At 36.2% G+C, this 72,089-nt stretch overlaps 3 protein-coding genes and 1 non-coding gene across 6 annotated transcripts; 2 read left to right on the top strand and 2 right to left on the bottom strand.

The window, feature by feature from the left end:
* The first annotated feature begins 6,287 nt into the window (after positions 1 to 6,287).
* LOC105265122 (GS homeobox 1) lies at positions 6,288 to 7,654 on the top strand. The gene is made up of 2 exons (XM_011302444.1): positions 6,288 to 6,549; positions 6,797 to 7,654. Exons 1-2 carry the CDS (start codon positions 6,288 to 6,290, stop codon positions 7,447 to 7,449), a joined length of 915 nt encoding a protein of 304 aa, XP_011300746.1. The 3' UTR covers positions 7,450 to 7,654.
* Positions 7,655 to 13,303: 5,649 nt separating this feature from the next.
* On the bottom strand, positions 13,304 to 13,375 carry TRNAP-UGG (transfer RNA proline (anticodon UGG)). Its single transcript has one exon. It is a non-coding gene; the product is annotated as a tRNA-Pro (tRNA).
* Positions 13,376 to 42,488: 29,113 nt separating this feature from the next.
* Positions 42,489 to 60,105, bottom strand: LOC105265125 (uncharacterized). Of its 3 annotated transcripts, none has more exons than XM_011302447.1 (7): positions 60,088 to 60,105; positions 52,909 to 54,075; positions 51,676 to 51,830; positions 49,975 to 50,221; positions 48,184 to 48,405; positions 47,707 to 47,902; positions 42,489 to 46,763 (listed from the first exon to the last, which is right to left on the bottom strand). In XM_011302447.1, the coding sequence occupies exons 2-7, from the start codon at positions 54,056 to 54,058 to the stop codon at positions 46,754 to 46,756; spliced, it is 1,980 nt and encodes a 659-aa protein (XP_011300749.1). In that variant the 5' UTR covers positions 54,059 to 54,075; positions 60,088 to 60,105; the 3' UTR covers positions 42,489 to 46,753. The 3 variants fall into 3 exon arrangements, with proteins under 3 accessions (XP_011300749.1, XP_011300748.1, XP_011300750.1); XM_011302446.1 differs by lacking the exon at positions 60,088 to 60,105 and adding an exon at positions 59,811 to 59,868; XM_011302448.1 differs by lacking the exon at positions 60,088 to 60,105 and adding an exon at positions 56,173 to 56,257.
* Positions 60,106 to 68,955: 8,850 nt separating this feature from the next.
* LOC105265146 (uncharacterized) lies at positions 68,956 to 69,955 on the top strand. The gene is made up of 3 exons (XM_011302492.1): positions 68,956 to 68,968; positions 69,182 to 69,253; positions 69,650 to 69,955. Exons 1-3 carry the CDS (start codon positions 68,956 to 68,958, stop codon positions 69,913 to 69,915), a joined length of 351 nt encoding a protein of 116 aa, XP_011300794.1. The 3' UTR covers positions 69,916 to 69,955.
* Positions 69,956 to 72,089: the final 2,134 nt, after the last annotated feature.

A 72,089-nucleotide genomic window follows, 5' to 3' on the forward strand; every position in this document is an offset into this window, starting at 1 on the left:
TCAGCTACATTGTTGGTGAACACAATGTCATGAGCTTGTGAATGAACTTGAATCTTTTTCATCAATGCCCAATGTCTGCCCATTCTACTTTTTATTATTTTATTAATGCCCTCTCTACTCTCTACATTATTATGTATTTTTTCCTTGTTTTATTTATTTATTTTGTTTATATTGCCGAATGGAAGCATTATAATCGTGGAAATTTATATAGTCCTCGATATTTATTAAAATTCAATTCGTTTATTAATTTTTTAAAATTATTATTGAGAAATAACTCATAACTGGCGTATCTTCTGACCCCTCTCGATATGCATTTATAACATGCGTTGAAGGTATCGATTGGAGGAAAATAGATGGAAAGGAGAGGTCTTCCAAGATTTATCTATATTCATCGTAGAAGAGAGGACAAGAAGGGTTGTTTTTTTTTTGTCACTTTGCTTTGTAAAATGGAGTTGTTCAGAGAACGTATTGAAAGTCGTTCTTGTGTCATTGATTTTGAGTTTCATCTATCGATAGGCCCCTGTTTGTAGCCCTGACAATGGGAAAGCTTCTTGTTAGTTGAAGGCGGGCAATGAAAAGAATTTTCGCAGCTATCCTTCTCATATTCACGTATGCTCTTTCTCTCCTCCATGTTATAAAGGAAATAAAACCTCGGATCATGTGTCTTTTCTTCCGCGTAAACCACGTAGAAACACGTGTTGATATATAGATGTCGTCCTCAGGTGTAGATAAATATAGGAGATGTATGTTTGCCATTCCCATCATTTTTATTTTCCTTCTTTTACCTCTTTTTTTTAACCGTTATTGATGGCCCATGCTTGTTTCTATTCTCTCGTTGATTCTCTCAAATGGATCTTCTCCTTTTCATGGGATTTCTCATTCTTCGTTCATGCCTGTACACTAAAAGCGGTGCTTGGAGTGAGTAGATACATTGAGAGGAATATTTTGAATCTGTAAAACCCGCGTTCTGATGAAATGAGTCGAGTTAATTGCACGAAAAATCCCGGCTTTACTTGGGACTATAACGGCGCTGGCAATTCTTCAGGACTCAAGGGCTCGAAGATGCATTTTTCGTGCATTTCAGGCAGTCAGTTTTATTCCATGCTTTTCCACGTGATATTTTTGTTATATAAATCATAGCGCGTCTAGCATTGTGCATCTAATAACGGTTGCATGATATCAATATTTCAATGATTATTTACATTTTCTCTAAATTGACTTCAAACCCGGAATTTCATCATTTACTCATGTATATTCTGAGTAATTCATTTCTTCTTTCTAAATTAAAGCATTCGGAAGTAATGCAACCAATGAGGTCAGATAACAGCCAGGATACAGAGTGTGAGGATGGATTTATGACACATTATTCACGAGCCACAGAACCAAATTCAATAGCGAGAGTATCGTCTTGAAGCATCCTAATTAGCATATTAATAATCACAATCCACATAAAACTCAAGGAATTATCATACATTAAATTCGTTCATAAATCGAAAGTGTGGCATTCGAAAATATAGATTCGAACACTTATAAATAGATAGCAAATGCACAGAATCAATTTTGTATATATACATATATATATATTGTTGAGAAGCTCTTCCTCTTAAAAATGGTATATGATTTATCTCCATTTAAACATTCCTATACAGTGTAAATTTCAATTTAAGAGTAATTCGGAAAAGTAACGCAAGAGAAAATTTTGCCTTTCACGATTAATTATTCACAGACTACATAATACTACTCAATATTGAAAAAAGCACCTCCAAGCTTGTTCCAGGGGCTTCAAAATGGCCTATAACTCATTCCAATTTAGAAAAAAATCAATTAATTACGGCCAATCAAACAGAAGAACTCTCAGAATTGAGAAACTATTAAATTTAACTTCAAACGACAAATCATTCACAAGCCACATGATCAAACCAAATATTCAGTATATCATGTAGAAGTACATTGTTATCCCTATCTGTGTAAAAATAAATAAATGATCGTTAATTGAATGAAAACAAAGCCAAAATCGTACACCATTTTTTAAATAATGGATTATTGACTGAAAATTTTCCAAGTGCTCATCTTTCCACCCACAGATTACCCTGTGGGAAATCGATTTCAAAGATCTAATTTCTTTCTTTATATTTCTCGAACCCTGAAAATGATATTAAAATCGGAGGTGTGCGATCTCATCCTCAATTAGTGGTCATTTCCATTTTTTAAAATAATGACAAGAGATCGTACTGCGCACCAGCTCGCGGATATGAAACCATTTCTGTAAGAGAGTTACGACTTTGTAATGTCACGTCACCTTAGGCAGACCAATAAGGAATGGTGGCTTAATGATTTCGAGATTTTCCACATATTCGATTGTGTCAACCGTGTCTTTTTTAAAATAGGATTTATATTTAGATAAAAAAATCAGTGCTTGAGCCTTTTAGATTTATTTGAAAAAAAAAGTGGGCAGTAAATTCTAGCGAGTTGGGTAATGGAACTTTTATTCAGGGCTCATCAGAAATTAATGTTACGTATAGGACTGTACGGATGGACCCTCGGCAATTCAATTTCATCGAGTAACTTCAGGAAGGTAGAGAGAAAAAACGTGGGCATAAAGTTGTGGAGTTGAAATGAATCAATAAAACCTCACTTGAAGGATCTCATCATGGTGGATATTTGTGAGCGTTCGTCGTATATTTGATGTATATATCTTCTGAAGATGATTCTAGTAAACACGGCATGCTATCTTGTTTTATAATCACGGTATTTTTCTAGGTTTTCCTCAATATGACTTTTCTTTGAAAAGCTCTGGAGCTTCTATCATATCATTTCGCAATCATTCTGCGATGTATCATGGCATGAGGTATTTCGACATTTATTCTGGAAATTCCATCTCTGCCCTTGCCGTATATTTCTTGGGGGGATGAAATGATTTACGTCAGTACTGAAACTCCGGTCATTCTCGCTCGAATATTTTTAAAGGAAATTGCCGAGTGTTAATGTTAAATTCTGTTTTAAGGCCTCAATTATAATTCGATGGGGATTTTCTTCTCCGTCTAATATAATTCTCGCCACGAGAAGGGTTAAGGGATTTTTTCTTACTTAATAAAAATTTTATTGAATATTCCTCTGAGTATTTTGGTAGTATCCGATTTGCCAGAAAAATATACTTATTGTGATTTTGTAAAAAAAGTGGTTGTATTTAAACTTTCAATTTACGGAGAAGAAGTGAATTGAGGGTGTCAAGATGAGGTTTATCGATCCTAGAGTGCGATCAGTTGGATTATCCTGAGTAACTACTTTTTTCTTTTGTCTGATATAAAATTTCCCACCCTTTCACTTTCTCTCTTTCCACCGTCAACTTTCTTCTTGTTACCTGCAGGACGTATGAGATTGAGTAAGACGGTTATATAGTTCACTTCTCCACTTTGAAGAAACTTTTACGGGTGCATTCTGCCGAAGACAGGATACAAAGGGATTGCAAAAAAATGTCCATTAGCCTCTAACTCTACTCCTCTCATGAAAACCACCCACCAATACGCGACACTCAAGAATATGTACCTTTACGTCACAAGAAAATATCTTCTCTTTGTTGATACGTGTTAGGTGTTGCTTCTAAAAAATAAAAAAAACACTTGCCAAATTAAAAGCAAAATGTGGAAATTCATTAGAGATAGATTTTTTGAAATGATTCTTTGTTGGATCCCGGTGAAGTGAAATTTATTTATTACTATATTACAAATAGGCATTGGACGGTCAGATCCAATTAAATATTTTTCATCCCCTCAGAGCTGGATGTACCCTAATATTTCGCTTCGGTACCGCCCAAACTGAAGCGATGCACCAATGGAGTATGTTTTGAGATTCTAAGGGGGTTGTTTCGAAATTAAAATATCCTTCCTGAGCAATGATGCGAATTTTCGGAGCAATATAACGAGACGACAGGGATCATTATTACTCCCCTAGAAAAAGGGAGAGATTGTTTGAGCTGCTCTCCTGTCCTTGTTTTCACTTTTTTTTTGCTCGTGACCCCTTAGCCGTTGTAGTTCCCTCTCTGGGTTGGAAGTAGCCACCCCTCTGCCAAAATAAAACTATATTACATTATATGCCGATGGGCATATGCCATAACGCAACCCTAACATCATTTCCTGCGAGATAACGTTACCCATGATTTTTAATGTATAGAAGGGTTTCTGATTGACGCAGAAAGAGTATGTTGCGTCTCCCTAATAAGATTAATCGAGTTATGAATTGCAAATAATATAGCTATTACTTTGTTTATTAATTCCCTTCAATCCACTCATGTTGTAACCATTTTTATAGAAAATATGTGAATAAAATTATAAAATTTGCTTGAACAATCGGACATTATTCCCATTATTTCCTACGGTTTTGAGCTTCCAACCGTACATCCAACCGGATCTACAATTCCAGGATGAGAGTTTCATATTTTATAACTCAAGAAAAAAAGATTAGTCGTGGATTATCAAAATTCACTCGTAATTGAATTGTCGTAAACTGGAATTGCTGTATCGTGTTACTGTACTCACAACTCGATTAATACACGACAAAATCTCCCTTCAATATTGCTTGAAATATCCGTGCACGTTTAAGCAAACTTGCCCTATTAACTTCTCATGCGCAGTGATCCTTAAATAAACAGGGCAGGTGTAAATGATCATCCACCTCCGCAAAATGCTGCCAAGTATATCCAACATGAGGGTCATGTTCACAAGATAAACATTAATTTTACGGTTCACAGAGTAACGCCCATTTACCTTGCTGTTTAGTGGTTTATAAATTGTCTATTTAATAATGATGTACTTCAATAGCTCCAAGTTACAGAGTTTTACATTTTCAGTGGAGCGGAATATTGGCCTTGACAAATAATAACTTTTTAAAAAAGCATATTTTCATTTTCTTTCTTCTCGTAAGAGATGTTTAAACTGTTGGAACCACTTGATTACAAATTTCATTGAAATGTTGATAATTTGAATTACAGGAAAAAAAATGAAAATTCAATTGAATTCTACCAAGAGTTCAATCATTCCTTTTATTTATCTAGTTTGATTTATAAATGAAAGGGCTCAGCACTGAGCCCGAGTATTTTACCCCGCCGATATCGTTCATGTATTATTTCTTTGGCTTTCTCCATTGCACCCGATTATCTTGATTGTCTCTCTGGATTATTCATTCGGGTTTCTTCACAACCGTAAATCCCATTAACTACCGGGATTTGCTGTATTTTATAAGATTTCTCTAAGCCAAGTGATCAATTTACTGGACTCGCTAAATCACTCGACTCTGAGCTTCAATCATCATGGAAACCTTTTCAATCTTTCTATTTTCCCATCGAAAGCGAGAGAAAATAGTGAGAATTCAATGATGTAAGCCTGAGCATCCCAACAAGAGTCATTTCACTTCTCATGAATAGCGAAATAAGTTGAAAATCTCAAAACTTTACTTCAACCTACTCACCCTCATTTTTATCTCAATTACCCTCTCTCATTTCCCAGCATGTACTTATTCAAACCGATAATAAATACAAAAATCTGAGGATAGTGCTTGACACTTCAATTCACTTCGATGGATGCATTGAAAATTTAATTAAAAACCATTTTTTATTTTTCTTCTGAGAGGGCAAAGAGGAGTAGCCCATGTATTTTTCTTTTAAAAGAATTTCTTGTAATGCCTCTCGCGGGGATCCTGTGCAATTGAACATAAAAGATGATATGACTGATAAATGTGCAGCCTGACAATCTCTAGCAAACTGTGACATCAATCGTGACTACAAAGACTAGGGCGATACCTTAGTAGGTAAAGTACGAATGAGATTGGATGGAATTAGTGGTAGGGAAAGTTGGCTCGTTGGCTCGTTGGCTCGTTGTACCGTCCCGAGGGAGATGCACCAGACAGAGATAAAGCAAGAAAGATGAAAATAGGGGGATGATTTTGGGAGTGTGGTGCCCCTTGAGAAGGGCGGGGCACGGGTGTCTCGGACCCCAAATGAAAAACCAACCCCTGGGTGGAGTTAGAGCCCATATATATTCCCCCGTTGACCCCCTACGCCTCAGACCTCATTGAAACATCGGGTCGCAAGGGTCTGCAGTCCCAAAAAGTGTTTTTAAAAAAGTTGAAACTTTTTCCTCATCATCGAACAGGCGAAAGAGTTTGACTTCTATCTGGAATCATAAAGAGAGTTTCTATTGGATTATAGTGCACTGTGAACCGTGAAGAATTGTTGTCAAGTTTTATTCAAGAAGTGATTCTAGTTAACTCAGTACAACGTCAAATATTCAAACATGTCGAGAAGTTTTCTTGTGGATTCCCTCATCGGGAACAACTCACCGCCAACGTATCCGCTTCCCTATTATGGTAACCAACTACCAAACTACATGTTCAACTTTTTCAATCTGGGCCTGGGATATCAGCCAGTGAGACCTGTACCGAGACCACCAGCTCTACCTGTACCGGTACCGCTGAGCCCACCAGCTGTCATGGGGCTTCCATTATCTGGTCAAAGTCCACCGTCGTCTCTCAATGCCTCGTTTACAAGAATATCAGGTAAAAGTCATTGCATTGCATTACATTCCTAAATTCCGACAAATTCCGACAAATTCCGGTACCAAAAGTACAGGAGTAATTATAAAAAATATAAAATCTAGAGCAATTAAAATGTTAATAAGTTTGGGAGATTATGGTAATTATTTAATTAAAACAGATTAAATTGAATTGTGCTCGGAGATTTAACGGAATCTATTCTAAAATAGTACCTCGTAATAAGGAGTTGATGTATAAAATTTCCTTACAGAATTACCTCCGACGAACGATTCATCATCTCGTAATAGTACGCCTACACCACCACCAGCATCTCCAAATTCCCTGAACAATAGCTCAAAGAGGATTCGTACTGCATTCACGAGTACTCAGTTATTGCAGCTTGAGCAGGAGTTTGCTAGCAACATGTACCTCTCGCGTTTGCGTAGGATTGAAATAGCAACGAAATTAAAACTTTCGGAGAAACAAGTGAAGATATGGTTTCAAAATCGTCGAGTTAAGTACAAGAAGGAAGAATTACCAACAGGACAGAGTTCAAAATGCTGTTGCTTGAGAACTTGTGGTAAGAAGAAGGACGGCTGCCCTGATGAATCGAGCAAGTGTGACAATGATAGTTCATTGAGGGATGAGAGTGAAGAGGACATTGGCGATGGTAATGCTGATGTCAAGACATCGTCATTGGAAGTCAAACGAGAGCTTAGAGCATCACCTGTAATGGAGGCCTCTTATCCTAAGCTACCCAACTATTACGATTATCAAGGCGACGCATCGGAACTTGGAGAACTTCCATCGAGGAAAAGAAAAGCTGACCATTTAGAGCCTTACTTCACTCACATAACCAAAAAGTCTAATGTTAGGGGAGGTTCATGTACTGAGCACACGGTTGAGAATATCGTCAACTCATGAATTATAAAATTATTGACAACTGTTGAGATTTTTCATAATACAATACTCAGTGACACACCAGTTTTGTATATTTTTGTATATTGTATAAATTATTCTAAAGAACTTTAAGACTGTATTTTTAGATCAGTTTATGCCATGATGAGAATTGAGTAGATATATCGAACAACTAGCCTGAATGGATCCTTCTGATTAAAAAAAAGTTGAAAAGGCAAAACCAGAAAGACTGTATATTTTGTAATATTTATCATTAGATAAAATAAATTGAATTTATTCATATGAAAATAAGCATTTGTTCAATGTTTCTTGCATCTCATTTTCCCACAACAATAACAATAAAATAAATACTCGAGGCAATTTTTTTCAACAAAAGCCCGAAAAAAAGAAACCGAACCGTAAAGCTGAAATCCTTTGGCCGCCGGCCGCAAAAAATTCCCCCTGGCAAATCAATCCGAAAATAAAAGGAAAAATTTTGGAACGAATTTAAAAAAATGCTTTGGATCAGTTGTAGAGTGGAAATATTTCATGTGCGATTTGTAGACGTATACAGTAGCTTCAAAGTAAATCGTCAAGGTGAAGGGATAAAAGAGGTTTGGAACACGGAATGTGTGAGGGTAAACGAAAAATTCAATGCATGCAAACGCTCTTCAAGTGGATAAAGTATAAAATTTGAACGTAAATGTCAAACTCTGTTTTTTCACGTCCTCCAGAGGAATTGAGAGGAATTTCTCGGAAAAATAGGTTCTCGTGTATTTATCGTGAGTTTTTGATGTATGCTCAGAAGGTCGAAGTGAAGCGTTGAATCTTGGAATGTAGTGTTATATTGTATTTTAATTTGTGACACAGCGAATCGAGAATCCACTTTCACACACACTTACCACCCATAATCGCATATTGGCGCGATTTTCATTGACTAAATTTTGAAATTTGGATTTATTGCTAGTGAAATGCACAAACTGTTTTGTGCCATTAATCCATCGGTAATCGCCGAATTTATTCAATACCTTGAATATTTCCAAGCAATTGTTCCTTTGAAATTCATAACTAATAAATCCGTTACCTCCTTCACTTCCGCCATGTATTTAATTCCGTTTATTATTCTTGGATTCATTCATCTGACTTCAAGGGATGGGATTTGTATGAAGCATAAAAAAAAATTAGCTCAGAAAAATCTAATGCGTGGGTTATGGGTGTTAAAGGTTGAGACGACAGATTTTGTTTCCAAGTGACACGGTGTAATGATTTTTCCCTCAGCTTCGGACACGCTCATTCATATATTCGTGTTCCTTGAATGGGGAATAGAAAAAAAGAAAACGTGAAAAGGTAAAAGTCTCATGTCACGGTGTCGTCGGTGTTGTCCTCATGCCAAGAAGCCAAGAAAATTCGGTCGGTACTACGAAGAGAAAAATACGAATGCTCTCACGCTTGACAAACCATCGTGCATTATGTACGCCAAACGATTTGGAAAGCCGTAAATTTTGTAAATTTGTCAAGAGGGCCTCCACTTTGGGACAAATTTAAGGTAAAACGTAGTTAATGGCGTTAAAGAGGAGCGATCCAACAATGCCACCGAAGACTCTTGAGTCTGCCACAATGACACACTTGTGTCACGAAAGAACCAGCGGGCGGTCTCTTTTCAGTGCTACTCGATCGTCATACCCACCATCTTTTTACATCTTCCATCCCTCTCTATTTCTATTTCACTTTATCGTTTTAGCTTTTTCTTTTTTTTATTCTCGCAATTCTTGAAATACAAACGCTGACTTCGTGTCTCGACTATCCTCACGGCCATTCACGCTGACTCCGGCTCATTCTCAGCTTCCATTCAAGCCCCAAAACTTTGGGAATGAATGGATATAGAATTCTCCGTTGGCTTCGGAGAAACATCGTGCCGGTTAGTGGGAGGGCAAATTGTCATACCATTGGAGAAAAGTTGTTTGTAACAATCGACGTGCTCTATTGGGTTAGCGAAATTGTTCTGCGGTGGAGCCGTTTGATCTTGCCTCAGGCCTTTTCCTTGATACGGCTTTCGTTAAATAGAGTTTAGATGCGTACAATGAAATTCGTTTGAATTTTCCGATTCATTCGGCAATTGATAAACCAGTTATTCTACCATTGACATTTTAAATTACAAATTGACAAATAAACTAAATAACTAGTCCTTGAATACATCATCAACGACTCTGATAAGTATTATATCTCAAATTACAACCGATCAATTTTTCATTCCCCCGAATTCAATTATTTCTCAGGATGAAAAACCAAATTTTCTTGAACTTTCAAGATAAATGAGAAATTTAGTGAAGGGTTTCAATTGAAATTCAAATTAAACTCATTGGTTTTCCATTGGGTTCATCCGGGTCGTGATATATCATGAATTTTGAGTGACTTAGTGAATCTCGTTTTCCATTAATGGTGAGTATCCGTGGCATTTGAATATCTAATTAATCAAGTGTCGGAGAAAGGTACAAACAAGTTGGTCGCCTGACCGGATTACAGTTGATGAGTGATCAGGTTTGTCTCTCCTTCGGAATCCCTGGGTGATGTTACCTTTCCCATTGCTTTTGAACATTGTAGAAACTTTGCCCTCGGCTTCCTCAAACTGAATTACACCATTAGTAAAGCCAAAGTCTCTTTGCTTCGCTAGAGCAGATCTGGAGATTATGTAGGCGCATTATACAGGGAAGCAATTAGTCGAGTTTGATACTCTGATTCTCACTCAGTGCTTCAAACTTCTGTCATAATGTAGACTCAATGTAATGTGGGCTCAATCTGTCAACCCAAAATTTAGTGACAAAAATTTGAAAAATTATCACCTACTAATAACTGATATCCTCGTTAACTGATATCCTCCCCTGAGATTGATTTATTATTAACGAATTGTACCAATTATTTTACATGGAAATAATTGATAGTGAAATTATCAATAAGTTAAACCGGTTATCACAATGGGCTCGTCAGATATCAGAATATCGTTCGTCTACTGCCATTTTATTATTTTATCGAGGGATAAAAAAAGAAAATATTTTATAAATATAAAAAAAAAACATGTAGAATTTCAGTTAGTAATACTGTTTGTGGATATTTGCCGAATGAAGCGAAAAAACTGTACGGTGAAATGGAAAACTCATTAAAGTATCTCAATATTTGGTTTCTCAGATTAATAATGAATAATATATGATAAATGAGATGAACTGTACGCGAATCCCTTGTGAATTGCTCGTTGGCCAAGAGATTTGCCGATTATGTGGGTGTGTACTTTTTATTAACAATTTCTGGCAATCAAATGGGATAGTAATGCGTTCATAACGTAGTCGTTTGGATTATCTCCATGTCGAAACATTCGAGATGAATTCAGTTGCAATATCCTGGAACACTAGTGAATCCTCAAGTAGACCTCGGCATTGGGATAAAAACCGATTCGTCATTCGACACTGTGAGCAAAACATACCCGTCCAACCGCTCAATTGCTGAAAAGAGCCTCTAGAGACCGTAATAATATAAAAGGGGGTTATAAAGGAGACATCTAGAGGGAGCAGAAAATGAAAATGAATGAAAAAAAATTATAACTGAGAAAAAAGAGATCAGCTGGAAACCGGTGCGCTAATTCATTTTATTTTATGCACTTTGAAGAGGCGCTCGATCAAATTCAGTGGATGGAAAAAAAAAGCGAAGCTGTCGCGTCAAAAATACGCACGACAAAAATGTGTTATAACTCGAGAGGCGAGCTGGTTCTTTTTCCATTCACTGTTGTGCGGGCACAACACTTGAGATTTCTGTAAACCGTTTTCTCCAGCCATGTGACACACAGAAAATAACAATAGTTGTATGTCCGCCATTACGGATCGTTTCACGCAGTCCTTCGGCTATTTCTACAAATACCCGTGAAATACGGCAGCTAGAAAATCGACATCTTGTACTTTTTTTTTTGCGGACAATGAAAAACGCAGTAGTTTCTTGAATACTTGGGTAGTGGGAATGAGTGAGTATTTCTCGATCTCGTGCCTACGACTTCACGTTCGCTGAGGGCCATTGTTAATTCTTTTGGAACTGCTGGCGACCAAATAGTCCTGCAGTGTGTCCAATTCAGCGGAATGGTCATACAAAAGTCAGGGGTTTTTGCAGGGTAATTTTTTAGTCGGTGAAACTTGAGAGTTGTTTGATTTTTCGAGTGTCCGGATATTCTTTAGCATACTTGACATTTAAGTGACCGATAAATTGTAAGTTTTTCCACTTACAAGGTCAATCAAATATTCTCTTATAAATATGTTTATAAAAAATATACATTTATGAATAATTTCTGCGACTCTATCAATTAACTTTCAATAATTTGTTTTTGTATAAATTAGATGTTTGGTATAAATTATACACTTGAATTTGAGTGTACATCTCTTGAATTCAGGCTTTTAAAAAAGCCCCTATCAGAATTCCGTGGGTTACGACAGAAAATTTTTCAATTGCCGCAATGAGATTTCGAATTGATCGACCTCCTCGGAGAAATGGGGTTAGCGTGAAGAACCAACGAAGAGATTAAAGTTTACTCTCAACATCTTGACTGAAAATTGTTATCTGATAAGTTTTACCAGGGGTACTTGGCACGCTTACCACAAGCATATATTCGCCAATTCATTTGCGTGCATAAACGAACACCAAATGAATTTGCACGCGAGTGTGAGTCAACGAACTCATATTTTTCACATTTTTATCATTTACCCTCTCTATTTTTCTACAATTCCAATTTTACCAGCCATTCCTGAAATTAGACTATTTTTCAACATAGCATCCCACATGTGATATGCTGAATAGTGGATAGTGGAAACACATGTTTATATAGTGTGCAGTATTTGACATGCAGGCTATCTGCTTAGTGAATAGCAGTTGACGTAAGAGTGATTAACGAAAGGCACCGAGTTTCTACGAGTCATTATGGGATCGTTACATGGCAGCTGGTGTTCAAGTACTGAAGGTTTATACATGGAGAATCTTCACTTTGATCATGGCTGTGACACTAAGCGCTAATATTAGTAACACCTGCCAATCTTCGGGTAATCCCTCCTGAGGTTTGACTTGATAGATGATGGATTTACATGTCATAGTTTGTAATCTCTCGAGCCAAACTCGTAAGGTAGCGATCTTGTCTTACATTACTGTATTTTATTCGAGCTAACTCAATTGAACTTTGCCAATTTAGCCTGTCAGGGCAGAAACAATGAAGTTGTGGACAATCACTTGTTTGCGGAATATCTGGGTACGATTTTACAGGTAATTCGTTTATGTCATTCAAGACCCATTTCATATTAGTCTTGAGTGTCTCGTGGGTCAAAAGTGGTTGTCTCACCGCATAACTTCAACCGTATAAGAAACCACAGAGCAAATTCGCTGACCTATCAACAAGCAAATGTATTCAAATCTCGCATTGAATAGTTCAATATCGGGTGCGTCATCACACATGTGGTACCGCGCGTGTGGAAATATAAACTCTTCATAATCATAGTCTGCATAATATTTGAATATATTAAATATACACGTCACGATGAGGTACACGCCTGCTTATAATTAGCGCGCACTATCGCGAGCAATTTGAACGTCATCAGAGCTGCATACCATAATACCGATTATGATGCAAGCCATTAAACAACTCACAGTCTTAATTCCACTTGAATAAATGTCACAAGTTAAAATAAGTGGATAATTGCACAAATATAGATTAACAGAAAGAAAACCTAGAAAAAAATCCGCTTAAGACCACAGAATGCACATGGATCAATGGATTAAGACTAAAAATTGCAAACTTAAATTTGAACGATTGCAAAGCTTCCATTTGGCAATAAAAATTGATGAAATGAAAAAAAAAAACGGGCTCAGCCGGGATTTGAACCCGGGACCTCTCGCACCCAAAGCGAGAATCATACCCCTAGACCACTGAGCCGCTTCGCTTATTCGAATTTTCCTCTGAGACTAATATATTATCTTAATTGAATGTACACCAAAGAGACTCATTCACATGCGTGATTCGTTCCAAATATAATTCTGTTTTCACAAAAGAAGACTAAACCTGGAATTAATAATTTCATTGAATTAAATGGATCAAATCTAACGTTGAATTAATAAAAAAAAAAAATTGAATTCGTCACCTCTGGGCGTTTATCGTTTATCTCATTCTCCATTGTCTCCATTTTATTACTAGCAACTATAGTTCTTTATTTGTAATAGTTTTTATGATTTACAAATCAATACTAGAATACATTGGGTAATAAGTACTCCCCAACAACCATAGAATTAGACACCATCAAAATTTCCTTACGATCTAATTATCCACTGTTGTTCCAATAATCAATGTTCCGTTGTCTAAAAATGGGCAAGAGCGAAATGGTAAAGCCTCTTTTTTTTCTGTTCAACATTAATTTTTGAGCTGTGCTAATTGTATGCCAGAACCACCCAACTCAATTTATCACAATCAGTGGGATAAAATCACCACTTAATTTCTCAACTTACCATAATTTCTTCCGGCTCATAAGTTCGACCCACTTTCAGACTAATCTCATCGATAATGACAAAATGGCTGCTCATTCGTTGAAGATCTGCTGACTCTTTTTTCAATTCACTCCGGCCTTTTTGGTCCTGCTGACCGACGATGATTGCCGTTTAGGACAAACCGGTGATTTATCTCAAATAGCTGGGTTCTACTTTGAAGAATTCGTCAACATCGACACATCCCATCTTTCAAGACTTATTAAGATGCAATCGTTGCGATGCCTCGGTTACACCTCCTAACGCCAGATTAACTAAAAATTAGATTAAATCTCATTCTTCAGGGGGCCTTGCGCTGGCACGATTCCCTCTTCATTTTTTCCCTTTATTCGTAATGGGGAATGCAAGATGACAATCCTGGACACTTGCCGCCGAGTCACTGCACCTAATCCTTATTTAGAGCCTCAGACTATATCTAGCCATCAGCTATTCAAGGATTAACTCGAAACGCTGTGATCAATATCGACAAGATGTCCAAGTTCTCTGGTGCTCACAATAGAAAACGATTTTACCATCACTTAGTCTCCACATTAATCAGCAACGGATCATCTTCCGTTTGGTCCCATTAAAATTTCACGCTCTTCTCCACACCGACATTCATCCCTCGCCTTTTTTTCCTTATCGGCGTTGATGTTGTGTGAAACTTTTCCTTTACTCGCAGAGGAACCCTTTTTTTCTCACCGGTGTTCATGATTTTATCTTTTGCTATTGCGTATCTAGAGTGAATCTCAGTGAGACAATTCACGGTTTATTCTCAAACGTTATAACGTTATCATCAAAGATTTCATAAAACTGTCGGAAAATTTCGGAAAATCAATCCGGGCTCTCCTATTCGTCTAAAGGATATATCTGGTGTGAAACATTAAAAAAAATCGTTTTTTCTTCAATATTTCGATAGTCTTGGCCGATTTAGCGCTAAACACATTTGTCTCAAAATTAGACAAAATTGACAAATTTTCCGCAGTTATAACTCGGTTATAAATCACCCCATCGACTTGATTTTTTTGTCTGCATATTTTGTGAATGTTCATCCATACAATGACCCTTCAGTTTATGAGGTGTAACCCTTTTCCAACTGCATTTCATAAAATCTTTGAATTTGTTAGCAATACATGGAACCTTAGAGCTCTTGAGGTAGAAGTGACTATGTTCCCTCGGGTGTGGTGCCACCACATCCTCTAGCCCCTGGCTTTGTAATGGAAATTGAGTGAGCTCGATGTAGGATTCGTCGATGCCAAGCTTGGTGGAACCGCATCAGGGTAAACGCAATTTTCTTCCCAGCGGGTTACACCAATGTCTGTGACGGTTTACACCATTGATATCTTCTCTCATCAAGCACCGATGACGTCAACTATAAGCTTGGTAGTTTTATACCATAGATGCTCACTGAGAAAAAAAATTACTTTTTTCAAGAATATTTCCTCCTGATTGGCAAATATTGTTGGCTGAAGGAAATTTTTTTCTCAGTGCATTAATGTCTTTTTTCCCTTATACCTTTGTTTGTTTGACGATGTAGTTTATTTTGTTTCCCGTTGACCTATTTTCTTGTGACAATATTTGTACGTTTTATATTTCGTTATGAAAGTTTGATGCTGTCGCTTCGATATGCATTTATGTGCATAAGGTAGCATGAATATGCAGGAGGTAATTTATTTGGGGATTACGAGTGTTGGAAGATTCCTGTTGTTTTAGTTCCTGTGCATAATCCACTAATGTGGAAGACAGACAACAATATTTTTATTCAATAAGAATTATGGAACTGGGCGAGATTAAATCTATTAAAGTGACAATTTCCATGAATTTTTCAGTTACAAAAGTCGTTAAAATTCCATATGGATGTTGATTTTTACATATGGATAGTAGATAATATAATTCATAAAAATGGAAAAATCTGGTTTGAACTTGATAAATATTCAATGGCTTTGAATGGCATTTTATAAATTAATACCCCAGCAATTGACGTGTTGAGCAGAGGCGTTACTTTTTATACCAAGTATTGCCGTTTTAATAACACATGCAGAACGAATGCGCTCCCTAATATTTCCTTGAAAATAAAAATAAAAAAAAGAGGGGAAGAAATTCGAGAAAGGAAAGTTCTTAATTTACAACCCCTTTGATAATATACAGTGTCGGTTCGTTAGTAAGATATTTGCATAATTTGTCGCCTCACCCTTCCTGCAGTCATAGTAGGATGTAAAAAGGGGCGTTCAATCCAAGAACACAAGGCTATCAAAAGGACGAGGTGCATTAAAAAAATACCTTGCCACTTATGTTTATGGTAATGCTATTTCTACACCGAGACTAATCTCGATGCTAAATCAAAAAAACCAGAAACTAAATAATAATTAGTGGCAATTATTGCCCCATGTCTCACCATCTGACAATCTGTGCTAAATAATACCTGCCAAATTAGTCATTTGAATTTACATAAAGATATTGAAATCTTGAAGGGTCGCATCGTGCTTAAGATGACCAACATGCGCACTGATCTTTCAAATGGCACGAGATGGCAATTTCAGAAATAAAACAGAAAGAAGAGTACTTGAGAGTGACAGCAATCTCCGTTATTGCGTTTCACTAGAGCAACAGCTATTTTCCTCTTCAACACTGCAAATCCTCTCGTATTCTTCTACGTTGCTTCAACTGACGATAATCTTATTAATTTATCTTTTCTTATCTGTGTTCATGCTGAATCTTGTCTCAAAATGTCTCCGGTAATGTTGCGAGGGAAATACTAAGAATTGTCGTCTTTTGTTGTCACGGCAAATTGCCAGTGGGTGGAAAGTGAGTGTCACTTCGTTTCTATTTACTTTTTCAAGTTGATACCATTTTTATTAAAAAGACATGAATAATTTTAATGGGTAGTCTTTGCAGGTATTTCGCATGTATTTACAATTCCATGGCTGTACATGATGCCAATAATAATTGCGGTTGTTGGCTTTATCGCAAATACAAGAGCCCGGATGAAAAGCGGTATGTATGTGCAAAATATATCTCAATTACACGCCCATATGTTCCGTCAAAAATGCAATATATCAGATAATTACTACTGTTGCCCATGAATAATTGAAATTTCAAATAAAAAATGGAAATTTATCGCATATTAAAGAATGTGAAAAAGATTGCCATGTAATTCTCAAGTATAGTGATGGATATATTGGGATAATAGGATCGAATAATTGGGATCTAAGTAATTCACCGGAGGGACTTTTTTGCGAATTTGAAAAATATATAAAGTATTCTATTACCATTTTTAACATTCGTAATTTTGTAATGGAATTCTCGACTCGGGGTGGATTTATTGGGATAATAGCATGTAGCTGCAAGCTGACGTGAGGTCGAGGGATGCAGTAGTATATAGTGGCCTACATTCAGGCTTTCACAACGGAAATGCACACTTGACGTGGTATCATGTAGTAAACCTTAGTTTCACGAACAAGTTAACTGTCCAGGCATATGTTTGATACACAGGCCACTGATACTGACACCACAAATCTATGATAGCTAGGTCACTAAATCTACTCTCTAGGTCCTATATATGAGGATAACCTAATTTGATTAATGGATCAATTCAATCTGCTTGGTGAATGATTGACCGGAAGTTCTCAATCGGTTTTGCGTGCTGGCTGATAGGTTTAAGGAGTTGAGGAAGATCGACAAGAGATACTCGGTAATTCACTCGTGAGAAACCTCATCAGTGTTCACTCAACAATGTTCGATCGACCTCCAAAACTTCTTGGGTATTGGTATTCTGTTGGCCATTCAGAGACAGTTTTCGTCAATGAATTGTTTCTTTGAACTGTCAAGCTCGGGCTATTTGTGCTCTTTAACATTGCATTTCGATTGAATTTAGTCCATTTAAATCTATTATTAACGAGATAATCTGGTTTCATTTGAGTTACACTTGGCAAATAGTTTGTGGGATTGAAAGTTTGGGTGATTCGCATTTTCAATGGTTTGTCGAGTACCAACACAATTTGTTCATCATCCTTTTGTTTTTCTCGCAATTCATGAATCCAGCAAGCTCCATATATACGATACAGGTGACGCATTTTTACATGGTGATCATCACGTTTAGTCGCTATTCTCTCTTTTAGCATTGCCGGCGCAGGATAAAACAATAAATTTACGTGCAGAGAATATATTTACGATGTGGTAGAAGTTAAAAATACTCTTGCGGAGTTAATGTAGAATGGCACTCAAAGGGAGAACGAAGAAGATTCTTTCAGGGTAATGTCTACAAGGTATCACGTAAAAGCACGTTTCTTGAATTACTAATTACAAGATTATAGTGCTTTGATTCACTGAAATTTACAGACTTGATCCGTGAATCATGAATAATCTATCGTTTTGGTTGAAGAAAATTGTGATCCTTCCCGAAGTAAAGTATCACCAAAATATAGTAGAATGCCAATTTCTCTTTTTGCCTATTTTTCGCTTTCTCTACTCATCTACTACGACCTCTTGGCTACAAGATGTAAATCCATCGTATATTCTGCTGAGGAATTCAATTCCGGGCAAAATAAAGCAGAAAAATAAATTTCAGAAAAAAATCAGTTTACGGTGACAGCGGTGCACGCGGTGCGGGTAGTTGCATATAGTCGGATGCTCCCAATTCGCTGCCTCTCAATCTGACATTATAACCGTTCATCTACACAGTCTCAGAAATGTTGAAGCTTGTTAACAATAAAGAGAGGGTTCTCACTCTCTCTCTCTCTCTCTCTCTAGAAAAATGTCATTTATCCTAACAGTCGAAGGCCGTCCCTTGAATTTAGTCCATTCGACTAAGACGTTTAGAGTGCCTATATACAAGAGAACCTATAAAAGGACCTGATCATCGATAAACAACGAAATTCGATATAGAATGGAAATCCATAAAACCGAATCGTCTTGACAATGTATAGAGCCAGTTGTAACCTGTGCGATTGAAATCTTGTTTTAGAAGCTGGGGGATTCCGTCGGAATACCCGAGGGTCTGTGATCCTTCAGCTTTTCTTTTTATTCCATCCAATGACAATGTTTAAACCATCCCTCAAATATTTCAATATCCGGAATTGTTGACGCGTGCTCGAAAAACCTCTAATCCGTGTTCTCTTTTTTAAAGTCGCGTTTGTATACACCACTGGCATTTATATTATTATTGTCATTCTTACCAATCCAGATCAGTCAGTAGATCGCGTGCCCCTAGGATATTTAATTCCATCCTATTCAAGCGTTATCAAATCCATACCTGGAAAATTTCCATTTTTATCTACTTCCATTTAATCTTTCATCGATTAATTGCTTCTATTATCGTTCTCATACCTCAATTATTATCGTAACATTATCACCGATTCACTGAAATACTATTGAAAATTTTTCAATATTTACTTGTATGATACAAAGCAGACAAATCATCTTGTGTAAGTGAATAAAATTCAGTCGACTACCCCTGAATACCTATCACTGATACAATATCTCTCGTATCGCCAAAGGGGAAACGAATACAGTTATAATTTTTCGCTTATAATCCCACCGACAATGATAGCACCCCCCAAAAAATTCAGCCGTATAACCGGAGCTTAAAAACAAACCAAATACCCCCGGAGTTTCTCCAAGGAGTAGTTCTAGGCCAAGACCTAAGCAAACTTCTCACCCTAAAAAAGAAAATCAAACATTGAATAATAAAAAAAAAATGCCTCAATCCCGAGAGGCTTCTCCGTGGACCGAGAAAAAAAGGAAAACTTGCGATGCAATCCTGTTCTCGAACCTCCGGCAGTTGTGAAACATTGAAACTCGTGTGCTACTGTAAAAGGGAAGCACTGGAGGATATACTGGCACTGGATTCTTTTTCCATCGATTTACACATTTTGTAGAGCAAACTGCTAGTAGTGAAGACCGAGGACATGCCATGAATAACCCCGTGACACCGGGTTTAGGGGGTATTGTGGGATCTATTGTTGGGGGGAATGTTCTGGACGGGGCGATATTACGGTTCAACCCCTAGAATGTGTACTCAAGTACTTATGACCAATAAAGCGACAGGAATAGATACTGGGGAAACGGAGGGAGATAAATTGCATGTGGCTAGGGTAATCTCCCTCAATGGCATTCTATTGCTGTCGAACGATATGTTGGAGAGGATTTCATAACCTGTGGCATATTGTTCTATGCCATTTGTGGGACGGCAGAAAATAGTGGTCATCACATTCCTTTGACATTTGTTATTATAAAAACTTTATTTGTTCTGCACAGATTATCTAATATTTGTGGAAATTAATCAATTAATTAATAAAAAAAATTAATAAAAAAGATTTTAATAGTTACAGGTAACGTTCATTTTAATTTGAAAAAATTTAGGAAAGGTTTGAAATTGCCGTCTGCATTTAAAGTCAACATTTTTGTTAGAAATTTTCACTGATGTCATGTTCAGGTTTTAATGACATTAATTCCATTGCTCATTGCTACAAAGTGAATTTTTAGTTGATTTACGCAGGGAAATTTTTTTCCCCGGTATGACGGTTGTGATAATATTAAAAATTGTGTTAGTGAGTTCTAACGCAGGTAGCACTCCGTGACCAGTTTTTCTCTGACATTTCAGGTTTCATATGCACTCCAGAAATTCTATTTTGAGTTTCCTCTTGCCGTCTCACTCTCTCTAGTTTTTTCCTCGGGGATGTACTCCACTTACAATGAAAAATTAATGCGTCCAAGAAACTGCAATGGCGGAGTTGGCGGTTCAGTTTAATTCATTCTCGAGGTTCTCACCAACCTGACTTGAGCATTTGTGAATTATCCATTGAAATTCGCAGAGTTAAAAAAAATGGAAAAAAAATCCGACAATGAGATCAATTTGTTAGACCTGAGTTGAATATTATAAATAAACCTTTGAAATTAACGATTCATTATCAATTATCAAAATTTTATTTTCTGCATAATCTGCGTTTGGATATATCCATAAAAGAGAGAATAAAATTTTTAATTCCAGTGCATAATTAAACATTTTTTTAAAATCTGAGCCAAGTAAAAGTTTCTCTCAATTGATTCCGTAAAAAACTCGTGTTTTGCCAAAATATAGCGTTCCTAGAAATTTAAAAAAACTCGGAAAATGTAAATGAAAACGCCAAGAAAAGTGATGCCACTCGATTAAAAGGATTCAATAATGAAAATAAAAAAATCAGTAGAGGCCGGACCAACTTACGTGGCGCGGTTTTTCCCTAAGAACTACAGTTAGAGCCAAAGATTATCTTCGGTCACTTCGGTTAGTTTTTTTTTTACAAAAACACCAGTTTTTGTCATTTGAGGAGATAATGTAAGTAAAGAATTATTTTCTTGTTTTCCAAATTTTTGTCACCCACATCATGTTTTCAGTTCATTTGAAATATATTATTTGCATGATTTTTTTACATAATACACAATGTGTTTTGACAATTTGAAAAACTCCTTTCTACATTTATGTATGTATTAGACCGAATCAATTTTTTTTTAATGTCGAAATCTCGAAATTCATACTTTCCTTACCTTCCAAAATTTACTTCAGTCACATGTGTAATTACACACATAAATAGGTCAAGAACTGCATATAATTTTCCAACAAAATGCAAAGCTAATATTCGTTACCATACAATAAACAATTATAATTATGAAACTAAATAAAAAACATAAAATCCGAGGGAAGAAATAAAACACTCTCCTCTGTTTGCCTGTTACAATTCAACGGCTTGAATACACTGATGGCAATATCTCAACGCCAAATTTGGCCCAGGTTAGGTTGAATCGAAGTGCCAACTTAGTGACTTCAATGTAATCAAAAGATAATAGAAATCGGAAAAATATTGAAATGAGCCCGTTGCCATGGGCGTATTTTTGAAAATATTAATCGAAAAGAGGGAAAACTTATATCAATGAAAAGTTTGAGGGCGATTTATATAATGTAATTGTGCACAGATTTCGTGTAACTTGTGGCGTTTGTATTTTATGGATTGAATACGATTAGGAGGTAGTGGAAAGGATAGTTATGTCGTGTATAAATAATACATCGTAGCTATACCGACCTTTTTGTTGGATAGAGACGAAACTTTTACTTAGCCGATACGCTACCACGTATTTCGATTGACCGGAAATTTACAAGATGAGACTTATTTTTATAAAAGAACCAATCTATAGTAGGTAGTTGAAAATTTCGGAGTATTTCATGCAAAGATGTGCTTGAATATAAAAATTGGGGAAAACTCCAACATTCTGATAGTGGATATTCATGTTTAATCCTCTGATGAGAAAGTTCCACCCAACTTTGTTGGTGTGAGATTTTCCTAAAGTTTTAGCTCGAGAATAATTTTCCACATTTTATGACCGTTTTTCATCTGAATGTATATCAATATCGACCTTCTGAACATTACCAGTGAACTATCTGTTAATAAATGTTAAAACACAAAGTCAGGCATACGTGCAATTGAAATTAATTACATCAGGGGTCTCATGATCTCTGCATGCAACACCAATGACGCACTCAGGTATCAAATATGGTGATTATAACCCAATGTAAATGCAAATTACATGTCCACAACGGTAAACTCCGAAACTGTAACATCTGTTAATGGTAATCGATGGGAAAATGTGGTGGAGCGCAGCTGAAAAACGTTTAAATTGTGTCAGTTATATTCGTCGGAGAGCCCCTCAGTGTAATCCAAGTAGATTACCACTAACTTGCTCATATGTATCAAATCGTGTGTGTTTCAAGTATACCTAATCGAGTTAATTTTTTAATTCCTCTAATCAATGGGCTTAATGGGAATTACGCCGACACTTACTTCTATTTCGTTAAACCGCCGAGACACAATTTCGTGGGGTATAACAAATAGGTGGTCTGGAAAAAAGAGGATGTCTGTCAAATGAAAAACTATCGATGATAAGTGCATTTTAGCAAATATATTATTTAGAATATAGTGGTTGGAAATTAATCATAACCTGTAGTTTTGAGTTTGTTTGGAGGGTCGTACCATAGGTCTATTTTTTTTTGACAATTTTCAACCCGGTAGAGAGAATTGAGCGAATGGCATGTCGATTGGTGAGAGGAGAGAGGATTTTCAAGTGAGTGAATGTGAATGACTAATTAATGAGTGGATGGTCGTATAGAGACTTAGTAATCATGGTCATTGCAATACCGAAGGAAATAGCCAATTGTATTGTAACTATTGGAGGGATTGGGACGATTTCCGGCGGGATGCATTCATATCAGTGATCGGAATCATGTTTGTATTGACAATCCGATATTGCTGCGGCTTCGAGTTATATTTCCATATTGATATCCACTGCCCGATGAGGTTACAATTCCATATTGGTTTTAGTAATTATAGTGACTTTTTACGTATCGCAAATTAAATAAATCAAATCTATTTGCACTGAGAACTAGTCAATAAAAATAACGAAACTCACGATTAGTGGCTAATAAAAAGATTTGCAATTCATTAATAAATAGATACGAGGCCAGGAGTATCGATTCATTGACGAGCCTGGATGGAGGAGTTTTGAAAAATTACGTCACGCCTCGGGGCCCAGGTATCTGCCAGGTGTTGCTGCTGGTCCCATCGTGAAGTCCGGTGGTCCCCTGGTTCTCTCTTAAATTCAAGATCTCCTCATACAACACCAACTCAATGAGCGTGACCAGTTCCACCATTACGATTTTCTCGGTTTTCTCATTTTGCTGAATTGGCCATTTTACACTCGGTGTCCTCAATATATTTCAACAGCTCCCGGGTGCTACACCGAGGCCCCTTACGAGCTCCCTTTGTCGGTGTGAAAGCTATTTGCCAGTCCTGACAAATTAGAGGAAGAGAAACGATTCGACTGGTACCCTTGTACATGCGGGTATGAAAACAAATTTGTCCTTTTGCTTTTAGAATGACTACACATTACAGTCCAGGTGGTCTTGGATTGTTTGCATGGGTTGTTACTGAATTTCTCCTTTACTCGTCTTCATTAATTTGCATTTTATGTGCTCTTCAATGTTTGCACTATGATAATTATTTTCTATGAAGGCCTGGGTTGACTATCTATCGAATGTCATCTTTTCATTAAATTTGATTTCTTTAGTCTAAAAAACATTAAAATTTGGGATGAAATTTGTGTTGCGGGAGCTACTCGAATGTTTATAAAAAAATAATGAAAAAAAGAGGAAAAATTATTGAAGGACGCTAAAGAGCGATATTGTTTAAAAGGGATCTCCAAGTTTACAAAAACATAATAAAAATTCCACAGCTTACCACTGCTCTCCAGAAGATTGAGTTGCCACAGCTAGATGTAATAATAAGTTACGTATCTTTTATTCTTTTTTCGCAAACTTGGTACATCCCTTTTAAATAATATCGATCTTTAGCGCCCTTCCATAATTTTTTCTCTTTTTTTTTCATTATTTTTTCATATCCACTCAAGTGCTTCCCGCAACACAAAATTGATCGCTAATTTTAATGTATTTTAGGTTAAAAAGATAAAATTTCAACAAAAGTCGACGTTCCATAGGTAGTCCACCCGGCCCTGAATGCAAAATTTCTAATTTATAATATTATTTGTCAGTTACTCTGTTCGAAAATCATTGTTGAAAGTTTTAATAATTCTTCATTGGCAATTATTATTTGACATGAAGAACCCAATTTCAAGAAATTTTCAGTAGTGTTGGATAACTAATTAACGTGGATGCGAAGCAATTGAGCAGGTGACGTGGAAAAATAATGATAATTTATCGTCACATCACGCAAACGTGATTGTTTTACCGTGTGATTGTTATATCCTATCTAATTAGTGGCACGCCAGGCGGTGGAAAAAAATCAAATGACTAATTATCCCTGAATTATTTTCAGGCAGGCCAAAAATTCTCATCAATTATTCATCACAATTTTCGACATAATATTCTTCTGAACATCCTATACGATCTTAAAATTGAAAACGGGCCTTCATCACGGAAAAATTCTTTTCCTATTCTGCCAAAAATTTGTCGAAAGTAATTGAATATTTCCTGCCAAATGGAATTTATACATATGGATGGCGAACCTCGACCTAAAAGTTTCAAAGAAAAGATTTCCAAATCGGTAGATACCTATGCTACCACTGGTTGTCTGTGTCTGATTGAGAAACTTTTATTTCGTTTATCAACTTTTCTATATCTGCTTCTAATTTTTTCATGTCAATGAATTCCGTAAGAACTCGAAATTAATGAACACTCGACTAACCACAGAATCCATCAATTCTCACTCAACTGTTTCTTTTCATGAGCCTCCCCTGAGTATCTTCCTGAAAAATGGCATCTAAAAAAATACCATATATCGCACGTGAACTCCCTTCGTGTGATTCGCTACACGTTATTCTTCAATGTGCTATGTAACAGTTCAACAGTGCTTCGATTTTTAACGCCTTTTGAAAAATTTCAGCAGCCAACTTATAGAGTGTGCCCTCTCACACCCTGAACCCTGAAGTAAAAAGAAAAACAAGTAAAAATGCTTGAAGTACTTCAGTGTGAGATTTTTCGGGGGGGGGATTTAGGAATTTCAAGAACGACAGATGCTTCGTGCTTTTACGGTCACTCATTCTACTTGAATTTCTCTTTCGTTTTTCTGAGGCACAATTTGCTTTGCTGCTATTTCCCTTCCTTTGGCACAAGTTATGTATTGCATTTTCTCTGCACTCCCTCTTTATTGAATATCGTCAGTTCTGACGGTTTATTTTGTTCTCTATAATCTCGTTCCTGCGCGTAAATCCAATATTTTTCACACCACTTGCTCCTTATTAATTACTACACAAACAGAGAAATACTATTATTTATATTATTTGAAGAAGGAAATAGTTAAAAAATCATGCCAAACTTTTAACCAAAACTTTGAATTCATGGTCGACGTTGGGGTTGGAAAAATAATCCGGTACTGTTCTGACAATTCACTCATTGATTAATTCATTATAAATTCAATAAAAATTTGATTGGACGTTGAATTTGTAATGGGGATAGAAAATCGACAAATGAGTTTTCACCTATTCCTCAAATGCAATAAAACCTCCAATCAACTCATTGACAACTTAGCAATTGCCAGAGGCCAGGCATTAAATAGAAAATGGATCACCATCAAAAGTCACGCCTCCATGCTAGCCGAACTATTGTACCACAACCATTGACATTTTTTTTCTTTAAAATCCGGAGTAGCTGGTGGCCCCTCGAACACGTGTCACGTTCAAGAAAAACTCCTTGGACAATCTCACCTCTCCTTTACAAATACTTTTGACCTCTCATTGGAATCCCCAAGGTGAGCCATTTCACAAACGTTTCCTTCTTTGATTTTCACTCTTGAAAACCCATAAACCACCATAAAGTGGGCGAAAAAAAAGAGAGAAGAGGGACCGACGAAGGATCACCACTCGCAAGTTCATTTATAAAAACGAGGTGGGATATACCAGTCAAAGGAAAACTGCCCATTGAGTGCTCGTAGTAAAGTGTAAAGACTGTCCAGATGGTCAAGACTCAAGAGAGTAGTGTGGATTTCATTCATAAAAGTCCGGCACTTCACTCGGTGAGCCGAGTAACATTGTCACTTGGAGTACCTGTAACTTACCTCGGTCCAAACCTCACCCTCTTCTTCCCAAAAGTTCATTCATTGCAGTTTCAATTTAGCAGAGTCAAGGGAAAAACGTAAAATTCAAATTTTCTCAAGGGTCTCGCACCTCCGGGGTCTAGGTGTCCTCTCATACCCCGATACAATAGTGTAAAATGTACGACACCAACCAGATTCTTTCACTCAGTCAGAGTTGTTTCATTGATCCTTCTCAGTTTCCCTTATCCCTCCTCGTTTTCAACCACTCGAGATGTGTTTTTCTTTGACTCCTCGAAGGACGAGGCTACAAGGAGGTATGGCAATACTTCATTCATTCTTATAATGGAGTGAATCGAGCTGAGAGTGGATTTTTTTGCCGTTAACAATACCTGCACCTCGAGGTACCCCAGCCAAATTCCCGGAGATAATATTACAAAGCCAGTTTAAACCTTATTTTATTATCGTCAGGATTACTTTCGTCAATTATTTTTAAGAAGTCATTTTAATAGATTCGGTCACTCGAATATCAATAATCATCAAAGTGTATAAAGAAATCAAGGAAGCGTCATATTCATTATATGATCCGCATTCATTTCATTTTTTATTCCTAATTAATTGGGAGTTAATAATGAATTATTACTATTTGTATTGAAAAATCGGTATTACTGAGATTGAATTGAATTCATTTGCTATTTGACAATATTTGAGAAAATTGTGAAGAAAAAGTTTGCATTTTAAATTTTCTTAACTGCTGAAATTGAATGTGAAATTGGATTTTTCATTATTATCACGCGTTATTAGAAATAAAGTGTATTTTCCGCCAATTTCCGTTATGAGTCAATTCGTTCACATTTTTTGTTACCAGTTTCACACAAATTTCAATTTTGAAAAGACGTCGGGCAATAGGTTTTTTTAATTACATCCTCGGTGTAATCTAAAAGCTTCCATACCCTCTGTTAGTTCTGATGGAGCTTTAAAATTTAACGATTCAATTTATGGTCAATAATAGAGGAAAACCCTAGCAACTCCTTCTGCCGATGCGTTTCCCCCGAAATATTCCGAAATATTTCGCTTGTTGAAGGTACTGCATGACCAACAATATACAATTTACGAGGGTAATGCAGAATCGTAGTGTCACATAAAATTTTTTTTTCCCCTTTTATTCTGAAAAAATAATAAGACATTTATCTCGGCAATTTTACAGTGAATTACATTTTTAATAGTTTGCAAATTGCACTTGACCAACACTATATACTATCACGGGATGTGAATAGCATGTGTGCTAGATCGATGTACTAGCTAAATCCTTTTAAAAGAATAATAACAATGAAAAGTGAAGTAAAATGAGATGAAGGAAGAAAAAATATTTGAAAAATTTTGTTGTACGTATAGAAGGGTCTATTCGCTTCTTTCATTTTTCTGAGCTATCTGAAGAGACGTGGGTTTAACTTGAGTTTCTTTTACCATCGTCATAAATCCTGATTTGTCAACGTTTCTTTCCTCGCCTTTACTTGCCCCGTGTTATATTTCATCGATTCTACACCTTCCCGTTCGGTTTTCGATATTTACGGGGAAGTCTGTCTAAATCAACGACTGCAAAACTCTCGGTACTGTGCACTTCAGCACACCGAGGTAGACAAGAAAAAACTTACTTATCTCACTCCAGCCTGACTCTTCTTTTCATCAATTCCATCGCCATCTAACCTCAGGCTATTACTCCTTTCTTCCTCTCGGTATTGATTTGGCTTTCGATTCTATGGCCCACACTCAGAGAATTACTTCAGGTTGTTATTATTGAATGTATACATTGTATACCTAGGAGAGGAGATATTTCATTGCAACAGATAAACATTATTGATATTGTCATAATCTTCATTTCACCTCATCTCTTCTCTTTTCTCATTTGTCATTTATTTTTTCATCTTTTTTCAGTAACCGTTCAACCCTGAATTCCGAGAGCTTTACTTTTCATAACGAGTTGTTTTTTGTCAAACTTCAATAACATTCAGGTGAATTATAGTTTTATTTTGAATTTCTCTTGTTATTGGGATGGGGGAACTGATGGGTGCTGCTCATTGTAACGAAATTACTTGATTGCGTATGATTTCTCATTTTTTTTCATCTAGGCTGATTAAAATTGAGAGAATTATATGGGAAGCTTACTCATTATGTATAGGCAAGTACAATGGCCGATTTTTATGAGAGGGCACTAAATTTATTCGTAATTAATTATAAGCCTATGGCAGGGTACTGAAATGGGAGATGCGAGGCTTCTTCATCACCATGGGAATGGGAAATTCATTATATTGTGGGCTTAATATGAGTTGTGCCTTGGATCGAGGGCTCTTATTTTTTATTTTCCTCCGTCGGAGTGAGTGATTAGTTTATGATTCTCATTATAATGACAATCCTGGTCATATTTTGTCGCGTACAAAGGCAAACTGCTCAGATGATATTAAAAAGGAGAACAGGGAACAAGAGAACAGATGAAAACATTTTCCACGAGATGATAGGTCCGCTTTCGGAGGATTGAGGAATTCAAGGATTGCAGAGGTGGAGTTCCAAAGTGGAGATGAATGCTATCGATAATGAGGTTGCGGAGCACATAGTGGGTGGAAATATAAAAAAAAAACGATCAATTCCTGCAATAAAGGGAGCGGCAAATCCAGTACGTGCGCCAGTGAACGCCACAGGGAATCTTCAATAAATGGAGATGTATTTTTTTTATTGCAGATGCTATAAATATTATCTTCGATAAAAATCGAGGTAAGATTTTTAAACTGAAATTTTTGACAGGACGACGCTCGAATTCATTCCCATTATTCCTCATTATTATGAGGTGGGGGATATATATTCACTATAGACATGTATATGTATTTTTATATTTTCTCCGTGAGGGTTGTGCTATGAAAAATCGTTTTTTTTTATATATATAATTAAAAAAGAGGGATAATTATTTTATAAAAAAGGTGTTGGTGTTATATGAGAAAGTGGGGGTTAGGATGGCTGACGAGGCGTTTCTGTTGACACAAAAGTTGAGGGGAAACATCTGGACCCACGTGTGTACGAATCACGAATACCAGGAGCCCCGTCATGCCTATTCTACCGAGAAGTCTCGCATTGATGTAATAATTAGTCACGCACCCCAAGTCTGTGTACACTGTCACCCACCCCTGTGATTGCCACCCTCTTCAACTATTATTAATTCATCCTAATGCTAGTTTATTTTTATTTTACAAATGGTATTTTATCATTCGATCATTCGATATTTTGACTTGTACGTCGAACATTTTATTTACTTGCCAGTGTAAACATTGATCGAGGTGAAATAATATTAATTCTTCTTAGTCGGATGCTTTACGATATCATCCTTTCCATTTTCCGTATCAGCCCATTGTTTGCGTATGTGATTTATCTCAATTTAGCTAGCAAAAATATAAATTTAACTGGCGGTAGACCGAATATCTAAAATAACTGATCGGGCGAAATAAATTCAGTTCTTTTGTAATCTCTTCGGTCTTTTTCAATATTAGAACAGAATGAAAATATCAAAGATAATAAAAATTGCGTGCTCACTACTCGAATTAACTTCTCAACGAACCCATGTTCATCTGTCAGAAATGAATCTAAAGTCATCGCCTCCTGTTGTACGAAAAAAAAATCGACCACCCACAGCTGCCAAAGTAGATTCTCATTTATTGATCGACCCCATTAGAACTCGAATAAACTGAAATAATGCAATTAATGGCACACGATTTGACAAAAAAAAATCCCCCGGAGAAGTTCAGAGGTCCCCTCGCGTTTGTGTATTTATCAGCAATAATTTATTGCCACTGAGTGTCAAATGATTTTGATGTAATTCAGAGTTATAAGAATAGAATCGTCATCGCGAACGTTCGTTCACTAGTATTGTGGGTCACGTGAGGTTCATGACCTGATGTGAATGACCCGTTGTGGGTTTGCAGTAAAATTATCCGATAGCGATCTTTAGATATCGATTTAGGGTCTAAAGTGAGTCACTCTATGTGATGAAATTTTCATCGAATGATTAAGCATTCCCAGTTGCGTTGTCGGGGTCATGTTCACTTCATAAGAAAATTTAAATGCGTGCAGATTGGGTATTATGAATATATTACCGGATTGTAAATATATGGTTTATATATTTGAAAACTAATTTGCTTCAAATTAACGAATTTACTTTGATTCCAGATAATCGAAATAATCTTAACTGAAATCTCATCTACTTCATAATTTCCAAATCGTAATTCATATGTTAATTAATAGTATGGCAAAGGACTTGACGTATTTCATTGAGGAATTTCATTTTTGTGTAAAAATACTGATAGATAATTGAAAAATGATTAATCGTTTCAAAAGCACCAAATAACCCAAATCGATAAGAGCAGAAAGATGAAGGATTGACGGAGATCGAAAGGGATTTTGTCCATTCAAACGTATTGCACATCTGTTGGTGCAATTGCCATGCATCATAATTTTCTTGAGATATTGAGATTCAGATATGTGTTACACGGTGGTGGGCGCATTCATGGATCTGTACAATAGTTATATACGTGCAGTGGTGAAAACGGTTTTTCACGTGCGTTCATGCACAAAGAAAATCCGATTGGGAGGAGTAGTACATCCTCCGCAGTTGTTATTGATGACTTGGCCACCATAAAGGAGACAAATACCCGCCATTTTCTCATTTCAATCTTGACTCTCAAGGGTTCCCTAAATCCTCCCAATACACACAAGTAAATAATCACCCTAATAAACTTTTCCATATTTTGCCTAATCGCTATCAGATATCTGAAATAACTAGAACCATGAAAATTGAAAATTCTATCCTCTCTATTTCTTCTTAAATATCAATGCACTTTTATCAGGGAATTTTATTTTACCCCACCATGTATAGAACAGTGCGAGTATTGAGGCACATTTAATTATCACAAATATCCCATGGGTATTAATTTAGCTGTGATAATGAAATTGAAAATTGAGCTCTTTACATTGTTGATTCAATACTCATTTTCGCATAAATTTTAATTTCATTCGTGGAAATTGTGAATATTTACCGAGCGTAAATGAAAGTGAATAATTAATGAATATTTCTCTATATTCGTTGTTCTGGCGGACAATAATTACTTTGCGTTCAATAGAATTGATAGCAGAATTACTTTCTCGTCACAGCAATTTAGCATATATCTCTTGTACGAAAGGTTGCACCTGCGTGACATTAATCTAAGTCCCCCAGAAGCTCGTGGCAAATCATTGACAGATATACAGTTGTGCTCACTCCAGTGTAGGAGGGGAGAATCATCCAAAACAAATACTCTGTCGACCCCATCACAAAAATGATGAAATTATGTGAAGGGACCAAACGACATTCGAAATTCATAGCATGCCAAAGGGGTGTCCCTTTCCACCTAAAATTCTTCACATCCTCCTAATCTAATTAAATTCATTCGAATGAAATTGCCAATGACCCTTGCCGGGAACGTTGAGATTTACCGATGCTAGATCTAGATTTTCCGGTGCTAATGAATGTACTTCAAAATTATCGCATCTATATCGTTCATCATCCTCTCGTCACGGAAAAACACGTGCGTTTTGAGTGGACATTTAGTTATGGTCCAATGTGTGCAGTTTACGGAAGAGAGACTTACTCTGCCATTTTTCCATTTCGACGTGCACCTACCGAAACAAATTTTTCCGCACTGCTTCCTAGGGATTCTCATCTAGGAATTGGTATTGCATACTTCCAAAACTCGAAAACCTGAAAATTACTACGGAAAAATATTATGCCGGACGGGGGTTATGGGATTTTTTTAATCGTATGGTTGGCTACTCCACACACGTAAAAACCCCATAACCCCCATCTGGCAATATACTAATTCCACAGAATTAAATTATTCGCCAAAGAAAAAAAATGAAACAAAAGAGCAATAATATTTTTGATGTGGAGTTTTGACGTTATCATTGCACCGATTAACATGGAATCTTGTCGCTTCTGGCGATTTTCTGGTGTTACAATTCAGCTTCAATCAGTGCCCCAAGAAGTCCACCCAAAAGCACTCAAAAATTCTGAGAGCACTCGACAATGGAGTAGCGCAAATGTTATTATTTAAAGTGCTGATTAATTCTGTGTGACATGATCGAGACTCTAGTTGTTAAGTGAAGCACCAGATTTAGCTGCAAAGGGAATTTCGAGCCAGGAGTATCATGAGGACTGGCAGAGTATTATAGACGTACAAACTATTTTAAACCAGATAGATCATGCCTGCAATTTAATATCTCAGATTCCACACATTGGATATCCACAAAGATAGGATACATCGGCTTGTTCTTTCAAGTACTCCATTGATAACTCCAATTTCTTAAAAGTTCAACTTGTTAATTGCGCAATGAAAATTAATACCAAATATCTCATTGTCAGTGCACAACATTTCCATGATAATGAAAATTCGAAGTAATTTCGTCCCCTCGAGAAGAGCAGATCAATTTCTAGCCACAACAGCAATGATATCAATCATCGATTACCTATCGATATTTCTTCATTTTTCTACAAAGCCCTAAAAAAATTGATCGCCGGGATAAAAAAATAGCTAGAGGCGTAACGAATCGATCGATCAACTTTGAAATTTTGAAGTGACAATGATCCACAGCATATGTATGTCACTGCTAAAGAAAAACGTTAAAAAAAGATGTTTACATGATGCGCGCTCGAAACCATTTCTTTATTAAAACCCAGAAAAAAATGAAAAGCTAATGAAGGACGATGAATGACAAAACTGAACAGAAGTCATTCTGAATACCCAATACAGAATTTGATGAGAATTCCATTAATGGTTTTTTCAATGAATTCATACAAATGACTGGCATTTCTAGATTTTTCCCGGTGGGACAAAAGCGGACTGACGATAACAGTTGGCACAGAAAATCCCCAGAATAATTGAAACTTTTCCACAAAACCCTGTGGCCCGTTCTATACCCTCAACATTTTCTAAAATACTCTAAATTGAAGGACAACAATATTATTTCTATTGCGTGTTTTTGTCGATAATTTTGAACTACATAGTGTACTTATCAGTACGACTAATGTGCATATCATCTATCAGTGTCGGTGATCACTGTATGATTGCATTAATGGTGATCAATTTAATTGCATGATTCAGTCAACGGTACTGCAATTCTCAGGAGATTAGCACATTTCATGAATTAGTAAGTGTAAACCAAAAGAACACGGCGAGTGATTATTCAATGTTTGTTACACAATAATATAATGAAGTGGAACGTAATAATTCAGCTCTGATAGGTATTCAGCATTTGCGCGTCACTCAGCCCATAGAATTTGACAAACAAGTAGCATATTGTCGACGTATAAAGTCGGTGATGCGTGTGATTTGATATTTCAGTGAAGCCACGCGTTTCGTCAGCCTCTTGAGGCTCATTCGCCTGGCATAACAGACACTTTGCCATTAATGCATATTACAAGGGTAAATGAATATTTAGGGTACGCCCTCAATGAATTGAATTGCTGCGTTGGCCAGCGAATTATGGCGAATTACGACGAGTTAAGGAGTTATTGTCGATAGATTCTCATTTTTGTTTTTTTTTTTCTAAATTTTTGGGACGCTAAAAAATATGCTGTTTTTAGATTTTATCATTATTTAATGATAAATTATAATATTCAATTTTCATAGACTTTATAGATTTTAAACAATTACATGTCTCAAGATTTTTTTAAGATTTTTTCCGGTATTTTTTTAATCAATCCAATGTAATTTACCGTGACGTTTGGTAATTGTTTATTGGTAATTCGACTAATTTTATTGGGTTATATCAGTGATTTCGGATAACTTTATGGAAAAATTGCGCGAAAAATTATAATGCTCCCTTTTTTGGAGAAATGTGTCGCTTTCTTCACATGAATCGCCGTCTAACATTGAGAATTCTTCAGTGGTCACATATAAAATTTCAGCACAATTACTTTACAGCTGACGTTCCACTAGAAAAAAAAATGAATTCTCGTCCGTTGGCTCGTATAGGAAGATTTAAAAATTAATGGTGCATTCAATTCATTTGTTACAAATGAAATGCAGACCTTGGGCAACGTTACAGAAAAGACATGGTGGTAATATTTCTACTAAGTGGTCTGAACTTACTTGGTTTTCTTCTGAGGAGCACCCGAGTTTTGGAGATTTTCCACAAGATCGATTTTCAACAAGGAGGAACGCGCCAGTAGTAAGAAGTTACAAAGTTCTGTCTCTTGAGTGTGACCGATGACTCTAGGTCACCCAAAACGTTCCACGTCGGTTCCTTTATATGATTTTTTTGTGAACTATTAGATCTCTAGGACACATGTCGTCAGCAGAAGCTTCTTTGTTAGCGTGTGCTGCCATTTTCCATTTTTTTCCCCCAATCGATCAAATTCATGTTTCTCATCTTTTATGTTACATCGATCCACTATGATTCAAGAAGTCCAGCCACCAAATATTTTCATTAATTGAATTGACTGAGTGAATTAACTAAAAAGCTTCCATCAAGCCACATAAATATTCTTGAACGAAGGTATCATATTTTTTAATTGAAGATTCCAGTTAAATTCTTCCAGGTAAATATTTTTCAGCAATATTCAAGAGATGCAAATTAATATTGTACAATATAAGGAGTGGGAAACCCAGTAAAGACTTGGTTAATCTAAATGAGCGAGAAGCACTGGGCCGCATGTAACCTGAAAGTTTTCTTCTACACCAATACACTATTAGAATTGTTGTGCAAGCATTAAATGAAAAGCGTACACGCGTTGATCGTTGTGTTTGTTGAGGTGCATTGAGCCGAACTTGGAGTACTGAAATCAGCCGGGTAGTACACCCGTGGGGAAACAGCAACGTAAGGTTGCCCAGTACCAAAAACCACTAACGTATTTGCCTTGCGGTTTCGCTTTGATAGTGAATTATCAAGACCAATGACAGGGGTAGAATAAAAAGAAGCACTCGAAATAAACCGAGGCGATTCGTCTGGGGCATCACCCTATTCATTCAAAAAACTGTCCCTCTTTCAACATACTGGTTAAGACTAATTAGTGAGTATACAGATTGATCCTACTAAAGATACAAACGCATAATTGGAAAATCACGGTAATTGATATATATTGGGAAAGGCGTTTAATAGGGAAAACATAACTAATTAAAAATGCGAAAGGTAGATTGGTTGACGCATAGATATACGACCGCAAACCAAAATTTTTCTCATTACTCTCTTTACTGGTACTCCTTACTGTCTTCAATGGAAATTCCTCGTATTCCGGGTAGTATCCTCGTATTTGTAATTGGAATTTCATTACCGCGATTTCATAATAATTCAAATCAAATATTTTCCAAATCAAATTCAAATTCAACTTCATTTTCCATCAAATATTTTCCTAGATAGTCTATGAATTATTTCTGAAAAGATATAATTTAATATCACAATATCTGAAAAGATAAAAAACTCAGTTTATGAAAATAATAAAATTTATCTGATATATACATACAAACGGGAAAAGAATAGCTTCTTGATGTCAGTAGAAGAAACAATTGTTCTTCGGAATTGCTCCATCGCCGCTTACCATTGCTTTATTGAACATCGACTGGAACATTTTCCAATGAAATATGAAACTATGAAAGCCGTCTTTAATTTCCTTCTTTCCCTCTCATCTCACAAAGAAACCCACGGATATAAATAAATATGTCCATATAATCTCAATCTTCCACAATCCCTTATCTCATTTGACATGAAAATCCCTCTCAACATCAATCATTCATGCATATCCTTTCATTCTGGTCGCTTCACTACTTCGGTACTTATAGGTGCACGCGAATTCCATTCTCACCTCAATTTTCCTGCTACAACATGATGAACAGTACCCCTTTCTCCTGCAATAGTCTATTCCATATACGTGGGCTCAGGTGAAAATGGCAGCAGAGATGATGAATCTCTTGCGGTATTACGCTTGGGGAAAATACCATGTCGGGATGTAGTGTAATGAGGCGTATTCACCAAACGGAAAAAATTCAAATTTAATAGACAAGATCGTTTATTCCAAATTATTGCATAATACTAATCATAATAATAATAATAATAATAATAATAATAATAATAATAATAGAACCTGAATAATTTATTTCCACAGAAATACTGATCGATTATTTGGCTGTAGTAATTCAATTCTCAATTCTGATCATGAAAAAAATGATTTGAAATGTCCGTTTATTAGAGATAAACATTGATATATAAAGATTTCACTTGTAATCAATATCCTTTTCATCATATGTGGAATAAAATTATTGGAATATTATCATATTTTGTCGAGTTTCGTAAAATAATTGAGAGAAATGATAATTAGATTAAGACTTAACTGTTTGAGTGTAAGTGATTCTACAAACGCTCCTTTAATGCACATTGGCATAAAGTTCAGATGTAGGCTTCACGTTTCATTAGAGGGTTCGTCCCTTTATCGTAAGATTTTCTCCGATAAAATAGAATACTTTAAACGCCACTGAGTTTCAAGTGCTATAACACTTACTGGTACGTACCGACGGGAGTGGCCGTGCGGTTAGTGTTATATAGACTAGCATGTCAATGGGCCGGGTTCCATCCCGGGCACCGGCGGTCAAAATTTAAGAGAGCTTTAATCTCATCGTTTCACTGCCGATCGCTATAGTCATGTTAAAAGGGCGATTGTACTAGATTTTTCTCTCCCTTCGGCAAATGTGGTACAAGAGGTTGGGAGGTGGGAAGAGAACAAATCACGAGAGAAAAAGTTAACTTACTGCTACGTACCATAATAACGGGTATAGACGAGAATATGGCGTATAGATTATACGCCGTATAGTAAACGCATGATAAAATAGCAGCCGATGAATAGCCATCGAATGTCGTTATTACATTTACACGTGCTATAGAAGCCTTTATTTGTCAAAGAGAAGATGGATTGGATTCTGACATTTAGGAGATGGTAGAATTTATGTGCTCTCAGGGATAATTGGGTATCAGTTCGTCAGAGCTATCCTCTTCAAACAGTCGAGACTCTTGAATGTCAAGTGACTTACCTATTCCATTCACCTGTCGCATATATTCTAGTTCAATGGGCCGATTTGTTCGGCTCTCGATAGAATGCGTTTCCTATCACAAAGTCCTAAGGTCGTCACTCGAAAATATAATGTGTAAAATACGTGTTTGTTTCATATTTGTGAGATGTTTTATGTTCAATTCAGATGAACGTATATATAAAAAAATTCATCACTTCAAAATATCAAATAATCTAGCGATATAGATCTTTCGGATTTCTTTGAAATTTTATGTCGGTGATTTAGTACCTAGATTTTGTCGCCTTCATCGCATCCACCGTCATCTTTCAAGAGAGTCATAATCAATATACTCGTCCTACGGCATATGACCTCATCATCAGAGATAGGCGAATTGTTGTAGCGAATCGGCGTAACTTTCGGCTCCTTTATTTTTACTACCTCCGGGTACCAAGATGTAAACTATCCATTGTTTCGTCCCCTGAGCAATTGAATTCTGGACTAAATAAAGCCGAAAAATACATTTCTCTCGTCCACTGAGACAAAAATTTTCTTTAGCCAAGAATATTTACTAACCACAAGATATATTTGACATTCGTAAGTCTCATGGGAGTATTAACATAGTGATTGCCAGATTTACTAGTGGGAAGAAAATATTCTTGGCAAAAATTCAGTTTACGGTTGCAGCACACATGTCGTGGGGGCAGTTACATGCAGTCAGATTCTTAGAATTCGCCCCCCCCCCTACAGCCCTATGCATGCGACAATAACGGGAGTTTACGGCATTGCTTATTCCAAAAAACTCAGTCCGGCATGTATAGGAATTTATATCCCGTCTCTCACACAAATCGGTCATGTATTTTTTCTATCAAAGGTGTCCTTATCCTCTCCATGAGCCAATCGTATCTCGTATACACCGATAACCATTCAACCGAAAAATTGTTCGCGATGAAGATCGTTTTTTTTTTCCCGCTGCTACAAGATATTACGATTACCCTTTGGTACGTATCTCTTTTCAACCCCTATTCACTGGAGGGTGAGGCTCATAGTGTAAAGTGAAGGACAAAGCTCTTTCTTGCGCGTTCATTCTTCTACATGCACGCTATCGTAACATATTTTTTACGAAAACCACAGTAATAAAAACATTTTTATTGTTTCCCATTGTTTTTCAACTGCCGATGTTCTCGGGTGTGAATTAAATATTCAGCAGGAATGATGTATTTTTCTATATACATCAAGTACATATTGCAAAAGAAGATGATGATTTTGACAATGGAAGCAAGTAAGATAAATCATAGGGATTCGTCACGCCCTGTAGTCTCTTCATCCGGTTTATATCGTGCGCTTTACCAATACAAATATTTTCACCCTACAGCCATTTTCATTCCAATCCACTCAAGCGTGCATCCAAAGACGATTTGTGTTTAGACACGCCCCATATTTACGACGGCGTATAACAGTATGAATCTGTTGCGTTTGCAAATTTTATGCATCACAAGAGGAGAGAAAACCAGATTTAGAAAGACGTAGACCAGTATTTTCACCCATAGGGTTTGACTTAAGACCACAGTTCCCATTGTTTTCAGTTGGCTGAATTCTCCATCTTTAATTCAGCCCAGTTATGCCAAAATCGGATTTTACAATGAGAGAATGGAGATAATAATGTTACATTCGGTCGGATTATGTTTTATTATTTGTTTCTACCACTCGACGGATCGGATGGAAACTGGTAATTTCCGGGGATCTTTGGTGTAACTCAAATGTTTGACTCCATAACACTTCTAATTGTTAATTTGAAATACTTTGTAGAGGAATTTACTAGCCAATTGACGATTTCGGGGCTGAGTGATGAGAAAACATGGGCTGAGGTGTCACTTATGTCAATTTAGGCACCTATTAAAGATGACAGATATGGCCCATGTTTGACATGTGTATTCTAGTGTGACCTAGATAATACATATATATATATATATATATATATATATGTATAGGTATTATATGTAGGACCACAATAGACAATTCCGGTGTGCTGCATTTGACGGTTAATCATCCGGATGGAATCGTTTATCACAGAATGCAGCGGTCTAATGTTTTGGAGTTCATGGAAATTTCTCTGGAAATGATGCTCAATGAGAGAAGACGATGTAAATATAGCCGACTCATGAAATAGAATGTTATTTGTAGAAAATCAAACCTAATTTTTTTAAAAGATGATTTTTAGAAGAAGCAAACGGATATAGAGAGGTTAAAAATAATAATAAGAAAAAAAAGGGTAAATGTGGACGGGATAAAATGGAAGACTTGTCACGCTGCTTTTGTGATTTTAGATCTGGGCAACTTAATAGTTCTAAAAAGGCCAGGTAATCGAATGACAGACTATATAGAGGCGGAGGAGCATGTGGCTCAATTCCTTTTAGGGTGTTAGGGCAATATGGCAGTAATTTGAGACCAATGAGATGGTATCGATGCTCAATGTAGATTAAATTTGCCAGCTTGCCTCTAATCATATGAGCGGTACTAGACCAAGGAAGTGAGTTAAAGAGCGGCACTGATTAACGATCGTTTTGCGCAAGAGACCTTTAACTTTTCATCGATAGAGATCAACAAGGGTGGGTGATGACGGAGAGAGGGAAGGAACCCTCGTAAGCGGATTATGATATAGTGGAGCGTCTGGCGTCGAGCAATCTACTATGGATGCCGCCAATTATTCGACTGCTTCTAAAGTTTACTCTAGAATTTCACCATTTTTCACTCTATTTATTCGATGCATGGTTGACTGGTAGGGATTAATGATTCAGGAGCTTGGACTATAGTCCAAATATATATATCGGTTCATTTGTTTCGAATTTTTTTGAACTATTGAACTTTTCTAGGTAGAAATCCGACCAGTAATGAAAACATTCACGGAATGGAAGTAATTATTTAATCAATAGCTCAACTTTCCGGACGCAAAGCGTACAGATAATTGCCCTGGTCGAAAAAATTCACAATTTATCGAATTAGTTCATAAAAAAGTAGCTCATAATGTGTATAGTATAACCCAACAATTAAAACTGCGATGTATACATTTGTAGAGCAAATATATTGTACTGTGCCATTCATTTCTTAATAAAAAAAAAATTGTACGCCAAATATAGGTTATTCAGGTCACCGCAGAATTATTCATTTTTTACTGCTCACACACGTAGACGGGTATGAAATTACAACTGCTGTCAAAACTTGAGGCACTCAATTCCAACGATCACTACTGACTGGCTAACAATAAAAAAAAAAGAAATCTTTTATAGATTTGTTGCCACTCGAATTACTTGAATTACCTTCGTAGAGGTACCCCAACAGTACTCGCGTTACGTAGAAAGGAAACACCGATTTATGAATGCGAACAGCTCCCATTAGAATTTAATCAAACGTATCAGTACAGCATTGTTCCATTCTGCGTCACTTTACGGAGTCGACAAAGAAATTGAGCCTTTCATAGATATTGTCTCATAGATATTCCACTCTGCACAAAATTATTTGATAAATGGACTGTGTAGGTTTCTAAATCGACTTTCAGAGTCTGAAAACCGTTTTTTGAGGTAACTATTAGTTTAGGAGATACGTAAGTTAATACACTACACTGTGTGTTGGCCCAAGGACAACACATGACAACACAGGCAGATGGATTTTTTCACTCAGTTTTGGAAATTTTCACCAAACTCGGAATTTCGCCTCATCCGACTACCTACATCCTATTACACCCACTAACTCAGCACAGCAAATGATAATTCCTGTGCTACCCTTCTGTAGCAATTAAAAATATATAAATACTTGAGTTAATTACTCACTCGTTGCGTCAATAGCAGTAGCAGGGGGAGGGAGGGGCAAAGAATAACAAGGCACACCAGTGTTTACCTCTAGAGTCTGGCTATTGTTCGATATATTCCTCTCCTTGTTTCTGTCTCCTCCCTGTTCTCTTCATTTTTATTTATTTCTCAAATTTGAGGGGATACGAGCGATTTTTTTAACTTTTTTTTTGGGAGGCTAAACCAGACATTTACCGATTATTTTAATTTTGTTATTCTACCGTTAAATAATTCCTTTACTCCTCCATGTATAATTAATTATGAACTACCACCCACGGTTTATGAAATATTGTCGAGTCTGCAGCGAGCCGGACAATGGTGTTGTAAACGATGCCCCTCGAAAATTGTGGATATTGTGAGAGTTGAGTCGGGGAAAAAAATTAATAAAATAAAAAAGCTAAAGTAAACGGTAGGGATAAAAGAGGAAAATTTAAGGCCGAAGTATGAAGAAGTTTTCAATTGAATCACTGTGTTCGAAGTTATGTGTGCTCTGTTGAGGGACATCTACTGCTGGCCGTACTGCGATTTGCATTTAGATAGGTTTCCATATTTTTCAGAGTAAAATGGTTACTGCCCTACCTTTTCATTGATCGCTGTGAATCCCATGCCATTATTTTCTTTGCTGGGCGCTTAGCACTCTGTCTTCATTTAAAACAAACAAAAAATGATAATTATAATCTAAATTACGGGCCTTGTGACTGCGCTGATGATTAGTGGGAAGCATGAAAATCAATGGTAGTTTTCATTTTCAACATTGCCAATGGAAGCAGAGAATTTCGAATAGAATTCGCTGCCACTATACCTTCTGTAGCGGTATTGGTCGACTGGTATAATCAAATGTGCACCTTGCTCCAATGAACTTAAATCGTAACTGAGCCAACATTACTGAATTGATGCATCATGGTTAATCACAGGATGGTAATGCAATTTTCATTGTAAAATTAACATTGAGAGATAAAATTTGTTGTGTCGGAGATTCGACATGAAGGGTAAATGAATTTTGTATGGGATACACACCGAGGAAGTTTCAAAATATTACACACGTATACGATAACTGTATGGTTAATTTATATTTGTTGCATTCATGGGCCGTATTTGAGATACAAACAGGTCCCAGTACATTCGGCTATCTTGAATAATTTGTCATTGTTTTATAATCACATCTTCCGAACCACTCATAATAATTCAATAAATGTTAAGAGTACATGAATATTCAGGTCTTTGGGTTGCGGTACACATTTTTATGTGAATTCAATTATTCACTCTATTCACAACGCACGTTGATTGTTCAACATTGATACACTTAAATTTAAATATTATTGTTGATTTTTGGTTTTCTTATTGGGATAAGTAGTTGGATACAGCATGGAATACTAATTCTGAAGTAAGATAAATAATTGGTAAGTGATGTGAAAATAAAATTAATCCAATTTCAAGTGACGATTTGGGTTTTTGGAGATTTTGTAATTTAATTGATTTTTTATTCAGCGAAAAATATCTGAAATTCAATTCGCAATACATCAAGGTAAAATTGTGCTTGTGAGACTTTTATGGCGAAATAACGGAAAGATCGCCCATTGGACCCAATCCATGAATTTAGGATGGTTAGTTGGTATTCTTTTCACCTCACTTTTAATGATAGATTATAGTTTTTGGAATACAAGTTGGAAAAAGGGCATTTTTTAAGCATAGAAAAGTATATTTTTCTCACTAGTATGACAAAATTTTGCACGATACGTGTGAAAAAAATTACTTCCTGACGAGTGTAATTACAGCCGTTGCTTCTAGCTCAGTCTGTAATCCTCGTACTCGTAAAAAAACTATTTTTTCCCCCTTATATATGATTCTATTTTATATTTTGGAGTATACGTGTATGTACGGACGGCTAATACGAATAACATACATTAAATCATGAAATAATCATGAAGTATTGACAGAAAATGGAAATTTCGAAATTTATACGAAATTTGTGGCATTCGCAAATCTTAAGATGGCATAAAAATGAATGGCATGTTATAGTGTCAATGATAAAAGAAGATATCCAAATTGAGAAATATTATTTGTAACATTGGTGAATTTTTTTCTCTTGGTGCATAGGCCATTCACCAGTGCAGGCTATCATTTGATCCCAACCTCCATTCGCCAAAAAGAATATCAAATTGCTAAAATGTATATAGACATACATACAAATCAAAGCTAATACCAAACTAAACTTGCTTTTTTTATTTTTTGTTGAGACGCCAACTTTTGGTTCATGCTTGGTCGAAGACTAGAATAATTTTCTTTTTGGAATGACATCATTCTACACATCAAATTTTGCATTCCAATGGAATTTTCAGTGCATAGTTGAGCGCATTGAGATATTTGAGAAATCAGTAGTACATAGTAGTTCATATTTGAAAGGAGCACTGATTTGCCATAAATTACCATAGTACAGTTAAAGCCCAGACCATAAATATCATTAAGCCCGTTGAATACTTCACCTAAAGTTTCATCCACGGGCTACCCATTCGACTTCTAATTTTATTTTCTTATGCTCCATTGTTGTTCTTACTTTACCCTTATAATTGAGAGTAAGTGTGACATTAATAAATTTTTTCTAAACACTCACTTATTGGCGTACATCTGTCCCCTTTAAGAAATAAGAATTAATCCTAGTACGGAGTTATGCATCTCTCTGGAAGGTTCGGGAAAAATAAAAATAGGTTTTAAAATAATTCTTAATTTTGCGTCAACAATTCGTAGGTTGTTAACTTTTTTCGTATAAAAATAAGGAAATTCTCTATATTTATGAAAATCACCTATGGCGTTAACCATTTGATAACGTCATTTAATTATATAATTTTCCAATACATTAGTTATTCGTTGAAGATTTTTTACATACCGATTCAAACGATGCAATTTTAAGAAATGGTAAGCATTGGGCCATATTTTATTATTTCTATTAATTATATTAGCACCTCTTGGATTTTAGTATTCTTTACATTCAACCCATTGATTTCTGGTAGTTTCTATAATACTTTATATATTTATTGTATTATTATTTTAATTATTCTGATTCAAAACTGTACAATTTCCCAAACGCGTGGAACTCTACTTAGGCATTCATTATTCACTCTTTTTTAATCTGATAACATGAGAAAATGGAGCTGTCAAATTTTCCATACTGGTGCAACGATTTTGCATTTTGCATTTTATCAATTCATTTGCCCTGAAATATCCAATAACGCAATTGCAGCATTCGCAATATCGTTTTTAGCTGATCCTGAGAAAAATTTAATCTCCAATTAGGAAAGTAAATTGACTACATTCGGGTTTTTGTAAATTGATGAATAAATTTCTTAAGAAACTGAATGCTCGGATCAATTGAGAAGTTTACTCATTATATAGTCATTCCTTAAAACTTCGTTTCTAATTTTCCCCCTCAGCGTTGAATAGAGCAACCAAATAGCTTGAAGCCAGCGGCGCGAATCGATTGTTTGGACAGATTGCCTAAAGTTCTGTAACTGGAATTTGAACTCGAAACATTTGTGGACATTTGTGGAGATCTTCAAAATAAAAGTTTCCTTCGTTGAAAAAAAAAATCAACGAAAAAAATGAGAAAAATTGCTTGATGATTATCATTATCATCACCGATTATAATGAAAAGGCCCTTCTCTTTAGAACGATATTGCATTTCATTTCACTTCAGAATTAAACTTAAAGAACAGCAATCTCAAAGAATTACTCTGATACTTTCTGATTCTTTGGTCATTGAATTTTTATCGCCTCGAATTTGAAGACCTGAAATATTCCTAAAATATTAAAAGAAATTTACTGTCACTACTATGCGAAATGAGGATTCGTGTTCGAATTGTTTTACCTTTGTTAAGTGCAACTAAGAAAAAAGATTTTATGAAAATTATATTAACAACTAATTGAATCAATAATATGGAGCCAAAGCTATACAATTTTTCTTTAAAAGTATAATGCATGTTCTACATGCAAATTGGATAGATACTTTGGTCAAGTCCGTATAAAATGAGAAATTGTAGATTATGTACCTTTGGATTATGGACAATTAAATTTAATAATCGTTGGTTATTGTAACAGTGAATCAACCCGATGATCCTCCGATAGAATATGTATCATTGACTCTTTCTTAGTGCAATAGGACAATATGCGAATATTAGAAGTGACTCTTACCTTTTCACAATTCATTCGGACATTTATAGTCCTCTTTCTACATAATAAATAATCATATGCAAATTTGGGTAATCTCGTAGAAGAGGGTTGGACGTGAAATAGGAATCTATTTTTCAAAATATAATTTCTTTAAAAAAACAAAGAATTTTACCAGCCCGTTTTCCTTGGCCGTACTATTTTGCTCTACCCTTTCCTATCCTTCCTAATACCTATATTTATCCAATCTATCTTTACTATCTTTCTCAATTTCTTTTTTTTATTTTTTATTTATTATTTTTTCTCAATTTGGAAGTTTGAGCAACGTAACCGTTGAATAACGGCAAAAATGTGATGCGCCGGTATCAATATTAGTAGAAAGTTATATCGAAAAAGATCGATAGTGAAAAGCTATAACTCCGAATACGAAAAGTTTTCTCATTTGGAAAACGATGATGCCATATAAATATTCTCTTGCGCTTTTTCAACTTTCGATCGAAAATTCCATAATCGAAGATTTATTAAGACTTCAGCGACCATTACCTTTTTATTGGAATATCTAAATGTCGACCATATATCTATGAACTTTCCAGAAATAAGCGTAAAATCAGTCCCAAGAGTTGCCTCGCAGAATAATCATGGGCTTTAAACGAATAGAGGAATACTATTACCTGTAGAAATGAATTTTGCACAACGTAAAATTTGTACGCTATGACAAAATTTATAGAAATAAGCCTTCATTGATTCTGGCGGAAAAGATTATATTATTGGTAATATATTTTTTTATGTCAAGTGTAAAAAAAATTATCTCCGTACATCAACTATAAAATTATGTTACTAACTCACCTATCCTGGAAAAATTCTGCGGAAATCCTGCGATCTCCTCCAATAGGTGACATTTAAAATCATGTACAGATAATATATGAATATTTGAGGATGATAGTTACAATTCGATGATATCGGGTGCACGAAACTGCACTCTGGTACAGAATTTCTCAGCCGCCGAATTGCGATCCACTTCCTCTTCATCATCTTCATTGACGTCTTCAAGAATTTTACTGTCCAGGGATACTCGTTTTTGACGCCTTGAAGAGCTACCAGTTATAATATGTTCATCAATATATTCCTTGAGTCGAGCAGATCGCCGTGGTTATTTGTACCTAATTCATAGGGAACGAGAAAAAAATTATAATAATAGAACATGACGTGTGTCTATTGAAATACCTTCCAGTAATGAGAGTTTGACAGTTCAAAATAATAATGAATCATTTACTATTACACTGAAATTGCAAATATATATATAGATATTGAAAATCTATTAATTCATAAGTACACCTACAATTAAAAATATTGACAAAATTGAGAAATATATTTTTTAAATTAATGAAATGTAAATGATTAATTATTATATGGATATAATATATTGGTTACATCGCTAAAAGAACGCAAAACGGATTTTTCAAAATTGTTACACTTTTTAAAGAGGTTTAAAGAGACGAATATATTCTTTTTATGTAGTTTTGGTGGAATTCAACAACGGACAATTCGGATAATTCAGGCACATGTAGCATGAAACCATAAGTGTTTTCACCGGAGGATTTATCGGGAGGAGAACGTTATCTATAGGTAACACTCACGTTAGCCACAACATCGTGCTATTTCACATGGGATCACGCGATTCTATCGATCCGTCTTGAAGAAAACTTGAAAAGGAAATGGGGTAGGTTCTACGGACGGTTGTGTAATCCAGCACTTGGACCGTTGCCCAGTGGTATCCTACCTTCTTGCCAACTCGTAAAAGTAGTTATGAAAATTTTACAGTCTGCTTAGCGGATTTGAAAATTTTATCAAGAAAAAGGCACATAAACTTTATCTTTCAGGCGCCTATTTTTTGCCTGACATGTGGTGAGCTCTCATTACTCATATAGGCCCAACCTGTCGCATCAAGTTTTCACCATATTCACATTTGCTTTAAAATATACAAACAAATGTAAAGAATCATTCATTATGTATCTTCACTCGCTCTTCACATTGTTTTAAACAAAATTTAAAGCAAAGAATATTGGACGAACAGAGACTATAAATGTGAAATTTTTACATTACCTTTCAAACCAAGGACACGCAAGAACTCTACAAAAGGCTAAACCGATAGCTGTGACGACAAGCATTCCAATAGCAGCATAGATGATTCCAAGATGAGTGATGGCAAACACATATAACGTCTTGTGACACCACCGGTCGGGCTCATACATATTCCATGTGTACTCTGGCCATTTGATTTTCAGAATCCAATAATTACCTGAATAAAACAGAAAGAAAAAAAAATTCGGAAAAAAGTCAAAGTCGAAAATCACGGTTTTTTTCATCCAATATTTTACAATAATTGGCTGTCTCTTGGTATTCAATGATCACATATTTGAAATACCGGCATTACTGTTCATCGATCTCTTCAATTAATTTTACATATTAAAACATTGAGTTCCTTGACTCTAATTTTAATATCACGTATTTCCGACCAGGAGAATTTAAAATTATGTAAAATTACCACAACATTTTTTTCACTCATTCACTTGATCTCACCTAATACAAACCAGCCAGTTAGGAAGAGCGTGAGAGTTATAGACACCAATTGCATCGGTGATATATGAGAATTTTCAGGAGGGGTGATGGTGTTTTCAAGACGTCGAGAGCGTATCTGAGAATATAACGCCCAGAACATTCTTACGCTGCCCAGTGTACCTCCCACTATCATGTAGACAGGGATATGTGGCTCCTTCGGACAATCCTTTATATATTGTAAACCTGGGGGAAAAAAAATATTATAAAAATAAAATGAAATTCTCTGGTTTCCTTGCACATAGGACATTTTAATGATCACTGGGCGTCATAAAAATTGAAGGTGCATTGACAGTGGCATTGACAATTTGGTTTATGGTTCCATGAAATCACATAGGCAACTCGTACATCAAATCAAATGTCATTTCAAATTTAATTTTCCTCTAGAGAGAGTGGGATTATGCAGTATCGGAAATTTTCCCAGAAATGCTATTATACATCTGGAATCACGATACCATACCAACTATTCTCACCTCTGCACTCTGCGGTTGAATGAGGAACTGATTCTGTCATGTTGTATCATGCAAAATTAATTATAAGGTATCGCCCAATTCCAGTAAATTAAGTTCTCAACTATAATCGACAAGCTGCAGAATAACCACTGCATATCACTTGCCAACAATTGGCTGACATTGACATTTGACCGGGGCAAATCTGGTGACGGGTACGGCAAAAAAATTCTCTGATTCCATGTCAGTAGCAATATTGTCCGTTCCATCTGGCTAACCGCTTCAAGCATATCCCCAAATTGTCATGGCTGTCATTTTTAGCACAATCCATCACGATGTTTTTCAATTATTCAATTCAGCTGCATTTTCGACATTAATCCCGAAATAATTCCTCAAATAATCATTAAAGCTCCTTTCTTTAATTTATTATTAATCCCCGACCCACTCTGTGAGAGCTCATTGGACTAATTATACATAGTCACAGAGCATGCTCTTGTATAAAAAAAAATTTGTACATCAAGCATATTTTTGATGCGCTATAATTTTCAACAAAGTCCACCCTCATAGTAAAAGCACAGAGTGTGAACTGTTTCACAAATGTCAAAGTACAAGGCTGGGAATTAGAAAAAAACTCATTTCTAAGGATAATCTAATTTTTTTGCGGGACATACGTAATCCCAAATATTTTAAGATTAATCAAGATGTTTTATTTATTTTAATAATATTTTAAATAGTATCATTAATTAATGTGCTCTCGAAGTGCTTTGGAATTCTCATTTCCCCAGAATTATAGATTATATTGTGGCACACTATCCATCGTCTATGACTTAACTCATATCGAGCGAGGTGGCCTCTCTGATAGGAGGCCAGTGGCACAGGTGAAATAAAGTGGGTTTGCATGTTGGCTCAGTGTTTAAGCCCGTTTGGACTGTATGAAGTTGGCGTGTCATAACTCCCAACAGTCGATTATCGCCGAAGGATCGATAATTTATTCGGGCCAAGCAGTTACCTCACCATTTTCTTACGCTTCCTTCTATTTCAGTGGATGCTGAAGGGGAGCTTTTGTGGGGAGCAATGTGCAACGGTATAATTTCTCTTCTAATAATTTCAGTTGATTTTATTTTGCTCTTTAAATTCACGTCAATAACTTATTCTGAAATTGCATCATTCAACTTGTCATTTTAAAACGAGACATTATGCTAGTATTTGTCAGAGAATTTAGAACGATTTTTTCACCTCATTGAGGTAATGGACAATTTGCCCGAGTAGTAGGAAGTGTAGGAAGAGCATTATTATTATTCCATACCCATAATGAGCATCAGAAGAGGCACTGTAGAGAGACACACCAGACAAATTGTCACCACCATTGTTTTGCTAACCACCCTCATGGCTTTGAGAACAAAGTCACAGGTTCCACTCGCTTCTCGGTGAGATTCTTTCAATTGAAAGACAAGTGAACCGTATGTGGCAACTCCCAGACTAGCGCTGCATGCTCCTTTTTCGGTTGATACTACACTCCTCATACAAAGTCTCCGAGACTCATCACCTGAAAACTGAAGAAATCAAATGTTATTTTTTAGATTACACTTCAAAATAATTACCGTCAGACTAGCCTCCCTAACGCCACCCAATTCAATTTTTCAGTTATTGTAGTTCCATTTGTCTCGAGATTCGAATTATACAAAAACATTATTGTTAAGAAACGGTTCAAAAATGTATATTGCCTCAAATTAATTCGGTTAGTTAATTACATTTTGCTAATTAAAAATGCCTCCATTATTTATCCATTAGAAGAGATAGTATATCATGTCTTAAATAAAAATCTTTGGAGTAAAGTGGAAGGAATTGTTTTAATGAGAATAAGAAGATTGGAAATCGCAGCATCGGGGATTGCTTACGTGACATTTCACAAGTACTTTAATTGAAGATAATTGAAAAATTCGTGACCAATTGGCTGTTACGATGAGGTTTCCACCAGAAAAAAAATGTAGATTGTAATGCAGTCGAGTAAGTGCATTTTCTGCAAGAAGTACTTCAGAGCACTCTCGATAATTCGAATTCTTTATAGAAAAAGATATTGCGGTCAAGTGATAGGTGACTCTAATTACATTGAAGTTTTCACAAGTCTGCACTTAAATTTTCACATTGGAAAATATTCGAAAAGGGATGAGAGTATGGCGATGTGAATTTGTGAAGGAATTATTGTATTTATTTTCTCATGTATTCATTCCAGTAGAGTTGACACACGAATTACACTGTTTCAGCAAAGCTGTAAACACAAGTTGAAGGCCAAATATTTGAACGAGAACTACATAGTTCTTTCAGGTAGGAGAGGACGAAGGCGAGAATCTTTCGAGGAATGGCTTCTTCAGGAATTTCCTTTGCATGACTCGTCTTGAAGTCCAAAACAAATTAGAGAAAATAGAGAAATGCATTACTACAATGCCATGGCACGTAATAACAGAGAAAATTCCAGGAGATTATCAACCATGTCAATAGCAATTCCGCTCTGTATTGTCGTTGACGACTTCAATTGAAGTATCGCCATCTACTGAATTTCCTTGAATTGCAAGAACGCAATGAGAACATTGGTTGCCTCATGGAACATTATACTCGAGATGGGCAATACTAAATTGCAAAACTTTGAAATAATCAGAAGTAAAGGCAAAGATGATGATTTGATGGGCTTGAGTCAGCTTCGTTATGGCACCTGAGAAAAGCTCGACTTAAACAAACATTTTCCAAATGGAAGGTCTTCTTGAGAGTTTCGTCCCACGCATGAAAACGAATAGGAAATGAAACGAAAGTTTTTCAGGTTTCAGGCTTTCATTTTTATAAAAATAATACTGACATTAAAAATTTTTTTTTTATATCAAAGCGGTTTATAATGAAAACCAAAAAGTAGTATTTGTAACTTTAAAAAATCAATTCCATAAAGTTGAAAAGAGTTAATTCACTTAAAAACAGAATGTGAGCTATGTCAATAAAACAACTAATCTGATTTTACCTGTGAAACCGAACTGCTGGCTCGTCTGGATTCTGCCCATGCATTTGTCCCATATCCGAGATTTGTCTGAACATTTTGATTCCCACCAGATCTGACACTAGTCGAATTTCCATCCCTCTGTCGATACGGAGAGCTACTGCGATTCACTGCTAATCCTGCAAATGTGTATAAAAATAGACAAATTCATACATGTGTAAAGTGGAATTTTTATCTTTTAATTGCATTGTCTAAAAAAACTGGCGTTTTCCCGGCTTGGCAATATTTTGACAAATAATATTTGGACATATAACCAGGAAAAACACTCAACTTTCGACAAAATGACGAGCAAAGACTCAAGGCTGTCGAGTTATTAATATCGATATGTAATAATCCTTTTGATTTCTGAAGGGAGTGGGACAATTCAAAGACGTCTATCGAATTATTTGACCTCACTGACTATGATATTCGATATCGAAGACTCCTCCGTCTTTCTGAGACCTCCCATAAGTTCACATTTTCCCGTGAGCATGCAAGTAGATACGGTTTAACGAGCACAGACACACAGTTATGAGTCTATAGCGAATTACTATAATTACTTTTTCCAGTTTTATACTTTCGTTCTACTTTTATTTTTCGCTTATATGACAGATTAAAAATAAATCTGGCTTATTCAATTAATTCCATGGGATAGAATAGTAAAGAAAGTAAATTTTACCGGAGAGCCAAAAAACAGATTGTCGTTTCTCTGTTATGAATTTGTATTGTATGTTGTATAGGACGTTAGGAATTTTTCTGGCGATTGTGAGTTAGCTCGATGAAAAGTCGAGGAGTGTGAATACAATCGTTACAATAGATGTTTTCAGCCGAGTGACAAGAATAAATTAATGAATTAATGAATTGCCTTTGTTTTTACGGGAGTTCTTCACACTAGTCGTTTTACCTCCTGCATCAATTATTTCTCGGTATTCGGGGACAACTGAAATTGTGTTTTGCAGTCGAGAGATATGATAGAAGTTATCTCTCTTGTTGTTTTTCATTGCAGAGCTTCTTATCAGAATTATTATGTTCGTCCTTGTGTCAACATAGATCGTTTGGAATTATATTTTTATTAGAGGCAATTTAACCCATTCTATTTCATTAAAAAAAAGTCATTGGAGATGCTTCGAATCTTTCTGTGAGCCCTTTTTGTGAGATGAGTGTTGTATCATCAAGAGTCGCTACTGATTTATAACAGGAGATTGGATAAATACTGACCTTGATCAGCTGAGGCTCTCCGGGGCTCCTGAGGTGTGAGACTATTTCCTCGGTGATTGCGCTTCTCGTATCCTCCGAGACTGCCCCTAGGACTCCGATCAATGCCAGGACCAATACTGCCCCTTGGGCTGCGATTGATGCCTTCCTGTTCTCCACCGGACTCCCGAAGATTTCTATCAAAATCCGGAACACCTATGGATCCTCTTGGTGTTCTATTGGTACCTTCAAAAGGTGAAATGCAACCAGGCGGACTACGTCTACCCTCGAGACATATTGATCCTCTCGGGGAGCGATTTGGCTCAGGCATAATGGAACCCCTTGGACTTGGATTATGATATTCCGAAGAAATAGATCCTCTTGGTGATCTGTTCGAAGATATGTCGGGGCATATTGAGCCACGCGGTGTTCTATCAATATCAATGGGTGGAACTATACTGCCTCGTGGTGATCTCGAAATTTCTGGGCATAATGAACCTCTAGGTGTTCTGTCAAATTCAATATTTACGATACTACCACGCGGGCTTCTCGAAGTGTCTGGTACGAGGGAGTATCGGGAGCTTCTGATGTCCCCATTGTCAGGCATAAGACTATTTCTTGACACTCCAATCGCTACTCCGGGCAAGGGACTGCCCCGAGGACTTCGGTTGAAGGATCCTTCTGGGCCATATGGATTTCGAGGACTTTGAGCTCCATCCGGTACGAGAGAATGCCTTGGACTCCTGGAACCGTCCGGTAACAAACTATTCCTTGGACTTCGTCCGGCATCTGGTACGAGGGAACCTCGAGGACTTCTACAGTACTCCTCGGGAATGAGAGAGTTCCTGGGGCTTCGGTTGGAATTCGGCAGCAAACCACGTGTTGATGCGCACAGCTCTGGGTCTGGGAGAAATCTCCTGCCAGTTGGTTCTTCATCGTCTTCAGCATTGAGGGCTATATTTGGTACTATGCTACTTCTTGGTGATCGTTGCCGGCCCATACCGTCACCGGGAATACTATTTTGAGGTAACTGGAATGGTTTGTCAGTCGCTACGGAGGCTCGTCGCGACTTTATTCCACCAGCCCCTGAAGGACTTCCAGCAGTACCCTGGGGAGAATTTACGACGCTCCGCGACGCCCTCCTGCGTCGGGACGACGAAGTTCTTACAAGCATTACGGCATTCTTTTATCCTGAAAGCCATAATTTTCTCTTTCATTAGAAATAAATAAATAAAAGGATAAGACAATAACGATATGACGTGAGAACACGTCAATACGACCCAGAGTTAATTTATCAAAAAATATGAAGGCTTACAAGATATCGACAGTCACTCCTTAATGTTAATACCTATTTGAAATTGATTTTCCAATTTAATCTTTAAAATGTGATCTGACTGGAATTACATTCACCAAACTTTCATGAGGCTTCTAATTGATTACGAGTGGGTCGATTTTGGGACTTTCGATTGGACTGTTTCGTCTCTAGTAGCCAATTCAATGTCTTAAAATCGACATTGATAAAGTGGTACTACGATTCCCTTTTCTGCGGGATTGGAAGGAAGTACATATCGGAACACCGCCTGATTAAATTCACCAAGTGGCACCTTCAAAGACACTTTTTTCATGACCTTAATGGTTTTTTTTTCGGTTTGAAGGTTCCTTTATATTTTTATAAAACGTTGATACTCAGTTTCACTTAATTTACGCGGAGAAGAGAGGAACTGGGAAAAGTTTATCATTATTGACTTTTATTCTCAATAATATCTCTATTCCTCTATTGACTTCACTTACAATAAATTGAATTACAATTAATTGTGAATTTTTCAAAATACATCTATCTGAACCAATCGGCTGTGTTCGGGTAAGAAATTCTATAATCTATGAGTTAGAATGTAAGTGGCAGTAAAAATATGGAAAATCCAATGAAAAGGGCGTGAGTATACGTACGATAATACGTACCTCTGACGTGGAGTTTTGCCAAAGGTACACGAATTCGTTCCATGAGGTGTAATTTTTTCATAGAAATTGACGAAATACAACTGTTACTCGCATATTACGAGTGTAAGGTGTGCGATAAATTAAATATTCCGAAACACTCGACGTGAAAAAATATTTAGGTGAGAATTTGCAGTGAAGGCCACATCTCAGGTGGGCATCGTCAAGCTATGACAGTAGGGCCAAGCTTGGTCCAGTTTTGGCGTATTCAGCCTTGGTACATCTACCTCGGTTCTGGCTTATTCCAGTCAATATACCGGTCTATCACCGAGCCTTGCATCCAAGCTGCCGAATTTTGGGATTGGACCAGTCCCTGTACTAGACTGGTATCCAAGACTTGGTATTGTCAGGCTTATATCAGTCTCTGCACAAAATTGGTATCCGAGACTTGGTATTACCAGGTTTGGACCAAGCTCTATCCGAGACCATTCCCAGGGCATGATACATAAATACATACCTACTTTTTCGCATTGAGACCAATAAACATTGAGGATATGGCTTGTAATGGACGTAAATCAACTGAAAGGGTAAGGAAGTACCATTATATGAAGAAAATAAAGGAATCTGGATAGAATAATAGTTTCAATGGTAGTGGTGATGATGTTTCACATGAACAAGAGAATATCAGTGCACGCAATTCATAACATACTAGTGACGCTGGAAGTTTCTTAGAAGAAGGACAATTACATGAATCAACCAGAGAATGTAATAGAATCAATAATTGATTGCAATGAGCCAGAAGTACTCTCTCCAGAGACTCCATCCATGGAGCAGCAGGTACGTCAATGGACCATTGATAATATCAGTTCAATGAAACTGAAATGTGTCACTCAAATGTTGAGACTGCTGATTAACTTGGAATAAACAAATCTACCAAAGACTGCGCATAAATCGTTAGATTTTCGCCATAAAATAAAGAGGAAAAAACCTGGTTACTCTTATATGTGTGCCTAGGCATCAGAGAGACAACGAGAGGACAGTTATGTGGATGTTTATTTCAAATGAAAATAAGGCTCGGTATATATTAATTTATTAGGATAGGTAGACGCAGAATACCAAGATTCACCCTGACTTGGCCTTGGCTTGGACGATTCATTTACCGAGATAGGTACTAGCTAAATATTAGGGTTAAGGTTGGCCCAAGTTAGGTTCTACCTTCGGTCCTAGTTTGACCTCGTGTTTCATTCCACTATTAGTCCAGACCAGACTGTCCACCCTTGGCCACGCCTAGCAAGTCTTGGAACTAGCCTGGGCCAAATCTGGGCCATGTCTGGGCCTATTGTTAATTCTCACCTGAGCATTAGGTTGCTCCATGTGTTTACTTGAGATTTTGATTGAATCATTCAACGATGAGTGATAACTGCATGATGTGGGCTTATTCATCATATTGACATTTCAGGCAATCATAAAGTATTCACATCGAAAACTAAAAATCCGCACGGAATTAAAATGGAGAGATTTAAATGGAGAGATATCAAATGTACTAAAATCGTTTGAAACGATAAGTTTTTCAATGAACCCATTGGATTCATATTTTCGTCACGTCTGATCAGATATGCCTTTGTTTTTCTCGTTGTTTGTTTTACTCGGATGAAGGGGAAAAAAGGATATTCCCACGAGTTGTATGTTCCATCAAATTCGTGAAATTTCACACTAGTTAGTGCTGTTTTCCATTTTTAGAGCAATTGATTTTTTTTCAGATTGGTACCATTATAATTTTTTGAAGCTTAATTAGGAACAGCCGGTGACTGAGTCGTAAATTCAGTAAATATCCTTAATCAGGTGACGGAAAAGTACACACTGCCTTATAGAAGATCTAAAATTATTTTCTAGGGTTATTCTAGACATTTACCATAATTATTCACTTTATTGTACTTTAAATATTTGAGGCTGTATGGAATATTCTCTTTTTGTAGAGAAGCTAATCGAATTTAAAATGTGAAAATGAAATTTTTATAGAAAACTCCCAATATGACCTTTTACTACAGAATTCAATTAAAATGCAGAAAATGGTCCACATATACGTTCTTTTAACTAAATTTACTTGATGGACTTCCATCGATGGACCCGAAGATGTTGCAAGAGTGGAAGGCCAATTTTAGTAATATAATTTTGGAAATAAAGTCTATTTCCTTTTAGTCCAAGAGTTTTCCTACTACAAAGAAATTTCATTAATTTACAACATTTAATATTGGGCTTGGAACAAATTTCCCCGTAAACGTCGATAAAATGTGCAAAACCAGCCATTGTTATTGGTATTTGATTTTTTTCTGTTGTTGGAAATCATTTTTTTTTAACCAACAACTTTTCTTGTGAATTGAAAAAACCGATTGGAAATGCTGGATCGTTCGCATAGTTATTTCCAAAGACGTGAAATAGTACCAGTCTCCACACTTTAATTGTCAGATACATAAACCCCTTTCAGTATATTCTCTATTATTTTTTCCATTATCCATTGTTATAGAAAAGAAGTTTAGTTATTGTGCATCGCGTCTGAGGAATCCGTTGAATATAGTATTATTACGTTCTATATAGAATATGAAAATTCAAATTTTACCTCGGGTAAAAGAAATTGTCTCATTGAAAGATTGCATTCTGGCCCATTTTGAGATTCTGTATTTATGGATTTCATTCACGTTTCTTATCTTTATATACATTTTCTTCCTTCCAAGAAATTATTCATTGGCATCGAGCCAATACTTTTTTTTTAGCAATTATAGATATGAACTCTAATCCCATATCTGTATTTATAGCAATTTATCAATATTCAACGTCCGTTGAATTAGATTTTGAAAAAAATACTCTTCAGATTTTTTTCCGTTCTCTCATTTGTATTTGGATTTCGGTTGAAATTGCTTCCGGTCTGTTCGACCAGCTTTTTCATTACTCTATTTATCTATCACCATTTATCCGTTTCTTGCAGTTCCATTACCATATATAAAGATTTCATAATAATTTTTTAACTTTTTATTAGTCACTGGAAACCGGAGCGGAATACCGGATGGAATTAATTTTTCCATTTTGTAATGGGAGATTTGATCACAGAGCTGATGGCTCGCAAAAATGATTCAAGGGTGTGAGATTTATGAATTGCATATTATGGGATATAATTTCGAATTCGGTATACAAATTATACATCCAACTTGAAACATTCAGTTTCGAAGGTGGGGGCACAGCAATTAACTGAGTGTAACTAGCACAGGGTATTCGCGATATGTATACTAAATCCAGTTTGTTTAATACTGATGCTCGAGTATTGATCTTAGAATTTCGATGAGCCTGAGATGATCATTATTAATTGCTATCTGAAATGGTTGGATAGTCAATAAATACATTACATGAGGAGTATACGGTATATTCAGTAATACCTAGTCTGTATGCATTCAAGTTGTAAGCCGGTTAGGCATAATGTCCAATTTTTTAAACAAATTTTTCGACCAAACTTCCGGTTTACTTGTGATTTTTTTTATTTTAAAAAGTGTGGATCTCGGACACTTTCCACCTATAGACGCGTGTAATTTTTCCAAACCCAATATTCTCTCGAAATTTTTCAAAACCTTCAACAACTGTTTATTTTTCCGATCGGACCTGCGTTTTTTGTTTTTTTATCAAAAATAACGATACAGAATCCAATGATTATAAAAATGAATTATTCCCCCAAAATGGCATAACGGACTGATAATGTCATTAATTTTTTCTCATATGCAAAGAATTGAATGAAAAAAAAACTGACAGGCAATTATTGCTGGTGATTGATTGAGCCATTTTTCTACAGAATTATATTTTTTCACCATTTTTCCATCAACTTTGCAAAATGCCAGACAGATGAATGAAATAAATGGTGGAAATTACTCGTGGAAAGTAACATGAAAGGTACATATATTCTCTTTAATGGTATTTTTATTTACCATTTTTAATCCACCATATTTTGTTGCCTCATAAACGTAATTTTCATTCAGTCTCATATTGGCAGAAAGGAGGAAATATACTACGTTGAAAAGTCCTACATTTCATTACCCTTATTCCCGAGTGATGAGAGCCACGATTTAGACGGTAATTTCAATGATGGAATTCACATTACTCAGAATATGAGATTTTTTTTGGTTGATTACTTCGCAATCTAGAACAACTCGGAGTCATTCCAAAACAAAATAAAAAAACTGTAATGTAATGAATCAACAAAAACCCTGAGTAATTGCCGGAAGCATAAAACTAGTAGCATTGCAACTAGTTGATTCCATTATTTATTATTACCTCCCACCAAAGAAATACATACACTAAAACTTGAAAACAATAATATAGAGGACTCCATCATTTCTGTATCAACCCCGTCTTCGCGAGCTCATCCTAAGCTCATTCGGACAGATAGACAAAGAAAAAAAAATCAGTGTCAACATTTTATTAAACCTCAAAAGAACCTTGGTTGCTAGTTTTTCTACTCTCACAAACCAGAATGAATTTTTACTTCAGAAAATTCTATTGGGCCGTGTAACGCGACGGTGGCGAGTAATACGTGACGTCCAAACACTAGTAAAATTAAAAACAAAGACCCAACTGTAACTGGACTTTTATAATTGAATGCGATTCACGGGGAGTCCGTGCAAATCGGGAAAAGCCACCATAAACTTTTATAATGAGCTCTAAAATAAAATTCATTCTGTACACTGCAATTTAGTTTCAGGCACCAACTAAATTTGCAAACTATCAACTTTGCATTTGAATTTCATTCCACATCCGTTAATTCGCACCACAATAATAATGATAACTCGAATTTCACGCGCAGTGCATTTTCTGTACAATAGAAATAATTGAGCTCCCTAATCTTCTATCATGCGATTACGCAATAACAATAACAAAACAAAAAGTCAATGAATAAGATTAAAGCGAATGGTTCATGGAGAGATGACAATAAATTAAATAATCAAACTCACCCCGATGTGGGGTAGTTGAATGCGTTTATGTAGCATAAAACATTTGGCCCGCCATACCAGCTTTTGGTAGAACGAAATAAATGATGGGTAATTGAACTCAACGATCGACAATGTACATCACAATTATTTATAAAACACACAATTATTCTAATGCCATAGTAAAAACACTTAATGACACTGATTCCAGCATACTCCTAATATTCTTATCGAGGTACGGTGGGATGATTGTAGGTTTTTTTTTTATTGTCAGGGTGATAAGTAAGGTGTGATTTCTTACAGTGGACTGGAATCTTAGGAGGTTGGTGCTGGCAGTAGCACCAGGGGTAAACTGACAGCGAAATACTTGGTAGCACCCCACTCGCCTGCTTCCACGTTACTGAGCATTTCACACATACAGTTATTGGCCAGAGGCATTCCAGCGTCAGCGCAAAGGATTCCCTCCTCACCCAGTTACTGTTTTTACCCTTTTTTTTTATGATCTTTTTTTTTACTCCACTTCAGTTTTCAACTTTCCCACTTCAAATCATCATAACCGTTCTTCATCCATCCATCACTCACATGCCCTTTTTCCACCACCAGAATACATCCTTTTTATTCTATCAAGATTCCCACCGGTAGTCAGTTCTGGTATTGATTTTTTCTTTTCAAGAATAATTGAATTTTGGTAAATGCGTAAAAATTGTGTATGTAAAAAATTTATAGCAATCATCCGTCTGGTATATGGTATCCGCACAGGAATTTCATGTAAGAATATTATAGATTTATTATCTGTTGTCAATTTTTGTCGCTCCGATCATCACCTTGCTTGATTACATTGCGGATCGCTGCGGTTCTGATGCAAAATTTTGTCAAAACCTTGGCAAACTGTGGAAAAAAAGTTTGTTAATATTGGGAAAAAAATTATGGATGTTTCACAAAAACTTTGTAGGCTTGAGAAATCTGCTTTCTAGATTCTACGAGACTTTTTACCTGCGAATGGAAGCTTTGTAATTGACCAAATTTAAGTTTCATATTATTTATCATATGTCAACTCATAACCCAAGAAGTTCGAAAATGCTCACTAATGTTGTGAGACTTACCAGTGCCATATCAAGACAGATGTAGCTATTGGCATTCCCCAGTTATAAACCATCAACAGTATTATTTATCTAATAAATTTACAAAGGCTTCGATTCACATGCCGGATATTCCACCTACGCGGGATGTATGAGAGCTTTGAGTTCGATATTTTATTTCGCCGTGAAAAATACTATTACGAAAAGAAAGTCCTTTTAACGGATGTCGCAGAGGAAAAAGATTATTATATCACTGCTAATGGATGCGGTTTAACAGAAACATGGAAAGTCCTTCCCACGCACCTTCATTATCACCAGAAAGACATTGATAAATCCAATGAAAATCCCTCTAGGTAGTTGTCAAAGTACAGCGAATTTCTATAGATCTCTGAATATAGTATCGCTTCAAAGCTACGGAAACGCGAATTGATAATGAATGAAATGCAGTGTAAAGCCATGATGGTGAGTCATAGATGCTCTAATCACAAGTCCTTAGGAGCTGCTGTCCATATTCATGGGAAATCTTTCCCTTGGCAATATTTATTTTTATAGCCACACCGAATTAAAACAAAACTAATAATCTCCAGGTACAAATTCAATTCACATATCTTGCAGTATTGATTACCAAATTTATACCAAATTAAACCAAACCAAATACGTGCCTCGTGATAAACGCCACACCAAAAACAATCCAAATACCATTAGTTTTTGTGGGCAGACTTTGACAACATTGTTATGAAAGTTTTTATTTTATAGAGTTTTTTCAACCGAATTTTTACAACATTAAAACACATAGGTACGGCAAATCCATTGATTAAATTTCGTATCAATTTGGGTGCGTACACTGAGAAAAGAATTTTCGTTAGCCAATAATATTTACTAACCACCAGTAAATCTGGCAATGACTGTGTAAATACTCCCATAACTTACTAATGCCAAATATATTTTCTTGTGGTAGGTAATATTATTGGCTAAAGAACATTTTCTTCTCAGTGTAAATAGATAAATTCTTTGGGAGAAATAAAATACCGACCTCATTTTCAACCGCAGATATTTTCTGGCTCGTTGAGAAATTCAGGGAAGTTCACCCAACAACCTACCACAAAATTCAACCTGTCGTTGGTCGTTCTTGGCGTCTCGTCCTTTACGATCGTTTGCTACTTGGCTTTCCCAACCGAGCCCTCAATTTTTCCTTCCCGTATGCACCTCACGCACAAACCCACCATATATCCTACCCTGAATTCACTATCCTAGATCACACTAACCTACAAACATTGTTTCCACCAAATTCCCTACAAGTTGACTTTCCCAGACCTTCACAGTTGTATATAATTTATTCAACAAGTTTCAGCAGTGAAAATCAACTCACTGGGTGTGTAGATTTTACTGATGCAATTTGGAAATTCCCGACTATTCCGGGTCTACTGGTGTAATGACAACCGTATCTATTAACATTAATCCCCCTGGCTACTCCCAGTGAATTTTCCATGCATGAACGAAGCATCAATTAATCGATGAAAACTGTGGATAAATGTTTGGATTTTGGGAAGTATAAAAAAAATCTAAAATCCAAATATTTTTTAAATATACTTCCACGTGGGAGACGTGTAACGTAATGAGTTTTTCGCAGAGAAAAAGCTCAAAGCAAACTGAAATTCCCCCCACGTGAAAAATATGTGTTAATAATCACATATGACATACGTATGGTATATTGCATTTTTGCCGGATATGTGCGTATAATGTATATATATTTCACATATATACCCTTTTCCATGCGGGACTAGGATTTTCATATGTACTCCGAATGAAATGTTGAATGTAAATGAGGACTGTAAACCATTCTTACTGCAGTTTCGATAAATTCTGTGTTACCTATGAAGACAGATTAGATAACCCTCATCCTGACAAGCGTCCTAATCCTCGGTAGAATGTTGTACATGCTAGAAGGTGTTCTCCTTGCTATGGAGTAGAGCAAATACGTGAGATGGATGCACATTTAAAGAAGGATATCGCGGAGGGAAAAGCATGTAGCATCACTCTGCTGATGAAGTGGGTTCACATTCAAATTCTTCAGCTTAAAAGGAGAATCCCATTCATCCCTCGTTCCAGATCGTCGTAGACTGGTGGAACGTTCTCATCGGAATTATGATTTAAAACGCCTCTAGTAGATTAAGACACTGTTGGAACACAAATATAGAAAAAGGGACGAAAAGTAAATTTCATTCCATTTAAGGATGTTCTGTTAATATTAATGTTAAACTGAAATTTCCCATATTTATACAATAGCCTTTCTATCAGAGAATAGGGAGTACAAAAGTACTATCTTATAAGAGAAGCAAATATAATTCAATTGAAGCCAAATACCTTTTAACTACAAATTCATTAAATTGCCTCGATTTATTAATTCATACCTCATATTCATTCAGCATTGCTGCAGAATTTCTCAGCTGCCTCGTGTCTTTCATTGAAATAGTATATAATTCTATGACACAATTAAGTCAAATTTTATGGCATAATTTAATCGAAATGGTAAACTAACCAAGTGCGTATCAATCAAGAGTGTTAAAATATGATGAGAAAAAACCGATATTTTTGTCAACTCCTCTCATTGTTCTCATTGTACAATGAATTACATATCATAAAAAGAGAATTAGTCAAGAACAAATGAAGGAGAGATTCATTACGTAATTATTTTTATTCCCGTCAATTTGTTGAGTTTCTTCCAATGTAAAGTGTTGCAGGCGTTCATTTGTTCGTCCAAAGTTTTGGAATACTTGAATGAAAAATCCGGATAAAAGCGAAAGAACTTTAACGACTCCGGGATTTAAAGGGTATGACTGACCCTTCTCATGAGAATATGATCTCAAAAACTGTCAAATGAGAGTCATTCCGCTAGAGGTTTAAAAGAGAGATTTCCACGGTGCATAAAAAATGTCTGGGTGAAAAGATATCTGCAGTTGTACACGAGAAAAAAAAATGCCCGCTGATATAGTTTCTCCATAGCATCCTGCACCGTGAAATTACTAACTCCTTGAATAGATCTTTATTGGGGAAAATTGCAAGGGTGGGAAAGAAAACCAACGAGCGGATGTTGTTTAGAAATAGCCACCTGATGAACAGTATTGTTTTTCAATTAATTAATTCTTGATTTTTTGACGAATAATTAATAATTGGTATTGCATAGTTTCGTCGATTCGAAAATTTGAAGACTGTTAACGGAACATATTGCCAAGACTGTATCTATGTCAGTATTCATTAGGTCGCAGTGAATAAATGCATTTTATAATTCTTGAAAAGTAACATTCACAATAAATGGCTTATCCTTAAAAAAAAAAAATCCAGATGTTCTAAAGTTCTAAAGTTCTGTTTTATTGCATTGTGATTTTTATCGTAAGTGCCCTTATTTGATGATTTCAGGTGAAACGACTTTTTTATCTGAAGGTATAATACTTCTGGTGAGGTCATGTCCTTCCATCACAGTAGACTTTGTTATATATTATAAAAATTAACTGAAGTCGCTGCTCGCCACTGAAAACTGATTCTCTTCGAAAGAGAAGACTCAAGTAGAAACTCTAGCAACCTCGTTTCACCTCTGAAAGTATACTGAGTTTATGAAAAGGAATTGAGACCATAAAGCGGTCTTGCCATTTCGTTTTTCTTCCATTTATAAAATTACCCCGTCTTTTTGCTCCTGCCAATAGCCTTTTACTCATATTTCCAGCTGTTTTTGTTTTTTGTTAAATATTTTTTGTCTCTATTAAAGGCCTTTCAGAATATTCTTTTACTTATCTTCACTGATGTTGGTCATCATGTAGGGGCTGATTGAGGGTTATATGGGGAGGGTCAATAGACGAGACAGGGGTTGGTTGAAGAAGACAAGGGGCAACAGAAACAGTGGAATGGCACGAGGTATAACCATAGTAACGACTTGACAAAACAGTTGGAACAGTTCATCGTTGATGTCTGGAGGATTGCAACACTCATACCAATTTCACCCAGTGAAATCTTTCCAAAATGTTCCGAGAGGTTTATAGACCATCTGCGGAGAGGATCGCCACTTTAATCAGAAATTTCGAAAAAGAACCTTGAAAAGATCTTGGAGTAAACCTAATTCACTTGGAGAAATGAGACTAAAAGTTTTTTTTTTCTTCAATTGAACTGAATGCAAACATCTCAAATGCATCTGGCGAACTCTTTTTAATTCACATTAGCCCATGTATTGGCTTGACATTTCAAAGGGGGAAATTCACTGGGCTATTCACGAGCTTTTTTTTATTCGTGTCGTACTCCATTCTGTCTAGTACAAGTTTCTTCAATTTATTTCACATAAAATTGTTGGTTAATACCCACATACTCTTCCATCTCTTTCGACTCTCTAGCTATTTGGCATATTCAAGTAATTATTTAAAAATCCTGGAGATCATTCCTTCTCCCATTGAATAGCTCTCTAAATAATACTTATTACTGATTAGTTAGAAAATTATTTGTTCAACGGATGAAGAGAAATCTTGGATTCCAACGACTAAGAATTGAAAAAATAATTCAATATTTATAATATCAAATGTGATTCTCCACAAGAATATAAGAAAAAGATAGTTTTACCGAATAGATGGAAATAGATTAGTGTTTGTGAGAGTGGAGTCATTGATCCGATATATTTTGCTTATGGCCGATGCTAACACAAACGGTGATGACAGAATAAATCGATAGTCATTCAAACTTTAACGATGAGTGAGACAGATAATCCAAGTGTTCATTCCCTGGAGAAATATTACTGACAAATAGACGCAAGTAAAAGTCTGATCACGTGAGCCATTATATTTGTACTGTTTAATACATTTCTTCTATTTTTTAAGGAATTTGAATAAATTTTCAAAGATTAGTGATTTATCGTTGAACACTGGAGAAAGAAAAATTATAGGATTAAGATGAAGTGGCAAAGACATATGGGCCTTCCAACATTGGATCTGCGTCTCAAAGCGGTTAACCAGATATCCCCGCAAGCTGTTGATTTTCCCATACCCGTATTTCCGCATTGGATCGCTATTTTCTCCAGGATAGCGAATAAAAACCGCAGTTTTTTTCAGCCGAGACGTGTAAACTCAATTCCCAACTCGATGACCCCTTTCCACCTCTCTTTACCTCATCGGTTGGTTTTAACCTAGTACAACCTTCTCTACCAGCTATGAGGCATCACCTCCCCAGAGGATTAGGCTGCCTCGCAACATTGATGAAACATCGATACCAGTCTTTCCAGTGTGTGGCAGGTTATAAAATTTCTGCAGAGAAAAGAAGCATGACGCCTTCGAGCCACAGGCGTTATTTATTAATTGGTTAACTGACGTAAATTACATAGAATTCAGTAGTTGCGACTAATTTAGGCCAGGCAGACAATTATTACGACTACTTGCTCAGAACTTCTTAGGACTTGTTGATTACTGAAATTTCTGTAAAGTTCGTATGTTTCATAAAGTGGCGTTAAAGAGTTCTTTGGAGGAGTCTTATTCTTCAGGGTCAAAAACTCTGTAAAAACTTAAAATTACTTTAATAAAATTGCGAGGAGTTGACTATCACAATGTCTGACTATTTAATGCATTTAGTATTCTATGAATAAAAAAACAACCACCATTGCTAGGTGAAATAATGATCACAGCCGTGCATCTGTTCTAAATCTTGTGAAAATAGTGCTGAATATACGATGACACATTTTTGCATGAACATGCACCTGTGTTGTTGGAATTAATATTTTGCCCATGGGGTTGTTTAATAATGAATTCAGGTGGGATTATTCTCCTAAGTATTTTTTTTTAATCTCGCATGGAAATTATAGGAGATGGTATTTCTCACCTTTCCGAATTCTTCACCTCGATAAATAATTCAATATAGGTGTTATTTTCATGTGGAAACTTTCCAAACTATTGGAGATTTAAGTCGAAATTCGTAACGTGAAAAGACGAGCTCTGTTAAATATCCGAACAGATACTGCCTCGAGAGAAATTCATTCGTCGGCACAGAATAAAGAGAGAAATTATATTTTTCTTATGTCAACATCCTTTCCGTCACTCTCCGTTATTTGGTCACTATTGGTGAATGTGTAGTCGATTAGAAGAGCCTCAAGTGGCAAGACGTCAAGTGTTTTAATTATAGGCGTGGGAAATGTAGGTGATTAAGGATTCCATTGCTACTGTGTTTCGACTCACCTGAACGTCTTTTAATCTCAAAACATCCATTGTGAAACAAAATACGCACTCGACTATTTTATGTCAAATCGTGCAAAAGCCGAGTTTTGAACGACTGTGCAAAGTACAATGTGCGACGATTCCCATGTAGGATGGCCGGATCGGCCTAAGGATCGGGCCAAGCTCGACGCCAACATTTCCGAAGCTTGGAAAAGAGACTGGTCCAATGCTCTATCGAGCCTTGGATGATAACTCCGGTCCGATTATCGGTGCGTTGATTGGCCCAATGATGGCAGCCGATTGACAGCCGAGTCCTATTATTTTAACCCATAAAGACTAATAAAATTTATTCTTTATTGAAATTTATCCGATTATCAATCTTTTGACGGTGATTGAAGTTAGTAATAAAAAATAATTAGAGATTTGACTGCAAATGTTCAGCATATGATTGGCTACCGAGGCGCTCATTAAATTAATTAATAAAAAGTGAAAAAAGAAAATTTCTTCGTTTTTATGATTTATTAGTTATCCTTAACCACGGTGGCAACGATATTGACCCTGAAACAACCTAATCGACGAACTCAAATTTTCTACCCGACGAGACTCGAATTTATGATCTTTTGCACACTAGTCCTATGCCCTAACTACTTTTTTTTTACATGTGTTTCTATTAGTCATACATCTGCATATACATTAGGGCATATATAAAAACTAGTCTTAAAAAATTATGAAAGAAAATTGAGATATTATAACAATGGTCATGGTAGGGCTCTCACGTTAACACTTTATCGTATTAATCCAATAATATAATTTTTTTATTTATACATTATTTGTGCATTTATTACATTTCAGTAAAACCTTATTTGTTTTTATGTGAGCCTAAAAAAAGATGCAATAAAAGGGTTTTCTTTTGTTAAGGAATGAAAGGGCGCAACTATACATATTTATCCAAATAAGAGAAAATAATAATAATAATAAAAAGAAAAAAAATGGAGGATCCGATGAATATCGGCGGAACCCATAAGATGCAACTTATGATCAAAATTATCGACGATAGTCCATATGAATAATTTTAGTGCTTCCTCGTAAGAACGTCATTGAAGTATAATGTTGATTGAATATCAGTAATTTGGTATAGATATTAAATCCTTTACTAGGGAGGATGAAATCTGTCTCTGTATCGAGTGTTTCTCCTTTTACTATTATCTCCTCCGTCGTTAATTTTAAAGATTATCTCTCTTTCTTTAATTTCATTAAAGTATTTGGAATCAGCATTCAGCCACTAATAATCCTTTTTAGTTCTATAAAAATGAAAAATAGTAATTTTAGGGATATCTCTGGAGTATTTAAAAGCATTGTTATCCAGGTTAGCTATTGAGATGCGATTGTTCTTTTTATGCCATTGGATATCGAATAGGATTGGCCTATTCATTTCATCCTGGAAGAGACCTAACCTATCCTAATGCATGACATATTGTGGTTTAATATTCCCGCACCTTGCTCTTCTAACTGCTTCAGCGAGTGGAACCTCCGCAAGGGTATTGATAGTGGGATTGTTTTTTTCAAGTTTGTTATAATAATTCCTTGATATTTTTAGTATAAAATTGTCTATATGAGGGATATCTGCTCGATTATGTAATATTTTGTTGCTTATATGATGGTGGTAATTAGAATGACTCGCTCGATAGAGGGCTGAACATGCACGTAATCAACTCCTCTCAAAGGATCTGAGGGATTTCATTTGGTGGGCCCCAAAGTTGCATACAATTCCAGAACCGTATGTGGTTAAAAATCTGATAAGTAGTACATAACATATAATTCGTGCTCTTTGGCCTATATGTTTGTTGTGGAATAGATAACTAAGGGTTTTATATCTATTTCTTGCCTTTTGTAAAAAAAGGAGATAAATGGATGGTGCCAGATGGTATGACCCTAGTGGGTCTTTTACCAACCCTTTCCCAGTACCTACGCAGTACCCCAACCTAATTCCCTACCCGCGCTTTAATCTAGCTTACCTTATAACTAACTTCCACAGGCACTGGATTCGTTTTCCGACGATGAAAAATTTTTCACCATCGGGACTCGAACCTGCGCTACCGGGACGCTTTGGTCATAGGGCCAGCACGCTGACGACTAGCCCAAAAAGGTCCTTTCTTGCCTTTTGTATTTGTACGTCAAAACGTTTGGAACAACGAACAAGTTGATCTATGTACGCCCTAACCACTGACCTAATGCCTAAGGCTTGTAGTAGCAGCATAAAAATGGCTTCATAAATTTCCGCCAGTTATTTTTGCGCATTTCTGTCCTTTGATCAATTGATAGATAATTAATCATCAGTAGATTACTTAGAATGTTCGTGATTTATTTAATGCAAAAATAATTACAATCATATTAGCAGTTATTATTTCTACAACAAACGCCTCCTTTCCCAAATTTTTCAATGATTATTCGTCTGGTCTCAATGAAGGATGATTCCGATGAAATTTCAACGAATGTTAATTATAATATAATTACACTCAATAATTATTTCAAGTGACAGATATTGGGAAAGCTAGGTAGGGCTTATGAATGGCCAATGATTGACCAACGAATATTTATTCAACAGATTGGGGCTTTACCATTGGACCAACGTTGCTCAACCGCACCGCGTTGGATCAACGTGGACCAACATATTGGTGGAATATCGAACAACCAAGTATCGGTGAACGATGCTGGCCAGTGTACTGGCCAGGCCTCCAAAAAATGAGTGTTGGTAAGCAGATGCTGGCCAATACGTTACCCAAGTCTGCAGGCTCGGAAATTCCGACACGGGAACGTCCACTCACTGCACGGTGTGACACGCATCATTTTTATCATAGACGATTTTATTGATTCAATTATATAATAAGGATAGATGGAAAAAATCGACTATCAGAATAATTAAATTTATGTTACGAGAAATTATCAAGGAATTTCTTCCACAGAGCATTCTCTCGAACAAGCCTTTGCAAAGCAACAAAGACACGCTGGATGAAATAACTTCTTCAAGAGATAATTATTATAAGTAATAGCAACTCGCGACAAGGATCATTAATAGAATATTTTTACAAGAAACCTTTGTTAACTTGCCACCTCAAAGAAAGAGAATTTTTTTTTCAAACTTTTCAAAATACTTTAATCACAAAAAGACCTATGATGACATGAAAACGCATTATCAAGGTCTTTCGATCTTTCAAGGAACAGTCTCTGAGGAATATTTCCTTCAAGTCAATTAATTATGGAAGGATAGTATATGAAATTTTGATTAGAAGCTCCTGTAAACTGTAGGCTGAATTCAAACGAGACGAATCTGAAGTGAGTTATTATGCAAATTCACAATAGAGAAGCTTATTCCCCATTTTGTATGGTCTGTGGTCAAAGACTTTTCGAGGAGCAATTTCTCAACATCGGCCAGAATACGCTGGCCGGTCGAAAATCGCCCTGGGATAATTAGTTTTTAGGGGAGTAAAATCGAAATTACGAGAGAGTACGACTATTCAGTGATCAATGGCCCATCATTACAGTCCAACTGATTTCCATCAGGACCTGCAGCTCAGCTATATCACAAGATTTCGGTTAATTTCGAATTAAATAAAAATTACTTGACGTAGCCCACATTCAACTTGAATAATACAACTGGAAATTCACATTTCGTGCTGTTGCTCTCTATCCTCGTTTTCTCCAGTCTCCCTTCCCTTATACCTCCAAAACTTGGGCTTAACTTTCATATTACGCACACATAAAACGACCGAGTGGATTTATCAATGTAAAATACCAGAAGTTTTCGCGGCAATGTACAGAATAATACCGTACTGACAGTGTATAGCTCATTAATTCAAGTCCATACCTTCGCCGTCTGAGAGACAATGATTGGGTGAAAAAATTCATTCATTTTTTTGTGATTTCATCAATCTATATTTTCACCCTATTCTTCACTTTGTCTGTTACATGTTACACTTCCCGTGTAATTCACACTCAAAGAAAACTCATTTTCCAAGTTTCACAAACACGTGTTACACATACTCTCCATTAATGTTTCGTATTCATTTCTACAATTGCTTATTTCCCTAATTTGAACTATTGCATTATATCACCAGGCGATAAAAATAATGTACGACAAATGTGACATTATACTCCAAGTCATCCGGTCAAATGACGGCCCTTCAAACCTTGTCCAATAAATTATTTATAAGAATTTTCATTCTACTTTCTGTCAATGCTTGTTCATTGTCTTCATTAATTTTTCTATCCACTTCTTGTACAGAAGAACACAACAAGTGAGAGGTGCTATTAAATTTTGATTGCTTCCTAAGCTTCATCCGGCAATTTCAATCTTAAGCAGATGGGTAGCTGTTCTTGAGTGGAAAAAAAGGTAGAGTACAATAAGTTGACACGGGTGGAAACAAGATATCTTAATTAATCGTGGTACTGAGGACTTAAAGAGGATCTATTAAGAGCAGAGCTATAATTGCTTGAGTTTTTTTTTTGTTCTTTCAGTGGTTTTTCTTCATTGTCCCAAGAGTGATGGATGTATTTCATTCGGTATTGATGGGGATAGAAAATGAACATCATTAAGAAATTCCGCATCTTCGAATGATGGGAAAAATAAGAGGGTTGTGCGCTTATTATAGAGAAATAATTATTTTCCCGATTCACAACACGGTTTACGTTCATCGAGACGGGATTAATCTGTATGATCATCGGATTTGGGGGGTTTAATTATAGAGTGCACTCACCAGTCTCTCAAATGTCTGCTTCCATTTACACAGGATGGAAGGAGGGGGTTATATGTTGGATGAAAATTACAGTGAGTGGATAGAGTGAAAATTTTCTGGAGTTTTCAAGGAAAAATATCGTGGTACAATACAATGTAAACCGAGCCATAAGGCGGCTTGAACCTCACTGAACAAGACAGAACACCACGACGCTTTTGAATTGACTAAGGTAATGCGTCCGCGCAATGCACCCACCATATACACCTCAAAAAACACCCTCACTCCAACGGAGAAAATGTGAGAAATACTGAC

This window comes from Fopius arisanus, unplaced genomic scaffold (assembly GCF_000806365.1).
Source record: "Fopius arisanus strain USDA-PBARC FA_bdor unplaced genomic scaffold, ASM80636v1 scaffold00027, whole genome shotgun sequence".
Taxonomy (NCBI): Eukaryota; Metazoa; Arthropoda; class Insecta; order Hymenoptera; family Braconidae; genus Fopius; species Fopius arisanus.

What these genes read in the sequence shown, in the direction of transcription:
- LOC105265146 (XM_011302492.1), top strand. An exon ending in CAACGAACAAGTTGATCTAT is followed by an intron (nt 69,254 to 69,649) that starts GTACGCCCTAAC and finishes TTTATTCAACAG; the next exon opens with ATTGGGGCTTTACCATTGGA.
- LOC105265122 (XM_011302444.1), top strand. Translation starts at nt 6,288, where the DNA reads ATGTCGAGAAGTTTTCTTGTGGATTCCCTCATCGGGAACAACTCACCG. An exon ending in CTCGTTTACAAGAATATCAG is followed by an intron (nt 6,550 to 6,796) that starts GTAAAAGTCATT and finishes ATTTCCTTACAG; the next exon opens with AATTACCTCCGACGAACGAT.
- LOC105265125 (XM_011302447.1), bottom strand. Translation starts at nt 54,058, where the DNA reads ATGCTTGTAAGAACTTCGTCGTCCCGACGCAGGAGGGCGTCGCGGAGC. An exon ending in GAGAGCCTCAGCTGATCAAG is followed by an intron (nt 51,831 to 52,908) that starts GTCAGTATTTAT and finishes ACACATTTGCAG; the next exon opens with GATTAGCAGTGAATCGCAGT. An exon ending in CCAGCAGTTCGGTTTCACAG is followed by an intron (nt 50,222 to 51,675) that starts GTAAAATCAGAT and finishes TGATTTCTTCAG; the next exon opens with TTTTCAGGTGATGAGTCTCG.